Source organism: Triticum aestivum, chromosome 5D (assembly GCF_018294505.1).
Source record: "Triticum aestivum cultivar Chinese Spring chromosome 5D, IWGSC CS RefSeq v2.1, whole genome shotgun sequence".
Lineage (NCBI taxonomy): Eukaryota > Viridiplantae > Streptophyta > Magnoliopsida > Poales > Poaceae > Triticum > Triticum aestivum.
The window spans coordinates 265,920,161-265,992,249 of record NC_057808.1 but is presented as its reverse complement, the minus strand read 5'-3'; the positions used below and the strand labels follow the sequence as shown (position 1 = coordinate 265,992,249).

Genomic DNA, 72,089 nt, shown 5'->3' with positions numbered 1-72,089 from the left:
TCGAGATTAGGATTTGTCACTCCGATTGTCGGAGAGGTATCTCTGGGCCCACTCAGTAATACACATCACTATAAGCCTTGCAAGCATTGTGACTAATGAGTTAGTTGCGGGATGATGTATTACGGAACGAGTAAAGAGACTTGCCGGTAACGAGATTGAACTAGGTATCGAGATACCGACGATCGAATCTTGGGCAAGTAACATACCGATGACAAAGGGAACAACGTATGTTGTTATGCGGTCTGACCGATAAAGATCTTCGTAGAATATGTGGGAACCAATATGAGCATCCAGGTTTCGCTATTGGTTATTGACCGGAGAGGTGTCTCGGTCATGTCTACATAGTTCTCGAACCCGTAGGGTCCGCACGCTTAACGTTACGATGACAGTTATATTATGAGTTTATATGTTTTGATGTACCGAAGGTTGTTCGGAGTCCCGGATGTGATCACGGACATGACGAGGAGTCTCGAAATGGTCGAGACATAAATATTGATATATTGGAAGCCTATGTTTGGACATCGGAAGTGTTCCGGGTGAAATCGGGATTTTTCCGGAGTACCGGGAGGTTACCGGAACCCCCGGTAACTTAATGGGCCTTATTGGGCCTAGGTGGAAGAGAGGAGAGGAGGCCAGGGCAGGGCCGCGCGCCCCTCCCCCCCCCCCCAGTCCGAATAGGACAAGGAGAGGGGGGCGGCGCCCCCCCTTCCTTCCTTCCCTCCACCTTTTCGCCCGTCCTCTCCTAGTCCAACATGGAAAAGGGGGGAGTCCTACTCCCGGTAGGAGTTGGACTCCTCCTGGCGCGCCTCTCCTCTAGGCCGGCCGAACCCCCCCTTGCTCCTTTATATACGGGGGTAGGGGGGCACCTCTATACACACAATTGATCATTGATCTCTTAGCCGTGTGCGGTGCCCCCCTCCACCATATTACACCTCGATAATATCGTAGCGGTGCTTAGGCGAAGCCCTGCGTCGGTAGAACATCAACATTGTCACCACGCCATCGTGCTGACGAAACTCTCCCTCAACACTCGGCTGGATCGGAGTTCGAGGGACATCATCGAGCTGAACGTGTGCTGAACTCGGAGGTGCCGTGCGTTCGGTACTTGATCGGTCGGATCGTGAAGACGTACGACTACATCAACCGCATTGTGTCAAACACTTCCGCTATTGGTCTACGAGGGTATGTGGACAACACTCTCCCCTCTCGTTGCTATGCATCACCATGATCTTGCGTGTGCATAGAAATTTTTTGAAATTACTACGTTTCCCAACAGTGGTATCCGAGCCTGGTTTTATGCGTTGATGTTATGCACGAGTAGAACACAAGTGAGTTGTGGGCGATATAAGTCATACTGCTTACCAGCATGTCATACTTTGGTTCGGCGGTATTGTGAGATGAAGCGGCCCAGACCGACATTACGCGTACGCTTACGCGAGACTGGTTTCACCGTTGCGAGCACTCGTTGCTTAAAGGTGACCGACGGGTGTCTGTCTCTCTCACTTTAGTTGAACCGAGTGTGGCTACGCCCGGTCCTTGCGAAGGTTAAAACAGCACCAACTTGACAAACTATCGTTGTGGTTTTCATGCGTAGGTAAGAACGGTTCTTGCTAAGCCCATAGCAGCCACGTAAAACTTGCAACAACAAAGTAGAGGACGTCTAACTTGTTTTTGCAGGGCATGTTGTGATGTGATATGGTCAAGACGTGATGCTATATTTTATTGTATGAGATGATCATGTTTTGTAACCGAGTTATCGGCAACTGGCAGGAGCCATATGGTTGTCGCTTTATTGTATGCAATGCAATCGCCATGTAATTGTTTTACTTTATCACTAAGCGGTAGCGATAGTCGTAAAAGCAATAGTTGGCAAGACGACAACGATGCTACGATCGAGATCAAGGTGTCGCGCCGGTGACGATGGTGATCATGACGGTGCTTCGGAGATGGAGATCACAAGCACAAGATGATGATGGCCATATCATATCACTTATATTGATTGCATGTGATGTTTATCTTTTATGCATCTTCTCTTGGTTTGATTGACGGTAGCATTATAAGATGATCTCTCACTAAAATTTCAAGATAAAAGTGTTCTCCCTGAGTATGCACCGTTGCCAAAGTTCGTCGTGCCCAGACACCACGTGATGATCGGGCGTGATAAGCTCTACGTCCATCTACAACGGGTGCAAGCCAGTTTTGCACACGCAGAATACTCAGGTTAAACTTGACGAGCCTAGCATATGCAGATATGGCCTCGGAACACTGAGACCGAAAGGTCGAGCGTGAATCATATAGTAGATATGATCAACATAGTGATGTTCACCATTGAAAACTACTCCATTTCACGTGATGATCGGTTATGGTTTAGTTGATTTAGATCACGTAATCACTTAGATGATTAGAGGGATGTCTATCTAAGTGGGAGTTCTTAAGTAATATGATTAATAGAACTTAAATTTATCATGAACTTAGTACCTGATAGTATCTTGCTTGTCTATGTTAATTGTAGATAGATGGCCCGTGTTGTTGTTCCGTTGAATTTTAATGCGTTCCTTGAGAAAGCAAAGTTGAAAGATGATGGTAGCAATTACACGGACTGGGTCCGTAACTTGAGGATTATCCTCATTGCTGCACAGAAGAATTACGTCCTGGAAGCACCGCTGGGTGCCAGGCCTGCTGCAAGAGCAACACCAGAAGTTATGAACGTCTGGCAGAGCAAAGCTGATGACTACTCGATAGTTCAGTGTGCCATGCTTTACGGCTTAGAACCGGGTCTTCAACGACGTTTTGAACGTCATGGAGCATATGAGATGTTCCAGGAGTTGAAGTTAATATTTCAAGCAAATGCCCGGATTGAGAGATATGAAGTCTCCAATAAGTTCTACAGCTGCAAGATGGAAGAGAATAGTTCTGTCAGTGAGCATATACTCAAAATGTCTGGGTATAATAATCACTTGATTCAACTGGGAGTTAATCTTCTGGATGATAGCGTCATTGACAGAATTCTTCAATCACTGCCACCAAGCTACAAGAGCTTCGTGATGAACTATAACATGCAAGGGATGAATAAGACAATTCCCGAGCTCTTCGCAATGCTAAAGGCAGCGGAGGTAGAAATCAAAAAGGAGCATCAAGTGTTGATGGTCAATAAGACCACTAGTTTCAAGAAAAAGGGCAAAGGGAAGAAGAAGGGGAACTTCAAGAAGAACAGCAAGCAAGTTGCTGTTCAGGAGAAGAAACCCAAATCTGGACCTAAGCCTGAAACTGAGTGCTTCTACTGCAAGCAGACTGGTCACTGGAAGCGGAACTGCCCCAAGTATTTGGCGGATAAGAAGGATGGCAAGGTGAACAAAGGTATATGTGATATACATGTTATTGATGTGTACCTTACCAGAGCTCGCAGTAGCACCTGGGTATTTGATACTGGTTCTGTTGCTAATATTTGCAACTCGAAACAGGGACTACGGATTAAGCGAACACTGGCCAAGGACGAGGTGACGATGCGCGTGGGAAACGGTTCCAAAGTCGATGTGATCGCCGTCGGCACGCTACCTCTACATCTACCTTCGGGATTAGTATTAGACCTAAATAATTGTTATTTGGTGCCAGCGTTGAGCATGAACATTATATCTGGATCTTGTTTGATGCGAGACGGTTATTCATTTAAATCAGAGAATAATGGTTGTTCTATTTATATGAGTAATATCTTTTATGGTCATGCACCCTTGAAGAGTGGTCTATTTTTAATGAATCTCGATAGTAGTGACACACATATTCATAATGTCGAAGCCAAAAGATGCAGAGTTGATAATGATAGTGCAACTTATTTGTGGCACTGCCGTTTAGGTCATATCGGTGTAAAGCGCATGAAGAAACTCCATAATGATGGACTTTTGGAATCACTTGATTATGAATCACTTGGTACTTGCGAACCGTGTCTCATGGGCAAGATGACTAAAACACCGTTCTCCGGAACTATGGAGAGAGCAACTGATTTGTTGGAAATCATACATACAGATGTATGTGGTCCGATAAATATTGAGGCTCGTGGCGGATATCGTTATTTTCTCACCTTCACAGATGATTTGAGCAGATATGGGTATATCTACTTAATGAAACATAAGTCTGAAACATTTGAAAAGTTCAAAGAATTTCAGAGCGAAGTTGAAAATCATCGTAACAAGAAAATAAAGTTTCTATGATCAGATCGTGGAGGAGAATATTTGAGTTACGAGTTTGGCCTACATTTGAAACAATGCGGAATAGTTTCGCAACTCACGCCACCCGGAACACCACAACGTAATGGTGTGTCCGAATGTCGTAATCGTACTTTACTAGATATGGTGCGATCTATGATGTCTCTTACTGATTTACCGCTATCGTTTTGGGGTTATGCTTTAGAGACGGCTGCATTCACTCTAAATAGGGCACCATCGAAATCCGTTGAGACGACGCCTTATGAACTATGGTTTGGCAAGAAACCAAAGTTGTCGTTTCTTAAAGTTTGGGGTTGCGATGCTTATGTGAAGAAACTTCAACCTGATAAGCTCGAACCTAAATCGGAGAAATGTGTCTTCATAGGATACCCAAAGGAGACTGTTGGGTACACCTTCTATCGCAGATCCGAAGGCAAGAGATTCGTTGCTAAGAATGGATCCTTTCTAGAGAAGGAGTTTCTCTCGAAAGAAGTGAGTGGGAGGAAAGTAGAACTTGATGAGGTAACTGTACCTGCTCCCTTATTGGAAAGTAGATCATCACAGAAACCAGTTTCTGCGACACCTACACCAATTAGTGGGGAAGTTAATGATAATGATCATGAAACTTCAGATCAAGTTATTACTGAACCTCGTAGGTCAACCAGATTAAGATCCGCACCAAAGTGGTACGGTAATCCTGTTCTGGAGGTTATGTTACTAGACCATGACGAACCTACGAACTATGAAGAAGCAATGGTGAGCCCAGATTCCGCAAAATGGCTAGAAGCCATGAAATCCGAGATGGGATCCATGCATGAGAACAAAGTATGGACTTTGGTTGACTTGCCCGATGATCGGCAAGCCATTGAAAATAAATGGATCTTTAAGAAGAAGACTGACGCTGACGGTAATGTTACTGTCTATAAAGCTTGACTTGTTGCGAAAGGTTTTCGACAAGTTCAAGGGATTGACTACGACGAGACTTTCTCACCCGTAGCGATGCTCAAGTCTGTCCGAATCATGTTAGCAATTGCTGCATTTTATGATTATGAAATTTGGCAAATGGATGTCAAAACTGCATTCCTGAATGGATTTCTGGAAGAAGAGTTGTATATGATGCAACCGGAAGGTTTTGTCGATCCAAAGGGAGCTAACAAAGTATGCAAGCTCCAGCGATCCATTTATGGACTGGTGCAAGCCTCTCGGAGTTGGAATAAACGCTTTGATAGTGTGATCAAAGCATTTGGTTTTATACAGACTTTTGGAGAAGCCTGTATTTACAAGAAAGTGAGTGGGAGCTCAGTAGCATTTCTGATATTATATGTGGATGACATATTGATGATTGGAAATGATATAGAATTTCTGGATAGCATAAAGGGATACTTGAATAAGAGTTTTTCAATGAAAGACCTCGGTGAAGCTGCATATATATTAGGCATCAAGATCTACAGAGATAGATCAAGACGCTTAATTGGACTTTCACAAAGCACATACCTTGACAAAGTTTTGAAGAATTTCAAAATGGATCAAGCAAAGAAAGGGTTCTTGCCTGTACTACAAGGTGTGAGATTGAGTAAGACTCAATGCCCGACCACTACAGAAGATAGAGAGAAGATGAAAGATGTTCCCTATGCTTCAGCCATAGGCTCTATCATGTATGCAATGCTGTGTACCAGACCTGATGTGTGCCTTGCTATAAGTTTAGCAGGGAGGTACCAAAGTAATCCAGGACTGGATCACTGGACAGCGGTCAAGAACATCCTGAAATACCTGAAAAGGACTAAGGATATGTTTCTCGTTTATGGAGGTGACAAAGAGCTCATCGTAAATGGTTACGTTGATGCAAGCTTTGACACTGATCCGGACAATTCTAAATCGCAAACCGGATACGTGTTTACATTGAACGGTGGAGCTGTCAATTGGTGCAGTTCTAAGCAAAGTGTCCTGGTGGGATCTACGTCTGAAGCTGAGTACATAGCTGCTTCGAAAGCAGCAAATGAAGGAGTCTGGATGAAGGAGTTCATATCCGATCTAGGTGTCATACCTAGTGCATAGGGTCCAATGAAAATCTTTTGTGACAATACTGGTGCAATTGCCTTAGCAAAGGAATCCAGATTTCACAAAAAAAACCAAGCACATCAAAAGACGCTTCAATTCCATCCGGGATTTAGTCCAGGTGGGAGACATAGAAATTTGCAAGATACATACGGATCTGAATGTTGCAGACCCGTTGACTAAGCCTCTTCCACGAGCAAAACATGATCAGCACCAAGACTCCATGGGTGTAAGAATCATTACTGTGTAATCTAGATTATTGACTCTAGTGCAAGTGGGAGACTGAAGGAAATATGCCCTAGAGGCAATAATAAAGTTATTATTTATTTCCTTATATCATGATAAATGTTTATTATTCATGCTAGAATTGTATTAACCGGAAACATAATACATGTGTGAATACATAGACAAACAGAGTGTCACTAGTATGCCTCTACTTGACTAGCTCGTTGATCAAAGATGGTTATGTTTCCTAGCCATAGACATGAGTTGTCATTTTATTAACGGGATCACATCATTAGGAGAATGATGTGATTGACTTGACCCATTCCGTTAGCTTAGCACTCGATCGTTTAGTATGTTGCTATTGCTTTCTTCATGACTCATACATGTTCCTATGACTATGAGATTATGCAACTCCCGTTTACCGGAGGAACACTTTGTGTGCTACCAAATGTCACAACGTAACTGGGTGATTATAAAGGTGCTCTACAGGTGTCTCCAAAGGTACTTGTTGGGTTGGCGTATTTCGAGATTAGGATTTGTCACTCCGATTGTCGGAGAGGTATCTCTGGGCCCACTCAGTAATACACATCACTATAAGCCTTGCAAGCATTGTGACTAATGAGTTAGTTGCGGGATGATGTATTACGGAACGAGTAAAGAGACTTGCCAGTAACGAGATTGCACTAGGTATCGAGATACCGACGATCGAATCTCGGGCAAGTAACATACCGATGACAAAGGGAACAACGTATGTTGTTATGCAGTCTGACCGATAAAGATCTTCGTAGAATATGTGGGAACCAATATGAGCATCCAGGTTCCGCTATTGGTTATTGACCGGAGAGGTGTCTCGGTCATGTCTACATAGTTCTCGAACCCGTAGGGTCCGCACGCTTAACGTTACGATGACAGTTATATTATGAGTTTATATGTTTTGATGTACCGAAGGTTGTTCGGAGTCCCGGATGTGATCACGGACATGACGAGGAGTCTCGAAATGGTCGAGACATAAAGATTGATATATTGGAAGCCTATGTTTGGACATCGGAAGTGTTCCGGGTGAAATCGGGATTTTTCCGGAGTACCGGGAGGTTACCGGAACCCCCGGTAACTTAATGGGCCTTATTGGGCCTAGGTGGAAGAGAGGAGAGGAGGCCAGGGCAGGGCCGCGCGCCCCTCCGCCCCCCCCCCCTAGTCCGAATAGGACAAGGAGAGGGGGCGGCGCCCCCCCTTCCTTCCTCCCCTCCACCTTTTCCCCCTTCCTCTCCTAGTCCAACATGGAAAAGGGGGGAGTCCTACTCCCGGTAGGAGTAGGACTCCTCCTGGCGCGCCTCTCCTCTAGGCGGGCCGAACCCCCCCCCCCCCTTGCTCCTTTATATACGGGGGCAGGGGGCACCTCTATACACACAATTGATCATTGATCTCTTAGCCGTGTGCTGTGCCCCCCTCCACCATATTACACCTCGATAATATCGTAGCGGTGCTTAGGCGAAGCCCTGCGTCGGTAGAACATCAACATTGTCACCACGCCGTCGTGCTGACGAAACTCTCCCTCAACACTCAGCTGGATCGGAGTTCGAGGGACGTCATCGAGCTGAACGTGTGCTGAACTCGGAGGTGTCGTGCGTTTGGTACTTGATCGGTCGGATCGTGAAGACGTACGACTACATCAACCGCGTTGTGTCAAACGCTTCTGCTATTGGTCTATGAGGGTACGTGGACAACACTCTCCCCTCTCGTTGCTATGCATCACCATGATCTTGCGTGTGCGTAGAAATTTTTTGAAATTACTACGTTTCCCAACAGTTTTTTCCGTCATGGACGCCCCAAAGAATGTAATGCAGATGTGTCTCCGGCCCGCCCAGGACAAAAAGCCCATTTTCTGTCATGATTTTTTGTCATAGAAGTAGGGGCCCACCACATCTATGATGATACCGGGTTTTGTCACAATTGTCGTCATAGAAGTGTCATAAGTATGACAGGAAAAAAAATTCGTTCGGCCCAAAATGTCACGGATGTGTCTTTTTTTTGTAGTGATTGGGATTATCAGGTGTGTCTACAACAGGTTCACTAGAAGCACGCAAAGTCCTATCATTTTTCTTTTTCTTCCTCTTAGAAGGACTGGGTGCATCAACATTAGTTCTCTAAGAATCCTGCTCAATTCTCTTAGGGTGGCCCTCAGGATACAAAGGTTTCTGAGTCATTTTACCCCCTCTAGTCATAACTCTAACAGCATTATCATTTTTCTTGTTATTTAATTCATTGAGCAAATCATTCTGAGCTTTAAGCACTTGTTCTACTTAAGTGGTAACCATAGAAGCATGCTTACTGATAAGTTTAAGTTCACCTTTAACTACTTGAGTGGTGCAGGGTTTAATTGGGTCTTCTTCGGGTGTGTCCTCCACCTCTTCCTTCATCACGAGTTCTTCTAAAATTTCCCTAAGGGCTCCTTTCTTTACTTCTTTCTTCTGATGTACGGTTCCTTGGGACATTCTCTGGCAAAGTGCCCTGCTCCATTACAATGAAAACATATTACTTCCAACAAGTCTCGTGGTTTCCTTGTGATTACATAGCCTCCTTGGGTCCTCGGCTTTCTTTTTGGGCAACTGCTGAAATAGTGCCCTGACTCCTTGCACCTGTAATAGGTGATATGATTCAGGTCCTTCCTGAAATCCAATCTACTTCTCTTCCTGGACTTTTCCGTTCCAATCAGGGCTTTTATTTCATGTGGGTCATACTCCATTTCCCCTGTCGGGAATTCTACTAGATTCCCATTCAAACAATTCTGGGAGATGTGTCCTTCTTCTCCACATGAATAGCATGTCTTGGTGCAGGGTTTAATTGGGTCTTCTTCGGGTGTGTCCTCCACCTCTTCCTTCATCGCGAGTTCTTCTAAAATTTCCCTAAGGGCTCCTTTCTTTACTTCTTTCTTCTGATGTACGGTTCTTTGTACCATGGGGTAAATGTGACACTGAGCAGGGTAGTAGGTAGTCCCTTCACACAAGAAACAAGTGATCTGCCTAGTTGGGCATTCTTCAGCTGGGTGACCTCCTTCACAATTAGGGCATTCATCCTTGTGTTCCTTATGGTTGTGTCCTATTTCTCCACAAAGCTTGCATGCACAGGGTTTCTTCATGTCCTTTCCAGAAGGCTTCAATTTCTGGGACACAAACCGAGACTTTAGCAGAGTCAACTTAAATTCTTCCCAAGTGTTTACTCCTTGCCATCCATTTGTTGGTTTGGTACATCTTCCACCAAGTAGCAGCACCTCTTTCAAAGCACTGAAGAGCATGCTGGGTCATATCCTTTCCGGCTATAGTGTTATTCTTCATGTGCTCCTCCATGTTCTGAATCCATCGGTCCGTCTCCAATTGACTCATCGGTCCAGAAAATATAAGCTCATCTCCATTCATCCTCTATTGGGTCCAAGGGTTTTGGGGTGGGATAAGAGAGGTCGAGAGGGATGCACACAATACAAACAAAAGTTTAAAAAAGACAGATTTTATTTTATGGCTATCGGAAAAACATCAAACGATGACAGCTCACAAACGCCGCATCTAATGTAGGTGTATAACAGGGGTTTGGTCTTCTAAGGTCAATAAATCTTCAAAATCGCCAAACTCTTCAAGTCTTGTTCATGTCTTCGATGGCTTCTTCTGATCGTGCTTGACCTTCTCAAGTTCTTTTGCCAGATCATCTCTGTTGTCGCAAAGTCTATCGTGACGTCCTTTAATATTTCTGGAGTTGCGTTCCAAACTTCTGGGTTTCATCAACCTCGACATGAACCATGATCCTACTGTCCTTCAGTTCCTGACGAATCTTTGATGTCTCGAGGTTTTGCTCCTCTAGCTTGGCTACTTTCAGCTTCTGGGTCCTGAGTTCTTCACGAAACGCTTCCTTATCAAATACTGCTTCCTGCAGGTCTATCTTAACTTCTTGATGTAACACTCCAGATCCTGGCGATACACCAGCTAAGGTTAAAACTTCGTCTTGCTGATAGGTGCTCCATCAGCCTTCTTGTCATCCAATCCTTCCAAAGAAATGCATGATTAACTTAGCACGGCGGCAATAGCATAAGCGGGTGTTAAAATCATGGATAGCTGTGTTTCTTCCCTTGTCATTGCCATGAGCTATCATTCCATAGTTGATATCTCCTGCCTTAGGGTTTCTTGACAAAAATTTGAGTTCTAATGCTCCATGTTTCGGTCTTTCTCCAATACACCTTGATCTCGGGTATTGACAGCTTCCATAGTCTGCCAAGTTCCATAAGGGTAGCCTTCCTAGGTTATACTAAATCTGGAAATTCTTCATAGCCTCCGATTCTCCTAGTCTTCAGAGTCTTCAACAGTTGTAGTTTACATTATCATAATGTATGGTAAAATCCTCTTCATTCCGAATGGTCTTAATTGTCCGATATCTTGTACTTCTTGGAGTGGTCTCATCAGTCGAATTTTCGAGTGGTCAAAAGGGGAAAGGGGTATAGTCTCACTAAAAGGGAAATTTGAATAAGCTCAGAAAAGAAGAGAGGTAAAAGATCTTTTTGAAAAAGAAAGTTTTAGAGAAAATCCTTCCTATGGGCTTGCCAGTTTCTAGGGTCACGTCCTACAGCCAACATGTGCTCTGATACCATCTTGTAGCGACCCGACCTCAGACGGTCAAGTCTCCGTGCTTAGTGTCATCCCTGGATCGGTATGCTGACACACACGGTACTCAAGGATTTATAACAGAGGTAAATCACATGTATAAAGTAACATAAAATACTATTACCTCAATCCAAATAGCGGAAGTAACAACAAGGTTGTGGATTCCCATCAACACCAACGGCAAAGTTGAGTGTAGAAATCGTAACCCTACCGTATCACTTACTCGTCGTAAGAAAATCCTGCAACATGAGACGTTGCAGCCACAAAGGGTCAGTACATTGAATGTACAGGAAAATTCACACCATAGGATAATGATGAACAATAGCTATCTCTACATGCATATATGGCTGGTGGAAAAGCTCTATGGTTATAATGTTTTTGCGAAAAGCCAATTTTTCCCTACTGCAAAGGAATACATTTTATTTAACTACAAAGTTTTTTGAAAACATTGAGAATGGTAAACCCCATCTCAATCCCAATTAAAAGGTAATTTAACAACCCAACAAATTTAATATATAGAGTGATGAGATCAACATGATAATCCAAGAACTAGATACTCAAGATGTCCATAACCGGGGACACGGCTAACCATGATTAGTTTGTACACTCTGCAAAGGTTTGCGCACTTTTCCCCACAAGACTCGATCACCTCCGTTTAATTTCTCACACTACATGGTGTTTGAGAAACGGATGACCGAGACACAGTCTTTCAGAAGCGTTAGCACCTTACGATGGGTAGACAGTACCACCTACATCCCCTAAATCTGCTAGTCTACCGTTGTAAGAGTTCACACGACTTAATCAACTATGCTAGAGCCCATAATAGCTTGTGGCTGCACATGGAAGTTTCTAGCATGAATAATCTCATGATCCCTTTGAGCCTGGGTGGCAGTCCATAGGAGAATCACACAGTACCCCAGGATTTCCAAAAATACAGGCAATCATTGGATACCCAAGGTGCCTCAATCCACCCAGATGTGTATTTAAGTTGCCACCTTAAGTTGAACCATTAATTAACAATCTCACATCTGTCATGGATACACTCAAACCCAATCCACGTCTACGAGCATAGCATGGCAATATAAGCATAACGTAATAGTAACTCCCAAGGTTTGAATGCAGGGCAATAGGTTCCTACCTCTTCAACTACTTCCCGATACCCACATGTTATCAATTCCTAACCATGCAATGTTTGAGGGTGAAACTAATGCATAAAAAGCTGGGTATGAAAGGGATATGATCAAAGTGTGAACTTGCCTGTACTGTTGATGAAGATGATTCGCACTCAAAACTCTTGATAGTTCTACTTGTCACACTCCGGTCAATCTATCATAAGCAAGCAATAGTAACCACACATAATCCATCACTCAAAAGATCGGAAAGAACGAAGAAGACAACTCGGAAAACAACAAAACCAAGCAAATAACTCTTGCAACATAAAACAATTTCTAACAGTACCAAAATTATGTGAATTTAGCCTTATCAGAAAGTTTAGGTCAAGAGCTTCAATTAGCAAAAAGAATCAATTAAATCAGAGATATAAAACTCGAGTTATGATCAAAAGAAGTTTGAATATGAATCTGAACAAATTTGAAAATTTGAAAATATCAAAAAGTTGACGTGATAGGTTAACTCGATAGGTGAAAACAAGATGAAACTATAGGCGCTGGTTTCATCTAATTTGGATGAACGAGTAAAAAGTTATGCTATTTGAAAAATCAGGGCCAGCCTGGACTCTGATTATCGATTATGAAAGCGAGGACTCTTTTTCTCTCTCCCCATTAACGGAAAACTAACTTAACCTCCTTCAGCAAGTTCGTTATCTACAAGTAAGTTAGAGAATTCCTGTTGTCAAGCTAGTTATCTTATACAAGACTTTTCTAAGCGGCATCGTCCTGATTCAAGCTATTGATCAACCTTCACTTTCACTTCCCGAAGGGCGTTCGAAGCACCCAATCAAGGGTACTTCTCTCTAGCTTACAGAAACAATCACTTAGGCTGACGATGAGAAATTTCGCCCCATGGCGAGTAAGATGTTTTCCAATCCATGGGAATGAAAGACATAGATAGCGAGCGGGCTACCCACTCTAAACCCACGCCAATCCTTACCATTGGTAACTCTAATTACAAGCCTAATTTGGAACAGAATACCGGTATTTTCTTTTGATTCAAGCACACGAGTCCGATCTCCGGTTAGTCAGATCCATGCATCGAAGATGGGAGCTAGCCAGGAACTAGATATGGTATTCTCTTTACTGCGCGCGATAGCTTAGTAAACTCTTTCCTGATCTGTTCTATTGGGCTCACTTCTGCTTATTCGCGTAGAGAGGCATATTTCATTCGATTTGGCTTTAGTTAGTACTTTTTTAGGGCAAGAGTAGGATTCAGGGAAGGAAGTGCTTGCCTTTCACCTGCTGATTGATTCTTATCTAAAACGATTATGCTTGGTCCTATGTAAATAAATGTCACATGCTATGCTTTTCTATGGCCTAGAAACGACTTTATCCACCTGTTGTAGGGAATGCCTCAACGCATGTGTCTACCCACTCTTTTGTGTAATATGCTGGAACTCTCTCTCACCTCGAAATGCCATTTATAGATAGTTAGAATGTGCTTGCTGATATCGAAACACTCCTGGGGACACCTGACCAACTTGAGATACTCTTGTAGAAAGAACTCTATTTTGATCTAATCACCGGAACAGCAGCTTTAGGGCAGTATCCCACAGCTGGCAAATAAATATGCCTTTGCAGTCGTTATGAGCGATATCTTGGCGTACCATTAAAGGGAGTCAGTGGGCACCGTAAGTAGTAATCGAGAACTTGATGAACATACCAACCAGTATGTGAATCCGTAAGTGGAGGTTTTTTAGGCTATATCTAGCTTTCCCTGCCTGGTGAGCCTAGTCTTTCCATGATTTCAGTTCAGAAGGACTATCTGAATGCCATATACCAATCTCAATCCTCCAGCTAATAACCTATCACACACAGTGTGATATCTCCCTTTTCTCCATCTGCAGAAACTCCCTTCCCTATGTGACTTCAGCTTTCACCGGATGCGGAATTCTCGTTTTGTCCTTGGCTTATTCTTTCTCATGTCTCTATATAGGTATTCTTGTCTCTCTGCTCTCTTGAGCCTTGTTGCCATTTCTTATCTCCGGCTATGTGCCCAGCCCACCCGATCCTATTGACCAGTGCTGTCTGACCGAAAGGGAAAGATTGGGGAGAATACCTTGAGCTTGCCTTTTCCTTGGATACTCAATGGATTTCCCACGGCATTAAGGATTTCCTGTTTCCCCGAGTCAATCTTCCAGTTCCGGTTCAATGAAGACTATGCTTACTTTCCTTTCTCTTACCGGTCTGTGTTCTATCATGGACCTGTATTCCGTTCCTCGAATCGAGACTTTCTTTTGGTATGATTTTGATACGAGTTTTCTATCAAAACTCTATGCCATCAATCACTATCCCTGGGGATAGAATCCAGCTCCCGGCGTACCTGATAACTACGCTCATATACGTCAATTCATGGAAGATGCTCAGGGGAACGAATCCATATAGGAAACCCCTCTAGGGGAAGGGACAATTGGTTAGTTTGTGTTAACATATCAAGGGATACCAATCATTGCCAGGTGTGGTGGGGAAAAAAGCAACCTATTGTATTTTCCTTACTCCAGTGGGCTTTAACTAGACCTGTTTACTTAGCTTGATCTTTGTGCTCTCGGCATAGGTAGGATGTATCTCTGGATTATCCATGGTATGCTTCCATTGTTGCACCTTAGCCCGGTATAGTAGAAGGCGATCCATGCTATTCATGAGTTGATAAGCTCCATTCCATCGATAGGGATCAACCCAGCTGCATAGCTTTAAGATCCTAAGCTACACCACAGCTAAATCAACCAACGTCAGGGATTCTAGCTCAAGATCAGGAAAGAGCTTCGTTCCCTCCCGCCTGCTGGCTAGAGTTATACCATCCACTCTTGCTGCTGACTGTGAAGTAGCGTAAAACCCTCTATCGCGTCTGTTTGTTTGCCGTTGTACGAAAGTCTATCGATTCAAGAATTTGCAAATCCCTTGGGTTCTTTGCCGAGGTTAGCCTAGCATTGGAAGCCCTGGTGGATAGCCTTGCTTTGAAGATGAGGATTATGATGTAATCACTACAAACAATATGGTAGCAACCACTTTCCATTTCACCAGAAAATTACAGTACTGCTTTAACATTCTTTAAAGAGAATTTGGAGAACCAACCCTTTCCCCAGATACGAATAAAGGAGACTGCTTTCTGTATAATTGTGCTTATGCAGCTAGAAACCCATTTTCTGTTTCTGTCATTTTCCCAAATGCTCGCAGCATGTAGTAACAACAACCAACTTGGTTGGTATTATATGCAGAGATTACCTCATCAGCTAGATGCCTCAGCTGGTGCTTATCAGCTAATAATCTACTTCGAAAAGACCAGATACTGGAGAACATGGTGGAGGAAGCAGCAAGTGATTTATTCCAGACGGCGCTCTTCATTATTGCAGCTGGATCCAATGACATATTTTGGAGTATCTTTCGCCTTCAGTACCGTTCTTTGGGCGAGAGAAGCCTTATCCTTCAGACTTTCTGGACGTGTTGGTGTTGGTTTCCAATCTGTCATTTTATCAGAAGGTTCCGCCAATTTATCACTACTGTAGTTTAGTGTCGCTTGCTCTTGTTTGCTGCAGACCTCTATTTTCTTTCCATCAATTAAGAGGCTAAATGAACAGGGTGCTCGAAAGTTTGTTGTGTCCGACGTCGGGCAACTCGGTTGTATACCGTACGTTCGTGCTCTGGAGATACGTACGATATCGTGACGCAGATCATTCTGCACTACCGTCAATACGGTACACTTCTCTTCCTCGCTGCTTCCCGCAAATGATGTGCTTCAGACTTCTGAACACGAAATGGCAATGCGTAGAATCCAATTCTTGCTTTGTATTAACACCTCTGGACGTTACCTGAGCTGACTGTGCATATGAAGAACCCCAGTGGTAAACGAAACTTTTGTTCATTGACTACATTGCCTGGTTTTGATAATGCGCAGGACCCGTGCAGCGGTGGCTGCTTCCCTCCGTTCCTCTACTTTGGCGCAGCCAAACTCTTGACTCTTCCTCGTCAATTTCATTGCCTTAATGGCAGCAGTCTTATCCCTTTCTTCGATAAATGGAGCCGTGTGACAGCGCAGGTAGTCACATAGTTTCATTCCCTGGATGGCTAATGCTTCACACTGGTCAGATACCATAAGTTATGGTAGTGCCCGCTCGGCAAATTCTATCGGTTCAGCAGCGTCCTTAGTAGGAGCGGAAGGGATGTAGCGAGGAGCCGAAACCTACCGTTACGGAACCGTGGAAAAAGCCGAAACCTAGGGTATTCCCTGATCTGAACTTCAATAACAACCATTGCCTTACGTACCATTGGCTGGGAAAGGAAGGTGCCGTTTGCCGCAAGTAGATCTAGCTGATTGACACATTCATAGTCGAAAACTAATGCATCGAACCCTTTGCCGATCAAAAGATTAGGAACCGTCCTCCTTTTACTGGATACCCTTGCCGAAGAAGGGCTATAAATATCTCGTACGTATGTTTCCTAGGATCTACTACATGAAAATGAAAAAGTATTGGCTTGAGTTCTTTCGCGATAGGCCCTTGCAAGAAAATGCTTTGAAGATGAGGATTCGGTGGGGATGACATTATCGCCATATGCTATTGGATTTCTCCCGGGCTTTGCCTTTGCCGAAACTGTTCCGTTGACATCCTTTGCCGTAGAACTTATCTTCTTGGAAAACGGAGGATATTACCTTTGATTTTGTTAGAGGAGGTAGGAAGCCGAGCATTGGGAACTAGCCGTTATAGGGTTTCGGAAAAAAGGGTTGATAACTCCCTTTGCTCTGTCAATTAAGAAAAATAGAATGTGCTTACCTTCGTGATATTCCCTTTTCTTTGATCCTTTCGGTTTTGAACTGCGCTTTGCCCGTACTAGGTCTTGAAACTTAGCTTCAACCTCTCTGTAGGAATGAAGGTTCTTGTCATGAAATTTATCGTATGACAATGAATCGAGTTTCGAAACACGGTTGTTGTAGGGAGTTATTTCTTTCTTAAAGGAAGGCTATGTGCTCCATTGGGTGACGATTCAATGGTTCTATTCATCCTATTCCTAGGTCGATCCGTTAACTTGGGTTTTGTTTACCAGTTGGTTAGGTCAACTTGTGGCATAGCTGTATTGGATGCGATACGGTGAACGAGTCCCTTTTTGCTTTCTGATACTTTCTTGAAGGAATAGCATCTGAGTACAATAGTGTAGAGTTCCCCGCACTAAACATTGCAAAGAGTCTAAAAGAGGTGAAAGAGCTATAAAGAACTAAGGAAGAAGCCATTTGTAGCACTAAGAGGAAGATGTCTCACAACCAGCCTACGGATAATACATGCCGATATAGGAATGAAGCATGCATAAACTCGTAAGACAATAGTGAATTTGGTTGCATCGAAGGCGGATAAATTCAATAATGAGGGCCACCCGCAGATGATAGCAATTCGTCTTCACTAAGAGCTAACGACTAGAAATCTAGCAAATAGGACGCTTTGTCAATTGAATTAGTAAGTTATCCTGGTCTAGAGGGTGTTCTTCCTCCCCACTCTAGAGGCTAAACCAGTTAGAAAAGCGTCCCCCGAGAGTTTCGCAGTAGAAAAGACGACTTCGGAGTGAGGAGACAACTTCCAAAAGTCCCGCCGGAGAGGAGAAATATATTTTTCTTTAATGAATCTAGTCAAAACCAAAATATTGATTTAGCCCGAATCGGATGATTTTTGGAGGCTCTATGGGTCCATATTTATAGGTGGAAAAGAGGCTTAGAGGTCAAAGGCTAGGCAATGTGGGACTAAACGTAGACGAAAAATAAACAAAACAGAGAAGAAAAAGGCTAAACGCCTCGCACGGGCCTAAAGGCCTCGGCCGGCCGCGCGCGCTGTAGTTTTTTTCGGTCAAAAGAAAAAAATCATTTGTGAAAAAAAATCTGGGGAAAGAATATGGCCGGTTGGGCCTGGCCCATATAGGAAAACAAATGATGCGGCGCTCGTTCTTACTATGATGCGCACGTGGGCGACAAATAATTATGGGCTGCACGTATAGTTTTTTTAAAATAGAAACAGAAAGGAAAACTGAATAACGAAAATAAAATAAACATTTTATATAGGCATATTATATATCAAAATTTTCAGAAAAAGATTTTCTACGACATGAACATTTTTACAAAGTCAAATAAAATCCACATAAATTTAAATAAAGCAAAGAGTGTTACTGCTCTAATAAAATCCAATAAAAATCATTTTAAAAATACCAAAATGATTTCAAATTTATTACTCTCCAATTTTCTGTTGTAGGGAATCATGTTACCCTATTTTCCATATATCTTATTTTTGGAGAAACATAATTTGAATAAAACCCAAATAACTTCCAAATTGAAAATAATATCCAAAAGGACTTTAAATTTGATCCTTTTAAACTCCCAACTCATATTTCATATATTTTGAAGAAGTCATTTTATCTTCTCTCATGAAAATCATTGAGTTGCTTGAAGTTTCTGAATTGGAAAATATTTTCAAATGAAATTCAAATATTTTTAAAAACCCTTTTCATTTAAATAAATGGAAGAAGTCATGTCATCTTCTCTCCTGGGTTTTGTATTTGAAAAGAATTTGAATTCCCAGAGATCATAAATGCAAAATGAAAGTTTGGGAAAGTCCTTTTATTCCCTCTCATTTAACTTTCAAAAAGTTTCGAATTCACTCACTTTCAGTCAATCAATCACACAACAACCAAACAAACAATCAAATCTATCTATTTATATAACATTCCAAATTTTAGAATTTTGGGATGTTACAAGTGTTCAATCATATAAGCATTTCGTTTCAATTGTCTACCAACATAATCATTGAAGTTTTCTTGTTTAGCAATAAAATTATCAAACTCATCTAAGCATTGGCTAGCAGACTTATAACGAGGAATATCACCTTCATCATATCTATAGAGAAAATTTACCTTTACTACCTGTGTTGGGTTATCAAGACCATGTATTTCTTCAATAGGTGGCAAATTCTTAACATCTTCAGCTTTAATACCCTTTTCTTTCATAGATTTCTTTGCCTCTTGCATATCTTCAGGACTGAGAAATAGAATACCCCTTTTCTTCGGAGTTGGCTTAGGAGTTGGTTCAGGAAGTGTCCGATTATTTTCATTAGTCAACATATTATTCAATAGCAATTCAGCTTGATCAACTGTTCTTTCCCCGAAAACACAACCAGCACAACTATCCAGGTGGTCTCTGGAAGCATCGGTTAGTCCATTGTAAAAGATATCAAGTATTTCATTTTTCTTGAGAGGATGACCAGGCAAAGCATTGAGTAATCGGAGAAGCCTCCCCCAAGCTTGCGGGAGACTCTCTTCTTCAATTTGCACAAAATTATATATTTCCCTTAAAGCAGCTTGTTTCTTATGAGCGGGGAAATATTTACCAGAGAAGTAATAAATCATATCCTGGGGACTACGCACAGAACCAGGATCAAGAGAATTAAACCATGTTGTAGCATCACCCTTTAATGAGAACGGAAATAATTTAAGGATTTAGTAGTAACGAGTTTTCTCATCATTAGTGAATAGGGTGGCTATATCATTTAATTTAGTAAGATGTCCCACAACAGTTTCAGATTCATAGCCATAAAAAGGATCAGATTCAACCAAAGTAATTATTTCAGGATCGACAGAGAAATCATAATCCTTATTGGAAATACAGATAGGTGAAGTAGCAAAAGCAGGGTCATATTTCATTCTAGCATTCAAAGACTTTTCTTTCAGCTTAGCTAATAATTTCTTAATATCATATCTATCATTGCAAGCAAGAAAATCTCTAGCAGTTTCTTCATCCATAACATAACCCTCAGGAACAATAGGAAATTCATATCTAGGGGGAGAATCTTCATCATCACTTTCATCAATATTATCAGTTTCAATAATTTCATTCTCTCTAACCCTAGCAAGTTGTTCATCAAGAAATTCACCTAGTGGCACAGTAGTATCAAGCATAGAAGTAGTTTCATCATAAGTATTATGCATAGCAGAAGTGGCATCATCAATAACATGCGACATATCAGAATTAATAGCAGAAGCAGGTTTAGGTGTCGCAAATTTACTCCAAACAGAAGGAGAATCAAGTGCATAGCTAGATGGCAGTTCCTTACCTCCCCTCGTAGTTGAGGGATAAATTTTGGTTTTCTCGTCTTTCAAGTTCCTCATAGTGATCAGCAGTATAAATCCCAAATGACTCAAAGAATAGAGCTATGCTCCCTGGCAACGGTGCCAGAAAATAGTCATGATAACCCACAAGTATAGGGGATCGCAACAGTTTTCGAGGGTAGAGTATTCAACCCAAATTTATTGATTCGACACAAGAAGAGCCAAAGAATATTCTCAAGTATTAGCAATTGAGTTGTCAATTCAACCACACCTAGATAACATAATATCTGCAGCAAAGTAGTATGGAAGTAACGGTAACGGTGGCAAAGGTAATAGTAGCAGTTTTGTAGTACTTGTAACAGTGGCAACGGTAAAGTAACTAAGCAAAGAACAATATGTGAAAAACTTGTAGACATTGGATCGGTGATGGAGAATTATGTCGGATGTGATTCCTCATGCAACAGTTATAACATAGGGTGACACAGAACTAGCTCCAATTCATCAATGTAATGTAGGCATGTATTCCGAATATAGTCAAACGTGCTTATGGAAAAGAACTTGCATGACATCTTTTGTCCTACCCACCCGTGGCAGCGGGGTCCTATTGGAAATTAAGGGATATTAAGGCCTCCTTTTAATAGAGTGCCGGACCATAGCATTAACACTTAGTGAATACATGAACTCCTCAAACTACGGTCATCACCGGTAAGTATCCCGATTACTGTCACTTCGGGGTTAACGAATCATAACACATAAATAGGTGACTATTGACTTGCAAGATAGGATCAAGAACTCACATATATTCATGAAACATAATAGGTTCAGATCTGAAATCATGGCACTCGGGCCCTAGTGACATGCATTAAGCATAGCAAAGTCATAGCAACATCAATCTCAGAACATAGTGGATACTAGGGATCAAACCCTAACAAACTAACTCGATTACATGGTAACTCGCATCCAACCCATCGCCGTCCAGCAAGCCTACGATGGAATTACTCACGCACGGCGGTGAGCATCATGAGATTGGTGATGGAGGAAGGTTGATGATGACGATGGCGACGGATTCCCCTCTCTAGAGCCCCGAATGGACTCCGGATCAGCCCTCCCGAGAGAGATTAGGGCTTGGCGGCAGCTCCGTATCATAAAACGCGATGAATCCTTCTCTCTGATTTTTTGCTCCCCGAACGTGAATATATAGAGTTGGAGTTGAGATCGGTGGAGCACCAGGGGGCCCACGAGGCAGGGGGCGCGCCCCCACCCTCGTGGACTGGGTGTGGGCCCCTTGGTCTTGATTCTTTCGCCAGTATTTTTTATATATTCCAAAAATATTCTCCGTGAAGTTTCAGGTCATTCCGAGAACTTTTATTTCTTCACAAAAATAACACCATGGCAATTCTGCTGAAAACAGCGTCAGTCCGGGTTAGTTCCATTCAAATCATGCAAGTTAGAGTCCAAAACAAGGGCAAAAGTGTTTGGAAAAGTAGATACGATGGAGACGTATCATGACGATGGCGACAGACTCCCCTCTCCAGAGCCCCGAACGGACTCCAGATCAGCACTCCCGAGGAAGATTAGGGCTTGGCGGCGGCTCCGTATCGTAAAACGCGATGAATCCTTCTCTCTGATTTTTTTCATCCCCGAAAGTGAATATATGGAGTTGGGGTTGAGGTCGGTGGAGTCCCAGGGGGCCCACAAGGCAGGGGCGCGCCCAGGGGGCATGCCCTGTACCCTCTTGGACAGGGTGTGGGCCCCCTGATGCCGATTCTTTCGCCAATATTTTTCATTAATTCCAAAACGTGTCTCCGTGGATTTTCAGGTCATTCTGAGAACTTTTATATCTGCACAAAAATAACACCAGGACAGTTCTACTGAAAACAGCATCAGTCCGGGTTAGTTCCATTCAAATCATGAAAGTTAGAGTCCAAAACAAGGGCAAAAGTGTTTGGAAAAGTAGATACGATGGAGACGTATCAACTCCCCCAAGCTCAAACCTTTGCTTGTCCTCAAGCAATTCAGTTGACAAACTGAAAGTGATAAAGAAAAAAAATTTACAAACTCTGTTTGATCTTGTTGTTGCAAATATGTACAGCCAGCATTCAAGTTTTCAGCAAAGATTATGAACTAACCATATTCACAATAACATTTAGGTCTCATGTTTACTCATATCAATGGCATAATCAACTAGCGAGCAATAATAATAAATCTCGGATGACAACACTTTCTCAAAACAATCATAACATGATATAACAATATGGTATCTCGATAGCCCTTTCTGAGACCACAAAACATAAATGCAGAGCACCCCTAAAGATCAAGGACAACTAGACATTGTAATTAATGGTAAAAGAGATCCAGTCATACTCAATGTAAATTAATAGCAATGCATGCGAATGACAGCGGTGCTCTCCAACTGGTTCTTTTTAATAAGAGGATGATGACTCAACATAAAAGTAAATAGATAGGCCCTTCGCAGAGGGAAGCAGGGATTTGCAGAGGTGCGAGAGCTCGAGTTTTGAAACAGAGATAAATAATATTTTGAGTGGCATACTTTCATTGTCAACATAACAACCAAGAGAGCTCGATATCTTCCATGCTACACACATTATAGGCGGTTCCCAAACAGAATGGTAAAGTTTATACTCCCCCACCACCAACAAACATCAATCCATGGCTTGTCCGAAACAACGGGTGCCTCCAACTAACAACAATCCTGGGGGAGTTTTGTTTGCAATTATTTTGATTTGATTTGAGCATGGGACTGGGCATCCCGGTTACCAGCCATTTTCTCGTGAGTGATGAGCGGAGTCCACTCATCGTGAGAATAACCCACCTAGCATGGAAGATATAGACAGCCCTAGTTGATACATGAGCTATTCGAGCATACAAAACAGAATTTCATTTGAAGGTTTAGAGTTTGGCACATACAAATTTACTTGGAACGGCAGGTAAATACCGCATATAGGAAGGTATGGTGGACTCATATGGAATAACTTTGGGGTTTATGGAAGTGGATGCACAAGCAGTATTCCCGCTTAGTACAAGTGAAGGCTAGAAAGAGACTGGGAAGCGACCAACTAGAGAGCGACAACAGTCATGAACATGCATTAAGATTAATCAACAATGAGTGCAAGCATGAGTAGGATATAAATCACCATGAACATAAATATCGTGGAGGCTATGTTGATTTTGTTTCAACTACATGCGTGAACATGTGCCAAGTCAAGCCACTCGAATCGTTCAAAGGAGGATACCACCCTATCATACCACATCACAACCATTTTAATAGCATGTTGGCACGCAAGGTAAACCATTATAAACTCCTAGCTAATTAAGCATGGCATGAGAAACTATAATCTCTAATTGTCATTGCAAACATGTTTCATTCATAATAGGCTGAATCAGGAACGATGAACTAATCATATTTACAAACCAAGATAGGTCGAGTTCATACCAGCTTCTCTCATCTCAATCAGTCCATCATATATCGTCATTATTGCCTTTCACTCGCACGACCGAACGGTGTGGATAATAATAATAGTGCACGTGCATTGGACTAAGCTGGAATCTGCAAGCATTTAATACAAGGGAGAAGACAAGGTAATATGGGCTCTTGGTTAAATCAACAATAATGCATATGAGAGCCACTCAACATTTTCATCATGGTCTTCTCCTCTCGACCCCCAAAGAATAAGAAAAGAAATAAAACTATTTACACGGGAAAGCTCCCAACAAGCAAAAGAAGAACGAGAAATCTTTTTGGGTTTTCTTTTAATTACTACTACTACAGGCATGGAAAGTAAACTAGCTAAAAGCTACAACTAATTTTTTTGGTTTTTCTTAAGGTTTTCAAACACACAAGAAGAAGGCTTAGAAAAGAAAATAAACTAGCATGGATAGTACAATGAAAAAGTATGAGCACCGACAACTAGAATGAGTGTGAACATGAATGTAATGTCGGTGAGAAATACGTACTCCCCCAAGCTTAGGCTTTTGGCCTAAGTTGGTTTATGCCCATGGATCGAAGCTACTCTCTCCGGTGTACTGAGGAGGGTCCTCAAGGTGCCACTGGTTGGCGATCTCCTCCGGATCCCACTGATAAACAGACTGTCGATAAGGGTCAAGTGGTGGCTTAGGCTCAGGCTCTGGGACTTGTGTCAGCCTCCAGTATGCATAAATGGCCTCGGGTAAGATGAGTTACGCGCCTGAAAGTTGTTAAACAAAGAGGGTGCAGGCAAGGTAATAGTCTCATAGTGAGTTTTATCAAATATCAAATTATACTTAAGCATCTTCTTCTTATTTTTAACAATAAATTCATGTGCTACCATACTCTTATAATCTAGAAAAATAGGGGGCAGCAACTTTTCCTCTTTATCATAATGCCTAATAGGTATCTCAAAGTGTTTAGCAAGGCGTGAAGCAAAGATGCCTCCGAAGATGGGGCCCTTTGTATGGTTTAGACTTAATCGTTTAGCAACAATAGCGCCTAAGATGAAAGTTGTATCACGAAACAAAGCATGACGCAAAATCACAAGATCAGCAGCACTAAGATTTCCACTGTTCCCGCGACCAATTAAGCATCTACTAGCAAATATCGCAAAGTAACGTAGAACAGGAAAATGTATACTAGTAATTCTTGCATCGAAACTTTCCTCGTTTCCCCTACACAATTCTATCAATAAATCCATCCACATCACTACGATGTGGTTCCTCGAAGCTACCCACAAAGGGTATCTTGCAGACCCAACAAAAATCATGGAGTGACATCTCCTTAACCTCATCATATAAGTGAAACTCCACTGAAGGTGGTGATTTCTTAGCATGGAAATAAAAAATTTGCACGAAAATATTAGTGAGTAGGAGATATGTTCGCGCTGGTCGTGGAGGAAGTCGGTGAGGCCTGCATTCTCAGCCAAGTAATAAAAGTCATCGTAAATTTCGGCGGCTCTCAAGAACGCATCACAAGGCCATTCGCACGGCCGAACCTCCACAGTGCGAGGAAGATTGTATTTGGGCTTTTTATTCTCCTCATTCTGCTTATCCTTCGAGCTTCGGCTCGAAGGGCTCCTCGACAATCTCTTCATCATTTTCTTTCTCTGAAAAATTTCTGAAATTTTAGTGACTCAAAATAAAAGTGAACCATACTCAACAAGATTGATAGCAACTACTCCCACAGGTGCCTAGAGGCTATATCATGCATTAAAACTACTTTGGACCATATAAATTTTACATGCAAGCTCAAGAACAGGGTCACCTTGGCAGCAAAAATTTGCAATAAATAAAGCACTAGAACAAAAACTAATTGGACCTTTGGAGGAGTCACATACTGAAGAACAATCCCCCAAAACAGTTTTGTGAATGGAGCTTTGAGCAAAGAGATCAAAAATGGCAGCAAGATGAGCTAGAACATGGGTTTGAGCTATGGGAGGAATTTTTCTGGAGGAAGACAAAGTGAGTGGGTGCTGGAATAAGTGGAGGGGGTCCACGTGGGGCCCACAAGGCAGGGGGCATGCCCCAGGGGTGTGGGCGCACCCTGTGCCCTCGTGGCCAAATGGTGGGCCCCCTCGTGTGTTCTCAGTGCCAGAAATTCTTAAATATTCTACAAAAAATCATATTTCATTTTCAGGACATTTGGAGAACTTTTATTTTCGGGGTATTTTTATTGCAAAGATAATTCAGAAAACAGACAGAAAATACTATTTTTGCTTTATTTAATCTAAATAAAAGAAAGTAAAAGGAGGGTACAAAGAGTTGTGCTTTCTAACTTCATCCATCTCGTGCTCATCAAAAGGAATCCACTAACAAGGTTGATCAAGTCTTGTTAACAAACTCTTTCGAATAACATGAAACCGGAGAATTTTCGAATAACACTAGGTTACCTCAACGGGGATATGCATGTCCCCAACAATAAGAATATCATATTTCTTCTTGACAGTAGGAAGAGGGAATTCAAAACCTCCAATAGTAATCGTTGAAATTTTTCCAATAGAATTGATACTGTGGACTTGAGGTTGTTTCCTCGGAAAGTGTACCGTATGCTCATTACCATTAACATGAAAAGTGACATTGCCTTTGTTGCAATCAATAACAGCCCCTGCAGTATTCAAAAAGGGTCTACCAAGGATAATCGACATACTATCGTCCTCGGGAATATCAAGAATAACAAAGTCCGTTAAAATAGTAACGTTTGCAACCACAACAGGCACATCCTCACAAATACCGACAGGTATAGCAGTTGATTTATCGGCCATTTGCAAAGATATTTCAGTAGGTGTCAACTTATTCAAATCAAGTCTACGATATAAAGAGAGAGGCATAACACTAACACCGGCTCCAAGATCACATAAAGCAGTTTTAACATAGTTTCTTTTAATGGAGCATGGTATAGTTGGTACTCCTGGATCTCCTAGTTTCTTTGGTATTCCACCTTTAAAAGTATAATTGGCAAGCATGGTGGAAATTTCAGCTTCTGGTATCTTTCTTTTATTTGTAACAATATCTTTCATATACTTAGCATAAGGATTCATTTTAAGCATATCAGTCAAACGCATACGCAAAAAGATAGGTCTAATCATTTCAGCAAAGCGCTCAAAATCCTCATCATCCTTTTTCTTGGATGGTTTAGGAGGAAAAGGCATGGGTTTCTGAACCCATGCATGGTTCTCTTTCTTTACCGTGCTTCCTAGCAATGAAGTCTCTCTTATCATAACGTTGATTCTTTGATTGTTGGTTATCAAGATCAACGGCAGGTTCAATCTCTACATCATTGTTATTGCTAGGTTGAGCATCAACATGAACATCATTACATTATCACTAGGTTCATGTTCATTACCAGATTGTGTTTCAGCATCAGAAATAGAAATATCATTGGGATTCTCAGGTGTGTCAACAACAGGTTCACTAGAAGCATGCAAAGTCCTATCATTTTTCTTTTTCTTCTTCTTAGAAGGACTAGGTGCATCAACATTAGTTCTCTGAGAATCTTGCTCAACTCTCTTAGGGTGGCCCTCAGGATACAAAGGTTCCTGAGTCATTCTACCCCCTCTAGTCATAACTCTAACAGCATTATCATTTTTCTTATTATTTAATTCATTGAGCAAATCATCTTGTGCTTTAAGCACTTGTTCTACCTGAGTGGTAACCATAGAAGCATGTTTACTAATAAGTTTAAGGTCACCTTTAACTCTAGACATATAATCACTCAAGTGTTCAACCATATAAGCATTACGTTTCAATTGTCTACCAACATAAGCATTGAAGTTTTCTTGTTTAACAATAAAATTATCAAACTCATCCAAGCATTGGCTAGCAGACTTATTACGAGGAATATCACCTTCATCAAATCTATAGAGAGAATTTACCTTTACTACCTGTGTCGGGTTATTAAGACCATGTATTTCTTCAATAGGTGGTAAATTCTTAACATCTTCAGCTTTAATACCCTTTTCTTTCATAGATTTTTTTGCCTCTTGCATATCTTCAGGACTGAGAAATAGAATACCCCTTTTCTTCGGAGTTGGCTTAGGAGTTGGTTCAGGAAGTGTCCAATCATTATCATTACTCAATATATTATTCAATAGCAATTCAACTTGCTCAACAGTTCTTTCCCTGAAAACACAACCAGCACAACTATCCAGGTGGTCTCTGGAAGCATCGGTTAGTCCATTATAAAAGATATCAAGTATTTCATTTTTCTTGAGAGGATGATCAGGCAAAGCATTAAGTAATCGGAGAAGCCTCCCCCAAGCTTGTGGGAGACTCTCTTCTTCAATTTGCACAAAATTATATATTTCCCTTAAGGCAGCTTGTTTCTTATGAGCGGGGAAATATTTAGCAGAGAAGTAATAAATCATATCCTGGGGACTACGCACACAACCAGGAGCAAGAGAATTAAACCATGTTTTAGCATCACCCTTTAATGAGAACGGAAATAACTTAAGGATATAGTAGTAACGAATTTTTTCCTCATGAGTGAATAGGGTGGCTATATCATTTAATTTAGTAAGATGTGCCACAACAGTTTCAGATTCATAGCCATAAAAAGGATAAGATTCAACCAAAGTAATTAACTTCAGGATCGACAGAGAAATCATAATCCTTATCAGAAATACAGATAGGTGAAGTAGCAAAAGCAGGGTCATATTTCATTCTAGCATTCAAAGACTTTTCTTTCAGCTTAGCTAACAGTTTCTTAAGATCATATCTATCTTTGCAAGCAAAAAGGTCTCTAGCAGTTTCTGCATCCATAACATAATCCTCAGGCACATCAGGCAATTCATATCTAGGGGGAGAATCTTCATCATCACTTTCATCAATATTATCTGTTTCAATAATTTCATTCTCTCTAACCCTAGCAAGTTGTTCATCAAGAAATTCACCTAATGGCACAGTATTGTCAAGCATAGAAGTAGTTTCATCATAAGCATCATGCATAGCAGAAGTGGCATCATCAATAACATGCGACATATCAGAATCAATAAAAAGGTGTAGGTGTTGCAAATTTACTCATAACACAAGGTGAATCAAGTGCAGAGCTAGATGGCAGCTCCTTACCTCCCCTCGTAGTTGAGGGAAAAATCTTGGTTCTTTCATCTTTCAAGTTCCTCATAGTGATCAACAGATATAAATCCCAAGTGACTCAAAGAATAGAGCTATGCTCCCCGGCAACGGCGCCAGAAAATAGTCTTGATAACCCACAAGTATAGGGGATCGCAACAGTTTTCGAGGGTAGAGTATTCAACCCAAATTTATTGATTCGACACAAGGGGAGCCAAAGAATATTCTCAAGTATTAGCAGTTGAGTTGTCAATTCAACCACACCTAAAAATGTTAATATCTGCAGCAAAATATTTAGTAGCAAAGTAGTATGGAAGTAACGGTAACGGTGGCAATAGTAATAGTAGTAGTTTCTGTAGCAATCGTAACAGTGGCAACGGAAAAGTAACTAAGCAAAGATCAATATGTGAAAAGCTCGTAGGCAATGGATCAATGGTGGATAATTATGTCGGATGTGATTCCTCATGCAATAGTTATAACATAGGGTGACACAGAACTAGCTCCAGTTCATCAATGTAATGTTGGCATGTATTCCGAATATAGTCATACGTGCTTATGGAAAAGAACTTGCATGACATTTTGTCCTACCCTCCCGTGGCAGCGGGGTCCTATTGGAAACTAAGGGATATTAAGGCCTCCTTTTAATAGAGTACCGGACCAAAGCACTAACACTAAGTGAATACATGAACTCCTCAAACTACGGTCATCACCGGTAAGTATCCCAATTATTGTCACTTCGGGGTTAACGGACCATAACACATAATAGGTGACTATTGAATTGCAAGATAGGATCAAGAACTCAGATATATTCATGAAAACATAATAGGTTCAGATCGGAAATCATGGCACTCGGGCCCTAGTGACAAGCATTAAGCATAGCAAAGTCATAGCAACATCAATCTCAGAACATAGTGGATACTAGGGATCAAACCCTAACAAAACTAACTCGATTACATGGTAAATCTCATCCAACCCATCACCATCCAGCAAGCCTACGATGGAATTACTCACGCACGGCGGTGAGCATGATGAAATTGGTGATGGAGGAAGGTTGATGATGACAACGACGACGGATTCCCCTCTCCGGAGCCCCGAACGGACTCCATATCAGCCCTCCCGAGAGAGATTAGGGCTTGGCGGCGGCTCTGTATCATAAAACGCGATGAATCCTTCTCTCTGATTTTTTTTCTACCCGAAAGTGAATATAAGGAGTTGGGGTTGAGGTTGGTGGAGTCCCAGGGGGCCCACAAGGCAGGGGGCGCGCCCTGCACCCTCGTGGATAGTGTGTGGGCCCCCTGATGCTAATTTTTTCGCCAATATTTTTCATTAATTCCAAAACGCGTCTCCGTGGATTTTCAGGTCATTCCAAGAACTTTTATTTTTGCACACAAATAACACCATGGCAGTTCTGCTGAAAACAGCGTCAGTCCGGGTTAGTTTCATTCAAATCATGCAAGTTAGAGTCCAAAACAAGAGCAAAAGTGTTTGGAAAAGTAGATACGTTGGAGACGTATCATTCCCCCTCTCTATCTTGTTGTGATGAATTGAGTTTTACATTTGAGGTTTCACTATTATAGGATTGAATACTTTTATGGATTTGAGAAAACTTGGTGTATATCTTGCGTATGAATATCCATGGTGACAATGGGGTATCATATTGATTCACTTGATGTATATTTTGGCACTCAACTCGTGGATTCCCGAGGTGACATTGGGGTAATCTACGCATAGGGGTTGATGCACATTTTCATCCTTGTTTCTCCGGTAGAAATCTTGGGGAACTCTTTGAGGTTATTTGTGTTGGATTGAATCTAAATTTGTTTGATGCATATCGTATAATTGACCCACGGATACTTGTGGTGACATGGATTATCTAGGTGACATTAGTGTTGATTGATGTGTTTTCATATGGTGTTATTTTAGTATGAACTCTAGGGTTGTTTGTGACATTTATTGGCATAGCTCAAAAGATTGATCGGAAAGAATAACTTTGAGGTGGTGTCATACCCTACAGACAATTTCTTCTTATGTTCTTCGCTAGATAAAAACTTTGGAGTGACTCTTCGTCGCACGTTGAGGGATTGACATATGATTTAATTATGTTAGCATTGTTGAGGGATTGCACTAGTGAAAGTATGAACCATAGGCCTTGTTTCTAAGCATTGCAATACCATTTGTGCTCCGTTTTATCATTTGCTACCTTGCTGTTTTTTAATTTTCAGATTACAAAAACCTATATCTACTATCCATGCTACACTTTTATCATCATCTCTTCGCCGAACTAGTGCACCTATATAATTTACCATTGTATTTGGTGTGTTGGGGACACAAGAGATTTCTTGTATTTGATTGCAGGGTTGTTTGAGAGAGACCATATTCATCCTACACCTCCCATGGATTGATAAACCTTAGGTCATCCACTTGAGGGGAAAATTCTACTGTCCGACAAAACTCTACTCTTGGAGGCCCAACACGAGTCTACAAGAATAAAGTTGCGTAGTAGACATCACCTCTGCATGCAGTTATGCATTCGTCCTTGAGCCTATATTTGTGATAAATATGGTTTGATATGAAATAAGTGATTGCCTACTTTCAAATTCATAATCTGTGAATTTTAAATGCAGGGATTAAATTAGGGATAAACGTCAAAATCTTTGAATTTTAAATGCAGGGATTAAATTAGCGATATGCTCTGCAGACCAGTACACTGCACACGGTTTGCGAAATTAAAACGTCTGTGATAAACGTCAAGATCATACATCTTCCTCAGATCCAGTACGTGTGGGAAGAATCTCTACTGCACACATGATCAGCCAAGAAAAACGTGTGAGATTAACGACAACAACGCACACAGTTCCTTATTAAATGTTTGCGAAAGTCACCTTATCACACACGCTTGGCAATTATGGACTGCTTATGATGTCGTGCGCATCGTAAACGTTTGCTCATAGAAGAACATCTCTGATAGGCCTTCATCCGCCACGGGTACTACAGATGAATCATGTGGGATATATTCAAGCTTCGCATATAGTTTTATAGGGACGACTGTATGCACTCTTACATCGAATCGCATATAGTCGAGGAAAAGTAAATGTGTGTGATTGTCTGCTTATCATACACGTTTTATAATCGTGAACTGTTTGTGATGGGGCGCGCATCATAAATGTAGCACCACAGAATACTGATGGCGATGGTAATGTGAGCACAAACGAGTAGCAAGGATGGAGCGTTTGGGATATTCGACATATCACAAACAGTTGTCTGAAGACTCACGTTTGGGATAGATGCCGGCATCGCATACGCTTAGTTATGCAAAACGCATCGCATACTCCCTATCCCCGACGGTTTCTTGGTCATGTGGGAAGGACCACCCCCCTATCGCGTACACAGGCAAGGCTACGGTTTAAAATGTTGTCGTGGAAAGGGGTTAAAACCGTTTGTATAGCAGCTCGCTGTACCAGTGCTAGTGCATCGGATCCCGTGACTATCTGTTGTGATGACACTGGCGCCATTGCCATTGCCAAGGAGCCCAGGTTTCACAAAAAGACCAAGCATATCAAACGCCGCTTCAACTCCATCCGTGATTACACCAAGGAAGGGGACATAGATCTTTGCAAAGTTCATATAAATATGAATGTGGCAGACCCGTTGACTAAACCTCTTCCACGAGCAAAACATAATCAGCACTAGAACTCTATGGGTATTAGATTCATTACGATGTAAGCTAGACTATTGAATCTAATGCTAGTGGGAGACTATTGGAAATATGCCCTAGAGGAAATAATAAATATGTTATTATCATATTTCCTTGTTCATGATAAATGTTTACTATCCATGCTAGAGTTGTATTCACCAGAAACTTAAATACATGTGTGGATACATAAACAACACCGAGTCCCTAGTGAGCCTCTACTAGACTAGCTCGTTGATCAAAGATGGTTAAGGTTTCCTAACCATAGACATGAGTCAAGATCGCATCATTAGAAGAATGATGTGATGGACAGACCCAACCGTAAGCTTAGCATCAGATCGTATCACTTAGTTTATTTGCTACAGTTTTCTTCCTCTCAAGTATCTATTCCTTAGACCATAGATCATGCCACTCTCGAATACCGAAAGAATACTTTGTGGGTTATAAAATATCACTTTGCAATTGGGTAATCATAAAGGTGCTCTATAGGTATCTCAGAAAGTGTTTGTTGGGTTGCATGGATCAAGAATGGGGTTTGTCGCTCTGTGTGACGGAGAGATATCTCTCGGCCCTCTCGGTAATACAACATCGTGAATAGCTTGCAAGCATGTGACTAATGAGTTTAGTCACGAGGATCTTGTATTACGGAACGAGTAAAGAGACTTGTCGGTAATGAAATTGAACTAGGTATGGCGATACCGAAGATCGAATCTCGGACGGGTAACATATTGCCGGACAAAGGGAATTGTATACGGGATTAACGAAATCCTCGACATCATAGTTCAAACCGATAAAGATCTTCGTTGAATATGTGGGAGTAAATATGGGCATCTAGGTCCCGTTATTGATTATTGATCGGAGAGGAGTCTCGGTCATGTATGCATGTTCTCGAACCCGTAGGGTCACCCACTTAACATTCGGTAACGCCAGGACAATATTGGGAATTCATATGATGAAATCCGAAATTAGTTCGGAGTCTCGGATGGGCTCCAAGACATCACGAGGAGCTCCGGAATAGTCTAGAGGTAAAGATTTATATATGGGAGGTTTTATTCAGGGTTCCGAAAATGTCAAGGGGTCCACCTGGAGTGTACCGGGGGGCACCAAAGGGTTCCGGGGGTCCATCGGAGGGACCAACTAGCCCAGAAGGGCCACATGGACAGTAGGGGGTGCACCAGCCCCTTGGGCTGCGTGCGTCCCCTGTCTTGGGGGGCAAGCCACCCCCCTTAGGCCGCTTCCCCTGCCTTGGAGGCGGGGCTAGTGCTAGCCGCCCCCTCCCTCACCCCTATATATAGTGGGGAGGTGCATGGGGAGTTACACCTTTCCACACTTGGTCGCCGCCTCTCCCAACCTCTCCATCTCCTCACGCAGACGCTTGGCGAAGCCCTACTACAGTTCTACTGCCACCACCGTACCACCACCACGCCATCGTGCTGGCTTAGATCTACCTTCCCACCCTCCACTGCACCTAGCCATATGTGTGCACATCCCAGAGGTGTCGTTCGTTCGGTGCTTGGATCACAAGGGAGTACGACTACGCCTACCACGATCTTTAGATCGTTAACGCTTTCGGTCTACAAGTGTATGTAGACACTCCCCCTCTCGTTGCTAGCATCTCCATAGAATAGATCTTGGGTGTTTCGTAGAAAAAATTGTTTTCCATGCAACGTTCCCCATCACCACCAACTCGCTCCTCACTCTCACCGATCTTGGACCGCGCCCCCATTGTCTTTCCTGGACTGGGGAACAGGCAACAAGGCCAATAGGGATGTCGAGACGAGGCAGCTGTGCGGGGGGCTGCTGCCCCGTGCCTGCCCATACCCGGTTGACTGGGTGGTAACAGTTGGCCCAACATCTACAACAAGGAGGTAGCGCTTTACTTGTTCGTCGGTGTGGACAGTGAGATCACGCCCCACGATGGCGGTTGTTAGGGGTGTGGTTGGGCGATGCTGATTTACGCCGCCTGCATATGCAAGCGGGGTGGATGAGGCGACGGAACCTGCGGTAGGAGGAGGGGCGTGGGGGTGGTTTGGGTTAGAGCATCTACAGCCGGACCTCTCAAACCCGCCTCATACGCCCGGGCGGGCCGCTCGATCAGTGTCCGGTCACGTTTTTCTGACCCAGACGGGCTCCTTAAATGGGCCTCAAACGCCCGGGCTGACCGACACCCCTCATATCCAACCCAAAATATGGGGCGGATATGGGAGCGCCCGGGTACGCCCGCCACGTCGGTCTGACGGCAGGGTCCCACGCGGAAACGCCCGGAAACCCGGCGGTCCAACGAACGTCGCGTCCGTCGCCGCGGTGTGAACGTCGTGTGGCGCCACTCCGGCTCACCGCCCAAGACCAAATCCGGCTATTTAAGCCGGCTGGCGTCCCGCAACCCTAACCCATCCACCTCCCCTCTCTCCGCGCCGCCAGTCCGAGCCCATCCACCACCTCCCTCTCCCATTCCGACGCTCTACCCCCGGTCCGACGCTCTGCCCACGCTCCGGCACTCCACCATGGTTCGGATCAAGATCACCTACTACGCCATGCTGACGCCGGAGCTCCGCGCTGAGATCCAGCAGGAGATCCGGGCGAGGCAAAGCCGCGTGCACCGCCCGCATCGCTGTCGGGCTACCTCTGGACTCATCGGAGCCAGAGGTGGAACAACGGGGGGAAGAGGAGGAGGAGGAGATGGCTCCGATGGAGGTGGAGGAGGCGGAGCAGCCGAAGTAGCAGATGTCGGGCTTCAACATGGAGCAGGCGGAGGCGGAGTTTGCCGTCGCCCAGTCAGAGGAGATGGCGGAGCAGCAGGCCATCCTGGAGTCCATTCAGGATGAGGCCTATGTGGAGGCCAACCGGGCGTTCCTCCGGCGGGAGCAGGCGGAGTCCGACGCGCTCTTCGCCGAACTCGACGCTAAGATAGAGGCGGAGGAGGCCGAAGTGGAGCAGCCGGAGGCGCCGAAGGAGCCGGAGTTGCAGCTGTCGGCCATGCTGCCGGAGCCGGGCACGGAGATGTCGACATCCCCGACGATGAGTAGATAGGTGATCGACACAGTATCTAGGTTTATTTTAGTTTGCATGTCTTTGTATGGATTTGAGAATATAGTTTGAGATGTCCGGCTCCAACCGTGAAAATTTGAGAGGTATCTGTCAGTGCCCGCAGGTGCGTCGTTTGATGGGCCGGATTTGCTAAGTCCGGTTGTAGATGCTCTTAGGAAGAAAGGGTATGGAGACGAATAGGCAGGTGGGGGAGAAGGTGGAGGGCGTGGTGGACGTGGGTTCCAGGTTTCGCCGGGTTCGAAACGCCAGGTATTTGTTGCGATTTCTGTGCGGGAGTACGAGGGGTGGATCTCACGCAAGAAATGAGTCGAACTATAGGTCGAACAAAAACGACGTCTAATCTATTTTAATCGTAGAAGAATGTCTAATCCTTTGTAACTATGGCACGATGCTTCTAATCAGTTGTGTTCATTTTCCGCCCTTCCTCCCACTCTTGAAACGGAACAGGGATCCGGTGACATGCCCACAGGGTAGTCAAGCCGTATACATGCGGGCAGGCAGCCGTTGATACAGGGGGGGCGGTCCAGATTAAATACTGCAGCGGAGAAACACTGTGGATGATACTGTAGCTGAGAACACTGTAGAGGGGTACTCGTAGACCAAAACAATGAGATCCAACACTGTTTATTCGTAGATTTGTCCGTTGAATTTCTCGATCCGGCGGTCCAGAGGAGGGGCGCGTTGTTACCATTAACTGGTGACATGCTTACAGACCCTCTCGAACCCATCTCCTCTCCAAGACTAACTCCCTTTCTCCAATTCCTCCCAAAGACCTTGTATCCAGATCCAATGGTGGAATAGATCGAAGAAGAGGGGACGCAAACAACTCGGCCGACTCTCTCTTCACACCTCAGATCCCAGGTTACCGTCAAACCCTTAGCGCTCTATGTGTATAGGATCCAGGTTTGCTTGTGTCTGCGAGGCTAGAAACTGGTGGCGCATCCAGTTGAATACTACTTCCCTCCTTCCCAAAATAAGTGTCTCAAGTTTAGTTCAACTATTGTACTAAAGTTAGTACAAAGTTAAGACACTTATTTTTGGGAATGGTGGGAGTATATAAGTAGGAAGGAGTAGCCTCGCTGATCTCAATGTTGTTGTGCCCTCCAGTTGCTTCTGTCGTTAGTAGGGATTGCTTTGGCCTCTCTTGAGGTTCTGAGCTTATACTTAACTCTTCTCCTTGTTCCTCTTTGATAATTAGTTAATCATTCATGAGTCATCATTTCGTCTGTATTGTATCCTTGTAGCTCTCGTAAACATACAGGGTCATTTCCCACAAAGTAAAATAAATAAATCTTATTGTCTCCACCTCACTCTATATGACCTTAAATTAGCACACTTCCTGGAGTTGAATTTTACAATGAGTAATGTGCAGCTGTGGGTTATCTTTTAGAAATAGAAGCTTTTATTACCCCTGGCCTCTGCATCCTAAGATGCATGTGCAGTTTTAGGTAACCGAGATATATGAATGAATATTTCATATAACTGAACAAAAAAATGCAGAACTCTTCTAGTAGAGTAGGATCGGATGGTTGTTCATTAAGTTGAGTGCCTCTGGCTCCATGAATCCTTCAAAATTATGCAGTTCCCTTGTACAGTAAATATTTAAAAAAATCATCAATAGGAGTGCCTTTCTCCTTTCTGCATATGTGCAATGCATGATAGTTTGTACCTGGAGTAAAATTCCATTGAAGCAAGTTATTAGAAGTAAAATAACACCAGGCGAAGGAGGACCGAACGGATCTACGATATGTACCAAAGAAAGAGATCATAGCTGAAAATCGCAATTTGGGGATAATAATTAACCACTAAGAATCGATCTCTAAATCTAAGGAAGCATATTTCTAATAGAGAGAAACTTATCGAATCATATCCCTAATCTATTGTCAGGTTCCATCTGTGCTGCTAACCCAGTACTGTTCATGCACACAAATAGTGGATGTGAACTGTTACTCTATTTTCAGCAGAGTACATATGCCAAATCCTTCTAATAAAGTACATACCATTCGATCATTCCAAAACTATAAACTTTCACACTGAACTTTAACTCTTATATGTCTACAACAGTTGAGATTAACTATGTATCTAATAATGCGAAGTTGGGTCTCTCGCATCTGTAAAACAGAGCTGCAGCTTGTGAAATAAGTACTATCTTGTAAGCTTTGCAAAGTGTATCCTGAACACCCCTTGTAGCTTGAATTGGAAATATCATCTGTTTCAGTTCATGAATATAGACAATTCGGAACAGTCAACAGCCTGCAGAACATGTCAAGATAATTTCGTATTTGAGCATGGCTTGGTGTGCTCACAAAACACATCAAGACAAGATGAGTTGACAGAGCCTGTAACATATGGAAAAGATATGCTGAGAACTCAAGTTTCTCCAATAATCAAAATAATACTAACAGAATAACACATTGACATCACCCACCAGGCTGCTCTAGGTGTTGGACATGGTGTTATTCATCAATTCATACCTCCATAGCATTGGCAGGCGTAGGCGGACAGTCCCTCACTGGAGATAGATAACCAGGAAGTGGATGGCATGGCCAGGAGGTGATGTGAAATTTCTCATCTTGCAGATCCGGGTACCACCAAGTGACACCCTTGGGATCTTAGAGTGGAGTATCCGCTCAGTGATGCTTCTGCCACCAAATGACATCTTCCGGGAGTACCCAGACTGTGAAGGTCCTTAACTTCTAGACGATATGGAGAATGCTGAACAAATGTTTCCTAGGGTGAATGAGAAAGCAAGCGGCTGAGGGATGCTAGAGTGTGTAATGAAGAAGAGGAGATGCCACTGCATCCATGGCATATGTTTCCACTTGCCGAGACAAGGGAGAGAGACGAGTAAGGGGAGATAATAAGGTACGGGAGGGATGCCACGTAGGGCCAATAAAAAATCTTGTAATGGTGTTTTTTTATTTTGGATGTGGAGAGCTGATGTGGCTGCCACATCACTTAGCCAAAGTCCACCTCAGCTCAAAGCTACCCTTCTGTTGGGGCAAAGGGTACAATGTTACGGTATTGAGGGTTGGACTTGCAAAATAAACATCATTGAAATTGGGTTGCAATTTGAACCCGCGGCAATAATTGATGAACCAAACATATAACTATTCTAATACCCATTGCTCAATTCTGGTAATCAATCTTGGGACAAAGCTTTGTTTCTTTGGTCATCTATATAGAGCATCCTCTTCAGCAACAGAGGAACTATAATCAGTGTAAGAACCGATTCCACTAACAGTAAAAGCAGAACATCTCTATAATACATTATTTTGCGACAATATAGAAAACACCATCTTCTTTTCAGCTCTTCTTGCAGAAGTCCGGTTTTTAGCCCTGAACATTTAACCTTCAACATTACAATCCAAACTATGAAAGCTGTCCACTGATCTGCTCTGTTGACAGGCCTGAACAATGAAAAACTGAGCTAGCTAGTGGCCTCCTCAAAGCATCTCCGCCCTTGCCATGCTGTCACCATCAATGGATCTAATGACTAAAGGAGATGTACATGTTGCGCCTTTTCGGCCACCCACTGTTGTCATCCTATCCCAGGGGCGATGCCCTGATCTAGATGCCACCACCTCCAGTGCTAGTGGACGCTAGAACTCTTCAGAGACGGTTCTCCAGGGTCCCCGGCATGACCATCGAGTTTCTTTCAGCATCGTTGCTGCTTAGCGAGGAAGTCTAGAGGGGGAGATGCTTGATTGGAAAGGGTTGGAGTATTAGAGTGAAATGTGGCCCAGTGCCCACAACACTTCATTTCGTTATATCATTATGGTATTATTGCTTTGGTCACTGTATAAGGGATATTGTGATTTATTGTATCACATTCTTAATTTTTATATATCCAGTCATTATTATGGTTTACATTTAATGATTCCGCATGGTGAAAAAGTTGCCGCGGTTGCTTTTCTAGGACTAGTGTATTACATCAAATAGATATCTTGGAATAACCTCAATAATACATCTCATTAAAGAATGAAATTACCTTTTTCAATTAGTATCAACATTCGTATCCATGTCGACAGCATCAAGTCCTATGTTAAATACAAGCTCATGTGTACTTTATGTGCTCTAGTACATTATGCAGCTTCGAAGGCTGTCTTCGAAATAAAGGTTCAAGACGGAAAGAAGAACTACCATTTTCCAACTTTTTAGCATCGTACATTTCGTTCCATGCTTGAACTATCTCATCAATCTTGAAGCTCAATCCTGAATAACAAAGAGAAAGTTCTTAACAACTTATATGCCCTTGAATGTAGTTAAGAGGATCTAAAATTTCGAACTTCTAGCATAGCAGATTAGTTAAGTTAAAATGTATTTTTTTGCTATTTGTAAGGCATAACATGACCAAGACAAATTACTGATATCTGATTTTCTTGTCCATAAACATTTCTCAAGTAATACTGAAGTTGCTTCCGGAATCTATTATTACAAATTGTAGCATGACAGTTGTTGTGGACATACCTTACTATCCGCTGATGAAACCAATTGTCTTTGGATAGTGGCAAGCTACACACTGACTATGGCAGATCCTAATGTTTGTGTTTCTTCGCGATAACATACAAGTCTGTATAAGTTGGATATTTGGAAATGTGTCGTAGTCTTTTTTTTTCTACCATTACAAATAGCCATCCACCAATTTTGGTTAACACTAGTGGTCCACTAAATATATTCGAAGATGGCTCCCTATGTTAGGGTTTAGATTGTCTTTCTCAATGAATGAGGTAGTAAAACTTGAACTGCATGCAGAAGCTTTACATTTCCCAGAATAATCATTATAAGAAGCATGAAATTATTAGCATACATGGCGTACATATACAAGCTTTGGTATTGATGATTTAGCAACAGAGGAACAAAGAAATTACAGAAAAAGGTCACACGATTACATCATACCTTCTTGAGTTTTCTCATTCGCACAATGGTTCTTTATCATTACACTGATATCTGCCAGCGAAGCTCCACCGGTCTTAAATTTCTCAATTGCTTCGGTGAGACTCTCCTCCCAGCTAGCAAGACCTAACTGGAATTCTACTACTGATCGCTCATAAAGAATGGTAGCCCATGAAATGTTTAGCTGTGATCGCATATTTGAAGCTTGCTCAAACGCCTCATCTGCTGTTATATCTTTTTGGTGCCCATCCAATCCCAACTTATCCAGTAGGATTTTCTCCTTTTTTGATTTAGATAACCCTTTTAGTCGCAAGTATTCTATTCCCTCCCACATCTCCATTCCTTTTTCCATATTATCCTCAGCACGATTGAATAGCTCTAGTACTTCAGTTCGCATGTCTACCTTACAAGCATCTGCATAACGCCAAGAAAGTTTTGCTTGCTCAAACTGTTGATTTCCAAGCGCAATAAGGCCTTCATAAAAGTCTGGCTTTACATCCACAGTATCTTCAAACTTCTTTCCAGCTTTGGCGTATTCAGCGCATGCCAGTTCATATGCGGTTTTGACCTGGGAAAGTACAGAGTCCTTTGAAGCATCCTCTGATAAAAATAGTCGTTTCTTTGCGCGAGACATGTGTATGTTGCCCCAGTTAAACAATGCTAAAGCTGCCATTTCCTGAAATTTTGCCTCTGCCGCATGAAATATCTCCTGGGCTTCTTCGCTTGTGATGGTGTCTTCCATTGCCTCAATGCAGAGCCGCGTACCGAGGTCACGGAGATCCACTAATGCATCAGAATCAAAACCAACATGGTTCTTGAATAAACGAGCGAACTGCACCATCCAGTCATCAGCATATGATGAGCTCTTGTCTTCTGCTGGGTGTCTAGCGCTTCCGCACTCAGAGATGCTATGCTTTCTTTCCAGCGTTGCCGTAGAAATATTGGGCATGACGATGTCCTTGGTGATCTCGCGCTCAGGACTTACTTCTTTTATGTACAGTCGAGCGGGTCCTTGCTTAAGATCCTCAACCCACCTTAGTTCCTCAGTTGATGTAATGGTCACCAAGTCACCCTCTATGTCCTGAAACTTAAGAAGCATTGCCTTCAGGTGCGGACTGTACTTGCAGCGAGCTACGTTTATCGCTTGCCGTAGACTACAGTCTTCTGGAACAAGTGCAATCCTTATGTCATCTCCCATAACAAACTTTACAGTCTTTGTTTCTCCATCAGCAGCATATGCGCGTTTCTGTTTTTGGTGCTCATCTCCCCCAGGACTTGCTAGTTTAACTGAAGTTTGCTTTTCCTGCTTGTCCCCGCCACGACTAGTATGCCGCTGTAAGGAGCGTCTTGCTTGGTTGCCATTGATAAACCTTTCATACATCTCAGTGTGAATTTCTTGGTTGCTACGACTAGTGGTTGGTACATCCTCAATTTGCTTTTGACGCACATCCATATCGGCGACTTGATTCTGCTTTGTATGCATTACCTGCTGATCCTGACCACTTCTCACCTTTATCTCTTTGAGGGGCTTTTCATGCTTATTTTGACTCTCTGTTTCTTTGTGGTGCATTTGTTCCACATCCCGCGGAGCATGCTGCGGTCGTTGGCCTTCATCATCTGCTCCTAGTTTGTGCTGACCATGCTTCACCTGGTTCTGTTCCGTGTTCCATTTATCCTCGTCATGATTATGCCTCGATGGCATCTCCCGGGTATCATTTCCTTCATTGCTTAAATCATTCTCCATGTGGTTTTCTTCACTGCACTCTTCTTCGTTGCCATCTTCATCATTCTCTTGCTCATCATCATCGTGAATCAACCACACCTCCTCAACTATGGAATTGTTTCTAAATCTGCGAGATACTTTCCTCTGGATCTTCTCTTTTGAAAAACCGGCCTTAGGCTCTACCGGTGACACAACCTGATTCTCCAACAAATTTTCTGTCTCCATCTCCTCCCTAAGGCTCTCGTAGAGCTCCAATGCAGTGACATTGTTTGGTTCCAAGCTCAGCACCTTCTGCACATCCTCACAAGCCAGATCCAGCCTATCCAATGCTTCAAAGCATCGTGCCCTTTTCAGCAATGCATTTGTATACTTCAGCGATGCTTCCAGTGCTGCATTGCACTCGTCAACAGCTCGTTCATAACTCTCAGGTTTCATGTGCATGTAACATGCAGCAATATTGCAGTGGAGGAAGGCGATATCATCGTGCCCCTTTGGCAAGAGCTTTATTGCCTTATCAAACTCAAGGGCCGCCCCCTCATAATCCCGCTTCTGGAATAGCTTTGTCCCCTCTCCCTTAAGTTCGATAGCCTTCTCATAGTCTCTCTTCTGGGATAACATCATCTTTTCCTCCAATTCGGTTTTCGCCCCCTCTTCCTTGGAGTCAACAGCTGCCTCATCCTCCTTGGAAGCCCCTTCCTCCTTCAGTTGGGTGGCTGTACCCTCCTCCTTCAAGTCGATAGCCGTTGACGCCCTTTCCTCCTTCTGTTCAATGGGCGTCCCCTCCTTCTTTAACTCTGTTACCACCCCAATAGCGAGGTCTTCATCTTTATTCACCAGTGAATTGGGAATGCCCTGGCTGCTGCTTGAACTAGGTGCGCAATTAATTGATCCAGATTCACTTTGTTTCTTCTCGTTTGGCATCTCCTCCATGCTTCAGAATTTACAAGCCTTCCCTTTTCCCCAAATCAAGGAAGAGCCATTTGAATTACACAAGCAAGCTGTTCTTGCGCCACCTTTTTCTTTTCTTCCTGGATCAACAAAAGGATCTTTTGCTCCTCCTTTCAGATGAAGTAGCCGCGATGATAACGAAGAATGAAGTCGAGGAATACGGGAAAGAGAGATCGAGCAACAAGGATTCGCTCCTCCCTCTTCCCCGTGCAAATGGACACCTCACCCTACCCTGGCAACTCCATTGGGAACACACAGGATAGAATGATGCATCAGATGGAGGAGGAACTGGTGGGGGCTGTCCTAAATTTGGCAAGAAAGTAAATGCAAGGAGAAGGGGGAAATGCTTGAAGGAGGAAGAATGGGGCAAAGGGGAAAGCAAAGCATGAGGGAGCATGACACGAAATGGAGCAAAGGGTTGGATGGGCGGGGTGCGAGCAGAAGGGAAGCCACACACTTTTTGGGTAGCATCAGGAACCATGGCATGCATGTTCCTTTTTTTGGGTCGTCTCTGAAAGGTTTGAAGTTCGTCAGCTATATTTGACTTATGGCCTCTGTGGTTAGCATAGTGACTACGTGCGCATCAAAACCAATTTTACTAATTTTAGCGCTTTCTAAGACTAATTTATCGAAGATAAGAATGGCTATAAGCCAACTTGGCGCTTCCTATTTCTTCCTGATTTCTGCTGCAGATGTTTACTGGAGCAACGTAAACATCCAAGAAAGGTTTCAGATCAGAATGTAGGCAAATGTTAAGTCTCTCCTACTTGCCTCACTAGCCGTAGAATGGTCGAGGGTAAAATAGACATGAAAGCACAGTATGTGCATGGAAGCAACATCTGAGAAAATGATGTGTGATTTTTTTTTTAGAATATGGCGTGTTGAAGATAGGCCAATCTTTGTGTTACCCGCAACACCGTATTTGTTTAGGTCTTAATAACAAAGTGTACATCTGCTTATTACTAGCAAATGTCATGTTTTTTTTTATTTGCAAGAAAGTAGTTTGTATTAGAAGGGGAGCCTTGTGACCATGAGGTCACGGGTTTGAATCCTGAAAACAGACTCTTGCAGAAATGTAGGGAATGCCGCGTATACATCCAAAGTGGTCGGACCCTTTCCCAGACCCTGCAAGCGGAAACTACATGCATCGGGCTGCCCTTTAAAGTAGTTTGTATTACTCAGCCTGGACCATTACAATCGTTGTGAGATATGTTCACAAGTTCATCCGGACCTGACCCTACCCACACAACAGTTTGGGCTTCGGTTCGGTCATTAGTACCCATGTAATCACTAGCAGTTTTTTGACTACGACAGCTACTGTAGGTCATGAATGGTCAAAGAAGACACATTGGGAAGTGGCAATTTAAAATCCGGCACCTTAGACGATTCCTTGGGGGTTGGGATAAGTGTATTAGCGGTGAGTACAAGAAAGAAAAAGATCGTCTTCTCGCAATTGTTAATGCTTTGGACATTAAGGCAGAATCGATTCCCCTCTCTGCAACAGATATTGAGGCTAAGTGAGAGGAAGAATTTAATTGGGCTCGGCGGGCAAAAGTAAGACTTGTCCGTGAGAGTGATAGCAATACGAAGTTCTTCCATTTGATTGCAAATGAAAAATATTGGAAAAAGAGAATGTATGTTCCAGCTTGAACAAGATGAGAGAACCACTGTGGGTCAGGATCATCTGAAAGCTTATACAGCTAATTATTATAAGCGTCCTTTTGGCTCTCCGTAATTCAATTTTCCATCCCTGGGTGAAAATGCCACTGAAGATATACCTCAACTCTCCAGCGAGGAAACCGATGTGTTGACGACACGATGCTGGCAGGGGGGGGGGGGCGATATCATGCTTCTCCCCAAGAAAGTGGATGTTGTTCAGATTGAGCAATTTTGACCCATTTGCTTGTTGAACGACAGTTTTCAAATCTTCACAAAGGTGGACACTTGAGCAACTCTAACCGGGCAACCCATTTCGTCTGCCAGTGTCCGTTTGAGTCGTCGCAGATCAAAACGCCGGCCCAACGCGCCGACCCAAACTCAAAACGTGCCCGCTTCATGTCCACGCCGACCCATTTCAGGCTCAAATTTGGGCCTGAAAGGCGTTGGCGCGGACACGAAGCGGACGCGCCGTGCGTCCCCACGGTGTCCGCTGCGGCCCCCCGCATGTCGGCTGGCCAATGACCGAACACAGTCATATTAATAGCGGGCACCGACACCGGGCCCACGCGTCAGCCAGTGGAAGCGTCGGAAGGCTGTCCTTTTTTAATCCACGCGTGGGGGGGGGGGGGGCTCATCCACTTACACTGCCGTCCACATCTAGCCCCCCCCCCCCCCCCCCCCCCCCGCGTGCTTCCTCCTCGTCGACAACCAAACCCTAGCCATGGGTTTCTTCAACGGCTCCAGCAAGAGCAAGGGGAAGTTCACCCCCTGCGCTTCCTTCTCCCGCGCTCTTCCTCCTCCGCCGGCGCCGGCGCCTGCCCGCCCCGCTAGGCAGCGCCTGCACATTCCATGCACCAAGCACGGTGGCACTGGGAGTACCGACAGCCACTGCCGTACCCAGACGTCACCCTGCCGCACGACTGGCATTTGGATCCACAACGGATCCCGGTGCCGCGGTTGCGGCGGGCGCACGCCGTGGAGGTGCGCAGGCGGCGGGCGCTCTTGACGCCAGAGCAGCGCGCATCCGGCGTACGCGCCAAACTCTCCCGATTGGGAGATGTGGTTTGCCCTCGAGCACAAGGAGCAACGCCGCCTTAGCGTCCAGCAGCAGTACCACAACCACCCTCCGCCGCCCCCTGTGGTCCAGCTGGAGGAGGAGGCTGCGTACCAGGCCGCGCTAGCGGCGGCCATGCAGACCTCCATCAAGGACGAGCGGTGCAAGGCGGAGGAGGACAAGGAGGCGGCCTACGAGGCTAGGTTGGCGGAGGCCCTCACCCTCTCTGCAGCCGGCGACTGCGTGGTTCCGCCGTCGCCGCCGAGGAGGCTCCCGGCGCCCAAGGCCGAGGCGGAGCCCGCGGAGCGCTACGTCTAGACCGGCGAGCTGCGAGAGTGGGTCAACGCCCCCCCCCCCCTCCCTCCCCCGTGTGGCTCGGGCACGACGCTGGCGCAGGAGCAAGCCTACCTCCAGCATTGGAAGGCCCAAGCGCTGGTGAGGGAGCGGGAAGAGGGCGAGCGGCTGACGCAGCTAGAGCACGAAGAGGAGGAGCGACGTGCTCGCGACCAAGCAGTCCAGCCGGCGGTGCAGGCGAATGAAGACGCTTAGGGCAGTGTGCGCGGCGGCGCCGAGGCTTTTATGTTTAATTAATGTTTAATGTTTAAGTGGACTTTGGTCGGCATTTGACCAGTTTTTAATGTATAATTATGTTAAATTTGAACGTGATTACTCTTTTATTTAAAAGGTCCGCATCCCAAAAATATGGGTCGAGCCAGTGTTGGGTGCACGCACCGACCCAAATGAAAAAGCGGGCACGGGCGTCCGCACGGTCGATCCAAACGGACAAAAGGTGGACAAAGCGCACGTCCGGTTGGGTCACCCGGTTGGAGTTGCTCTTATAGATTGTCTAGTATTCTTAGTGGAAGTTGTGTTTTCCAAAATGTGAGGGCGTTATGGGTTCTTCGTTCCTCCAATCTTGGAATAAGCAATGTTGGAGATTAATCTCTAACCTGAATTCTCTTTGTGCTAAAGTGCTTAAGGCTTAAATACTATCCTAATGGAAGCCTATTGCAAGCAAGTTCTAAAGATGGTTCTTCATTCACATGGCAAAGTATTATGAAGGGACTCGAGACATTCAAGCTTGGATATATTTGGAGGATTGGGCTGGAGAGGATGTGAACCCTTGGATCCCTTCAAGCCTTGACAGAATGATTATTACTCCTAGAGGTCAAACTGTTTTATCCTTGGTCAGTGACCTTATTGATCCAACTTTCGGGCTTGTGTTACGAGGAGCTCATTCGAAATATCTTTAATCTAGTCGATGCTCGAAGAATTTTGCAAATCCCTCTTAATGTTCAAGGCTTTGAGGACTTCGTCGTGGCGTCGTCTAGCACCTGAATAGGATGGGTGTGTTTTCAGCACGCACAACATATCATGTTTAGTGATGTACTCTTACAGAGGCTATGCAAACATGCTATCTCACCCAGGAAGCTCTACACAGCCGGCTGTTTGGAGTGCTCTACGGAAAGTTCAAGTCCCACGTAAAATTCAAATATCTTGTTGGAGATTACTGCACGGAATCATTCATCTAAAAGGTATCTCTACTACTACTAACAAGATGCCCGTGCATTGCACGTAACATCAAGATGCATTTGTGTGAGTAGTTTTTTATCTTGTGAGAGAAAAGGATGAACGAGGGAAGGCCTTATTTGCAAATGTGGAGAGGGGTGTGGGTATCTTTTTGCAAAATTGCCATAGTTTCCTTCCTATCCGTCAGATATAAATCGGACGGTCTATATTGCAGGATGGCAGGCACACCATCATCACCAACTCTGTTTTTTATAAGAGTAGAGATAAAAATCTGACTTGCTGATGTTGGTGTGCCTGTCATATGTTATTTTAGACGGTCAGATCTTCATCTAACGAATCCAAAGGAAGGCATGGCATTTTTGCAAAAAACCGCCGCCACTGCGGCCAAATTTGCACTGAACTCCCTTGTGGATCCAGTCTATGCGGCCCCAATCCCAGCGTCAACTTGTCTCGCCGCTGCCCTGAGAAAATGAAAAGGAAGAGTATTTTTTTGAAGCTCTGGACAGTGGGGACACCCCCACTGACTTTAAATTGATAAGGAAAGGAAGAGTATTTCGCGGGCCAGGTTTCAAAATTTAATAGGAGAAGCGAAAGATCTCTCTCCTTCACGTGGCTACTCCCACCCCACCCATAAGGCTCTGTCCTCTCCTCCACCCTCCCACCCACCCAGAGTCATTCGCCTTCCCCTCCTCTGCGCAGGCAAACAAGATGAGTCATGGAGGTGCCGCCGACGTGAATCTCGGTGACGACAGTCTGCAGGACAACGAAGAAGTGGAGGCCGGAGCTATGATCATGGTGGCCACCGCCGCCGCCCCGAGAGGGGAGATCGTTGTCCAGTTCGACAAGTCCCTGCTAGACTGCACCATCTGCACCACGCCCCTCAAGCCTCCCGTCTTCCTGGTACTGCACAAATGGATCATCTTTGCTTTGCCTCCTTCCTTGCTTGATGCGCCGGTTGCTTGAACAAATCAAGAAAAAATGTTTCTTGTGCAGTGCCAGGAGAAGTACGTGGCGTGCGCCCCCCTGCACCGCGAATGGGAGAAGCACAGGGGGCGCACGCCGCATGCTTCTCCTGGTACTGCACAGGAAACATGGGCACACGCCGTCACCGAGATTCACGTCGGCGGCGCCTCCATGACTCATCTTGTTTGCCGGCGCAGAGGAGGGGAAGGCGAATGACTCTGGGTGGGTGGGAGGATGGGGGAGAGGACAGAGCCTTGGTTCCGAGAATGCGGTGGTTCAGGCGTAGCAAATGGGTGTGCAGAGCTCTTTTGCCTCAAATGTGCCCCTAGTCCTAGCCATGGGTGGGGTGGGAGTAGCCACGTGAAGGAGAGAGAGATCTTTCGCTTCTCCTATTAAATCCCACGAAATACTCTTCCTTTCCTACAGGCCCCAATCATGTGACCAGATTTACAACCTGGTCGCCAACTGCCCTCCATCTCAAGGTATTATCTTCTTGCAATAGAATTAGTTTTTGTTCCTAAACTGAGATTGAGCAGTTCATTGTCCCTCTCTCAATATGTCATATGTTATGTGGCTACTAGAAGGAGGGCGCGAGAGGGCCGGCCGGGGGCTTTATTGCCCACGGCCGGGCAAGAGGGAAGGGATTTTCTTCTTAATTCTTGCTTGATTAGATTGATACATCTCCTCTCTTTATATAGAGAGGTTTACTTGACTCCCAAGCAAGGCTTTACTTGACCCCTAAGCAAGTGACCCTTATCTCTAATTAACCCTAAGACTAACGGGCTATACCGCCAGCCCAGGCCCATTAGGCTCATGACGTACTCTAACACTACACCCCACCTGGACATGCAGCTTGTCCTCGAGCTGCGGCCTAACCAACTTATAACCATGACTCGACGCAAGACAAACCTAACACCTAAAAACAAGCCTTTTTACATCTCGGCTTGTTTTATTACTCTCAACCTGAAATGGACTGGGATGCTTTATTTTGGACCCCTTAACAAAAAGTGGACACCATCCGCACGTCGGACGTGCACGTGTACAACCACCTGGATCCCATGGACACCACCTGGACAAAAGGAGTGCATGTGTATGGTTGTTGGTTTGCACCGCACAGGTAAGAGTGGAGGGCTTGCGATGGAGAATGACGAAGAGGGGTGCGCCCCCCCAACCGCCGATGTCGCAGACTTTGAGGTCGCTGCCCGCGGGGAAAACAGCATGCCCACCGCCCGTGGGGGAAACCGCATGCCCAAGATCCCCGACGCAGCGGACGAGATCGAGGTCCTTTGCGCAGCGAAGGGCAATTTGGAGGAGCGGCAGCTGCAGACCACACATCTCCCGCACACGCCGACGCACTAGGAGGTCGCGCGCAGCAGCCTGCAGCCTCACTGCCGCCAACACGTGGCGGGTAGCGATCCAAGACGAAAGAGGTGACGGCGAGGGCGGGAACCGGACCTGGTGGATCGGGACTCCCGCCAGCGCGGGCGATGCGGGGCCGGAGCTGACTGGCGGTGGCTGCTGCAGCTGCAGCGGCTGCTGCGGCGGCTGCCACTACAGCTAGGGCGGGGCGGTGGTGGCGGTGGATGGCAGCTGCAGCGGCTCGGCGAGCGCGGCGGAGGCCGCCTGGTGCGGCGGCTGCCACGGCGGCGCGGTGGTGGCAATGGGCGGCGCAGCCGGGTGCGGCCCGTAGGACCCGGCCAAGAACATGCGGACCTCCTGGACCGCCTGGGTTAGGTCCCGCAGCGTCCCGGACACCTCCTCCGGGGTGAGGACGGCGGGGGCGGGCGCGACGGAGGAGCCCGGCGCGGGCAGGAGCGGGGCGACGGTCGTGGTGGTCGCCGGAAGCGACGAGGTGACCGACAGCAGGAGAGACGGGTTGGGCGGCGGTGAAGACATGATCGAATCGAAGCTAGCTGATACCAAATTGTTATGGTGCTGCTAGAAGGAGGGTGCGAGAGGGCCGGCCGGGGGCCTTATTGCCCACGGCCGGGCAAGAGGGAAAGGATTTCCTTTTTAATTCTTGCTTGATTAGATTGATTTATATAAAGAGGTTTACTTGACTCCCAGCAAGGCTTTACTTGACCCCTAAGCAAGCGACCCTTATCTCTAATTAACCCTAATACTAACGGGCTATACCGCCAGCCTAGGCCCATTACGTACTCTAAATGTGTATATTGAGAAGCAACTAGAGAGAGCTGTTTTGTTCTCTAAATTATGTGTATACGGACCAGCAACTACAAAAATAGTGGATAGTGTGGATTGGTTACTACTCTGGTCATGGATCGGGGAGTGTGACATTGTGAGTTTTTTATCTGATTGTTTATCAAACCATTGATTGTTAAAGTTCAGAAACAGGCAAGTATTCAGTAGCGCCCTGTAACATTTGGTACAGTGGTAATTGAAAGTTCAGGGGTATTTTATACTTTGCATCTTTTAAATTGCAATGTAGGGCAATAAACCCAAATTCATAAGCCGTTCCAAACATACAATTACAATTACTCACAGTTTATTCTCACTACGTCTTATCTAGAGCTTACGTAGGAAGTTATCTTACGCACAAGCCTAAGTCGTTCCAAACCCACCCTAATCATTCTACCGCGAATATCTTCCTAACTCTATCTTCACCCTTTTGCAGGTGCAGAAATTGAAATACCGAGGTAGCACAGGACTAATAAAAGAGGGAGTTTTATTACACACAAAGAAGAAGAAATGTCCCTTCTCCATGTGATAAACTGTGAGATAACATGAACTCTTTCTTCATCTTTGTTAGCAATTCTTACTTGTGCAATTGACTTCGATATCATGCATGCCATAATTTTGTGTTAAAAATTTTTAGCACCCCAAAATTTACTAATGATCGTAGTAGATCGGTTTCGACACATATACCACTATTAGACGATGATGCTTCTTTTATTGGTGAGTTGACATAAAAACTGGAAACTGCAGGTTACTATATGGTTATATAAAATGTCTTTCTTTTTATTTTGATAGGTTATCTCCATCTCTTATTGCACACTACATATAAAATGTATTGCAATTGTTGTTCATTGTTTGTTCCATTGTATATACCATACCGTCTACATGCTCATTTCCCCCCTCTAAAGACCATCATGTATGCATTAGTGATTGCTTGATGTCCTTTCAGGTGAGAAGATTGATGAAACGAGAGCTGCAGAGCTAATATTATTGGCACATAAACAAACAACTAAAATAAGTGTATACTATGCTTGACAAATGATCCATGGCTTGATAGATGCCTAAGGTATGTAACTACGTAAGTGGAACTAGCTGTGAGTCATGTCTGAAATATTTCTTGTCTTTATGGTGGCATTGTATACATATTCATGTTTCTTGTGCATATTTAGCAAAGTATTCAGCAAAACACTTACACTTCATTCTTGTTTGTCCCGGAATCCTTTATAATTGTGTGCCCAAAGCTATAGTATGCATGATGTTTCTATATATTTATTGTTGTCATTTATCTTTACAATTAGGTATGGTGTGCCTAATAACAAGAAATGAGCAATGTTGAATTCTTGCATGAAAGGTAACAAAAAAAAAGGAGTCATTCTATTGCAGTAGTTGTTCTAATCTAGACATGATAATATGTATTGGAGATTGCTGGCCGTGCTGGTGATTTGGGAGATCAGGCCTGAGCACAACCGTCACGTATTTACCATTCATATTCGCTGCAGAGCTCACATGCATTGCCTTTGAGGAAGCCAGTGTTGTAAGGAGGCTGATGCAAAGCATGTCATTTTTGACAGTAGTCTAGCTTAGTGAACCAACTGCCATTGTGCGTTATCTCTTCTGCTTTTCTTCTGTTCTACAATATTTGTTCCTTCTATCAGTTAAATTATGTTGGGTCATTATACTGTATCCTATATCTCTCTCGGGTCTCATATTCATGTGCATGCAAGACTTCTAGAACTTGTGTATATTCTCTTATGTATGCAATTCTGTATCATGTAATTTTTTTTATATTTTCTTTTTTCATGTAAGCTCTCTTGGCCAATTGTTGTATATATGCCTTATGTATGCGACTTTTTTTGTATTTTTATTTGCCTTCTCTTTTTCATGTAAGATCTTTTGGCCAATTTTTGTGTATACTCTCTTATGCGCGAGATCTACATATAGTATTTTTATTTGTGTTTTATTTTTCATTTAAGTTTTCTTGGCCAATTTCTGATTGTGATGTATTTGTGTGACTATAGCGCACTTAGCAAACTGTTTTAGCAATTATTTTTTATTGGCTGATCACACTTGCAATATTGCACATTTCTATGCTTTAATATAATTATGTGATATGATTGTTTTTTATTCAGATTATGAAAAGTGGTTCGGAATGCTACAACATCACCTTGGTCAATGTCGCATACATGTTCTTATGTAACAATGCATGCGCTCTTGACTATGATTTAAGTATATAATGTTTCACATGTCCGTTTTTTAATTTCGTAGTGTAGCACGGGCATCTTACTAGTATGCCCAAATATGTTCCATGCTAAGGATCTCTTCAGCGATTCATGTTGATCGGTCTGGGTCGGTTATCATGGAACATTTGCTTCTCCTACCATCTAGTCCAGCTCAAATTATGCCGAGTTTGGAGGTTAACCAAGTCTTGGCGGAGGGCTGCTGGTGTCTTTGGTGGATCAGGCACCGGATTACACATAATGAAGCTTCTTCTCCACCACCCTTCTGATGATCGTTCTCTGTCAGAGCAACAGCGAGCAACTTCCAGCGGGCATGGAACTTGATCACGAATGGTCCAGACCTGAGCCAAAATTCATAAAGCTAAATGTTGATGCGGCGTTTCTTGAAGGGGAAGGAGTAGGAACAACAGCAACCATCATAAGGGACGAGCGAGGTAATTTTCTGGCAACACAGTGCAATTATATCCATTATGCTGCTGATGGTAGTGCATAATAGACTGGAATTTGCTTACTCCCTAGGTTTCCATGAGGCGGAGGCGGAATCAGACTCCCTACAAGTGATCACTTTTGTGGAATCAGACTCCGTACAAGTGATCAACTTTTGTAATGGCTAATCAAGATGGTTGGACGCAGCAGCGGCGATCTTTGCAGAAGTTTATAGTGACTGGGAAGAACTCGCTTAGTCTCTTTGCAGAAGTTTATAGTCAACAAGCTTGTGAATGATGTAATGTTGTTTTGGTATTAATAAAGCTTGTGGACGATGTAATACTGTTCTGATATTAATAAAGCTAGCCGTGATGACCTTTCCTAGAAAAAACTGAGAAGCATGGTCCGCAGTTGCACTTGCAACCTAAAAAATATGAAGTTCCCATTTCAACACTTTCCTAGAAACAACAGCGGTACTTGCTTGGTTTCACTTTCAGTACAGAAAAAAATTCAAATTTCATTTCGTTCATCTAAATCAAGAACAAACTCCAGAGAGGAATTTCAGACACGGAATGTAAGGCATGCGCATACAGTAAGGGGGCCACAAGTCCACGGAGAAACCAGACTGCAAAGTGGTTAGGAAGGAAGACACAAATCGCTGGTTCGTCTGTACATTGTTCAAGAGCGCATTCCATTTTGTGAGCACAAAACGTTTACCGTCAGGATGTTCATACAAAGAATTTGCGTATGCTCTGGTCGTGGTTAAAGAGCAAATGATTTCACACTCTCCTGACGCTCTTCCCATACTCTTTCCTGATCTCCCACAGCTGCTCCCCGACCTCCTTCATCGTCGGACGGTCCTCCCGCGTGGGAGCGGCGCACTGGAACGCCAAACTCAGAAGCTTCTCCAGCACCTCCTCGTCCACACGATCTTCCAGCAGCGGGTCCAGTATCTCTCTCATGTTGCCTTCATTGAATTTCTTGAAAGTCTACAGAAAAACACAGTTAAATGGAACACCCTTCATCTCTCTCACGATGGGAACACAAATAAAACGAAACTTCAGCCTACTTTTCCATTGCAAGTGAGTTTTCCTAGAGATCTGCTGCTATGATATTACATATACTACCTCTGTCTGGGTTTATTGGTTCCCTTCGTATTTTGTCCCCAATTTTGACCGTAGATTTGACTAACAAAATATAAACTGTATGTCACAAAACTTATGTTGTCGGATTCATATTCGAAAAAGGTTCCACTGATACTATTTTTCTGGTATATAACTTAATTTTTGGTAGTTAAATCAATGGTAAAAGTTCAACCCAAAATACTAGGACTAATAAACCCATACGGAGGTAGTATATTTTAAACTGAGCACAAAGTTCTGAACAGATAAGATTAGGTCAATAACAGCATGACCTCTCCATAATAGTAATACACCTTTGAGCTTTGACGATTATTCTTCTACTAATATGTCAAAACAGTTATGAAAAATATAATGCTATAAATATTGACTGACATAAATCTATTAACATCATTTACACGTGGTAAGTCTAAATAACACTGTGTATATTGCTGGTCTAATTTTTAAAGGTTGGCTACACATTCCAAAATGGCATTCTAAAGGGAATGATGAGAGTACTAACAAACCAAACTTTATCATTAGTACTCCCTCTGTTGACTTTTATAAGGCGTTGTAGACATTTCAGACAGCGTGCAAAACAGCTCAATTTCAGTTGTCTGAAACTTCCTATAGAAGTGAACGGCGGGAGTAGAACTGATGGCCATGCATCGGAAATGAAAGAAGAAGTCATCTAACATACCCATCTGATAGTAATCCTCTCTTCAGCAGTCCGCTTCAGCTCTACGGGTCGACGGGCAGAAATAATTTCTACAAGAAGTATGCCAAAAGAGAAGACATCACTTTTAGGAGTGAGCTGGTACGTTCTTAGGTACTCAGGGTCCAGGTAGCCAGCAGTTCCTTTCACTTTCGTGGAGATGTGTGTCTTCTCTGTGTCACTAGGGCCACTTCTAGCGAACCCAAAGTCCGACACCTTGGCCCGGTAGCTGTCTGTCAGAAGTATGTTTGATGACTTTACATCGCGATGGATTATTGTCTTCTCTGTTCACATTATAGAAGTTCTCAGTCCCTCAAACATGATTTCCAATAACAAATTTCATTAGAACAAGTTTCGGAGATTGCCATAGCTATAGCTAACAAAAATAACACTGCCACATGCAAAAAAATGCTTAAACTAATTCATTTAATATTATTCACTATGTTCATAATGTTGAATCTAACTTATTTAAGTTGCAGGCATCAATATTCACTGAACAATCATGTAGATTGTCTACCTGCATATAGATGGAGATAAGTGAGTGCATGAGCAACATCAATCGCAATTTCTAGCCGTTGATTAAAATCCAGGGTTCTGCCATGTTGGCCTGCAGAATGAACAAATACATATAAGTAAATAACAGTTGAAGCTAAACCAAACAGCAAGGGCAGGAAAGGCTATTTACCATCAAGATGTTCTCTCAAAGTGCCATTTGGAACATACTCAGTGATAATAATACGCTCATTTCCTTTGTCAGTATAACCCAGTAATCTCACCAAATTCCGGTGGTCAATCTTAGCAAGCAATTCTACTTCATTGCTGAACTCGTCACTAGGACCCGCAAAATGGTCCTGTAATAAATAATAGAACCCATTATGCGTCGCTAGCAGAGAACCAAAGAACTAAAATCACAGTTTCCACCTGAAGAAGTACTCCTAGTAACTGTATAAGTTGTGCTACATTTCATCCAAAAGAAAATCTTAATTGAGCAAATATAATGAACACATACGCAACCAAGACAGTTTGATAAGTATCAATAATAACAGCAAAAGATAAGAAACAATAGCATGTCACTACCTTTTTAGCTCTCTTGACTGCAACAACCTGGCCATCTGACAATACAGCCCTGTAGACAGTCCCAAATCCTCCTTCACCCAATTTAAATGAATGTGAGAAATTCTGAGTCGCCCTGAGAATCTGCTGGACACTTAAGTCAACAGATCCAACTCGAGCAATATGCGGAGACGGTGCGAATCTAGATGGGCTTGGAGGTATTCGGTGTGGAGTTGGTGGGATCTTATCAGATGACGTGCTTACGTCAAAGGATGAAAGAGATTCAACTGTAAAGAAACATTTGATTGTTTAGAGAAGAATGCAACAAAGATTAACAGTGGACACAATGGACAATGCCATAAAACATTGATCCTTCAAGCCATTTAACAGTTGGAGGCGCATTTCAGAACTGAGATAATTCACGCAATATGAATATTCAAATGCTTGCCAAAGTGGTTAGCTCTAAATTTGCAAATACTCTGTTTTGGTCCTTCCAGACAACATTTTAGTCCAAATAAGCGCATTAACTCTGTCAATGATCTGTGTGCAATGAGATGAAAGGACATCTAAATTGAACCAGTAAGATGAGAAATGCATGAGAAGAGCTATATAATAGTGAGCCAACACTACGTGATGAAAGATTATTAAACTTGACATAGGTACAACATTTTATAATCTTAACAGAAATCATTCCCCCATAAGTTCGCACAGCGGGTGTGGAAATGGTATAGCTGACCTACTATGGAAATGGACACACTAGTTGGGAGAAGCTGGGCTGGTATCTAGCAGGTACTCCCTCCGTCCCAAAATAAGTGACTCAACTTTGTACTAGCTTTAGTACAAAGTTAGTATAAAGTCGAGTCACTTATTTTGGGACGGAGGGAGTAGATAAAAAGTTTGCAAATACATACTGTGAATCAACTTTTGATAAACCTAGTATCATAGCTGAACACTAATTTTGACACCTTAACTCCAGCAGATATTAAAGTTGATGGTCCATTTGCCATCTTACCTCGTCTTCACTGATCCTAAGTTGCTGGCATGTGGGGCCATCTGCTCCAATCTCCACTATCTTGTGTGAGCTCTCTTTTTACATGTTATGATCAGGTTTACGGTTTTCTATTTGTGCATTGCCACTTTTCTGAAGTTCAGTCTTATTTTTAGCATCAGATATGTATGAAAATAGACGTTTTACATGATTGGATGTACTATTATCACTTTTGCAGCAACACACAGGCGTTCAGCTAATAACTAAAAGAATGTGTAATTTGAGGGCAGTGGTATGAACATCACCCGATATCAACATCTTTGTAACCAAACCCTCATGCATGCATTATTATTGACCAAGCATACCCAGTATAGTGCTTGAACTAGATGGACTTTCTAAAAACTATTATCCCAAATTAGCCTACTCCAATTTGACTCCAGACAACTAATATTTTGGTGTATTTACTTTTGATCCCACTACAAGGATGACAGTAAGAATTGCTTTTCCCGAATATCAACGGACAATAACACATTTGCTGGAAAAGGAAAAAGGACAATAACACATGATGTATTGACTTACCAGCATTGCGCTGAATGGATGTAGTATTCTGTCTTCTTCCTTCTTTTCTTTCGGCATGAAAACATGGGAGCATGAGACCACAGCATAGGAGAAGCACACCAGGCACAGCCAACAAAGGATCCTCTTTTTTGGAAGAATCATTGGCATCATGTTTATTTTCGTGTAGACCCGTGTTCCCACAAGGGTCATCTTCAGCTTTTGCGCCATTCTCTGACGACTGCTTCAAAAGCCTCCTTGGTATGTTTGGAGCTGAAGTTACTACATTTCATAACAAAGCATGTGTGTAAACAGAACTTAGAAATATACAAGTAACTAGAATACCTAAGAGAAATTAGGTAACGATTTATTTATAGAGAAAATAGGCACTCATTCGAGCTGAAGATGACAAGAATCTGAGTGGTGGGTCTGTACACCCACGGCTCACATTAACGGATATGGTCAGTCTATAGCATAGAATAGAAGTGGCATTCCCATAGAACCGACGTCTACACCAAAACTAAAGAATAATAGTAGGATGCATGAATGCTAGTGTTACACGAAGTACCAACAACAGCTTCGATCAGTAAAAGTCATGTGTTGTAAACAGAATCATACCTCAAAATTCAGATATATATGGTACTTAGGTTGTGTTTGGTATTGTAGTGCATTATGATAATCCTATTTGTCTTGACCAGCTTTTGCCGATTTTATCATTTGTATAACCTGTTTTTCCCTATTGCTGTGCCGATCTTTTCATACTTGATAATAAATTTATAATCTAGGTTCAGCACAGCACAATCCAGCAACCACAATCAAGCATTTCAAGTCGAATACAAAACAGATTCAGGTACAGCAACTAATATTTGGCTAGACTTGACCAGTCACTTTGTCCATTTTCAGTTCAAAAAGTCACTTTGTTCATTACTACTCGGTGCATGCCAGGACATGCACCGGGTCATCAAATGACCAAAGTTCCATATATACTTGCCAATTCAAGCTCTTATACAAACATAAACATATCGAACAAACTGCGGCAAACTGCGGACACAGCTGAAGCTAGAAACCTAGAAGCCACTCACCATAGCTAGATTGACTCCCATCATCGCTGCAGGAGCGCATCCACGCGCCCCTCCAGGATTGCGACCGCTCATCGCAGCTGAGGCAACCACTCCCAAAGTAGGACCGGAGCCTGTCGCAGCCTTGAGCACGGTCCTTCACCAAAACCCCATTGATGGACAGATTTTGACGGCCATCAGAGGTCTCCAAGATGGAAACTTGTTCATCTCCACAGGTCCATGAAAGGGTTGGCTCGGACCCGGAAGCCAAAGCCAGAGACGAGCAGAGAAGGAAGAGCAGAAGAGCCAGAGGAGACATCGACACAGCGAACTGGACCGTAAAATTCACAAGTATCTCATCCCCGAGACGAGCATATACCGCTTAAAAATGGGGATACAAGAGTGGTCGCATCCCCCTTCTCCTCCAACTCAACAAGGACAACTTTATTTGCCTCCAAGAAGACGAAATGAAGTCAAGGCTATAACTCGTGAGCAAGGGGACACAACTACAAGTGAATCGGGCTACTCCGCGGCGGATGAACTAGACGCCAAGAAAGGGCAACAAATCAAGGAAGACCTAGGAGTAGAAAACCTTGACCGAATTGGAGCGAGCGCCCCAGCACAACAACAAGACAAGCAAATCTAATCTGGGTTGAGCAGGAAGCAGAACGCCGACTGATCTGGCTACTTTACCACTCGAGGATCGGGGCTGTGGGGATCAATCGAGCGAGCGACTGGGTGTTGCTCAGATCGGGAGAAAGGAAGGATAGAAGGAAAGTGCGGAGCAGTTGGGGGGCAGACGGAAAAGAAGAAAGGAAATATCTTTGCAGCTCCCTACTCAGCTGAGCTGAAGCGAAGCCCGAAGAAGGTGGGAAGAGTTGGAGGGTCAAGGCAGAGACTGGAGAGGCGGGGTGGGGTGGGAACCGGCGGCGCCGGTAACTTCCGGGTGGCAACGTCACCGGAGGTGGCAGGTGCGGACCGGGGTGTGAAACTTCTAGCAGGTGGCAGCGTCACTGACTGGGCCGGGTTGCTCAGCTTTCTTTTCTAGATTTGCCCAGCTGTATTGGTACGAACTTCATTTGCCTCCACCTCTCTTCACCCTCCTCTCCACTTCGACTCTTTTTTGTTACACTCTTCCTTACCGTATGGGTTGAGTATACTGCATAATGTTAATTATTTCTTTTTACGAAGCGGAAGATTCTTAGTATAATCAATAACATATGATCATCAGCAAGAAGGTGTTTGTTTTGCTAATTTAATCCCGTTTTCCCGATTACATTGGCACCGCAAAAGTCGGTTCATGTGTTTGATTGCACTAGACCGTAAACGAATACAGTGTAAATGAGTATCAAGTCAGTTTTCACTTGATTACGCCCATCCCCACCGCAACCTGATTGCGTTACTGGAACACTCCCTCCCTTAATCCCATCCACCTCCCCTGATCCTATCCGACAGATTTCCTTTGTCACCTAAAAAACCTCTAGCCGCGGATCTTCTGATCTCCTCTAATATCCCCTTCGACTTCCTTTTATGAGCTAGCTAACGCGCCATAGGGGAGCGGGGAGCAGCACCGGTCGTCGGTCCCCGCGACACGACATGAGGAGCAGCTGGAGTCCTTCAACATATCTACATGTTGTCATGTTCCTCCATCCTCAACCATCAAGATCCCGTTGCATGCATCCTACACTCTTCGCTTCACTTCCCACTCTTGAGGATTGTGCACCCTCTAGATGGTTATACTGTTCAAGAGCATCTAGAGTGTGGATTCGCTGAAGAACTAGTATGTGAAGGTACGGAGATCACCTCAAGATCTACCACGAGTGATTGGATGAGTTATGTGGAACTTAGTTCAAGGATGACAAGGCAAAGATTTTCGTGTCTTCAGAGATGGGGCTCAGCCTCTCCAACCAGACTTAGAGTTGTGCTAGCAAGTTGAATTGAGTGAGCACATGGCATTATCTTCTAAGAGCAAATATGTTTTATTTCTTCACACTGTTTTACTTTTAAAATTCCTTTGTGTTTCAATCTATTTTCCCTTTCTATCCTTCTTTGTGATTGATGTGAAGATTATGCATATATACATGTTTAGCATCGTGCTTTGTTTACCTTTCTCAAATGCATCTTCTTGTTTGTTAGACTTGAGTACTTGTACTTCTACTTGGTCATTTTCTTGCTAAGTAATTGTCTAGTTATTCCTCTAATTTGCCTTTGTGTTGTTGTCTTGTTATTCTTCTATTTCCTACAGTATTTCAAGTTTTAGAAGATTTTTTTAAATCACACATTCACCCTCCTCTGGTCGATAACTTTGAAACTACAATTGGTATCAGAGGTATTCACTTGTCTCTGTGTGATTTTGTTTTTAATCATTTGGAGTTTTAGTTATGTCTATTACATGAAATTTTAGAGGTGCTATGAGGAAACCTATCATTGATTGCACTGATTACCCCTACTGGAAGCACAAGATGCGATTTCATATCAATGATATGGACGAATAACTCTGGTGAAAGGATTGGTATGGTAGACTAGAGGGAAGGAGTGAATAGGTGACTATCAATTTTTAACTTCTTTTAACAAATTAAGACTTACGAAGAAAATATGTTGTATAGATATGCAACTAGGTGTACAACCTATATGACCAGCACAACAACAATAACAAAGGCAAGAACAAGATAGAAACACAATAAAAGCTTGCACAAAGTAAAGGTAAGATGTAACTGAGTCGATGGAGATGAGGATATGTTACTGAAGTTCCCTCCTTTTGGGGGAGGTACGTCTCCGTTGGAGCACTGTGGAGGCACAATGCGCCCCAAGAAGTCACTAGGACCACCGTATTCTCCTCACGCCCTCGCACAATGCAAGATGTCGTGAATCCACTAGCTGTGACCTTGAAGGTGGCGACCGGACCTTTACAAACAAGGTTGGGGCTCTCTCCACAACTTAATTCAAGGCTCCCAACACCACCACGAAGCTTCATGCTACCTCTTGAGCACTGCGTTGGTTTTTCCTTGAAGAGGAAAGGGTGATGCAGCAAAGTAGCGTAAGTATTTCCCTCAGTTTTTGAGAACCAAGGTATCAATCCAGTAGGAGGCTACACACGAGTCCCTCGCACCTACACAAACAAATAAATCCTCGCAACCAACACGATAAGGGGTTGTCAATCCCTACACGGTCACTTACGAGAGTGAGATCTGATAGATATGATAAGATAATATTTTTGGTATTTTTGTGATAAAGATGCAAAGTAAAATAAAAGCAAAATAAAAGGCAACGGAAATAGCTAAGTGTTGGAAGATTAATATGATGGAAAATAGACCCGGGGCCATAGGTTTCACTAGTGGCTTCTCTCAAGAGCATAAGTATTTACGGTGGGTGAACAAATTACTGTTGAGCAATTGACAGAATTGAGATAGTTATGAGAATATCTAGGTATGATCATGTATATAGGCATCACGTCCGAGACTAGTAGACCGACTCCTGCGTGCATCTACTACTATTACTCCACACATCGACCGCTATCCAGCATGCATCTAGAGTATTAAGTTCATAAGAACATAGTAACGCTTTAAGCAAGATGACATGATGTAGAGGGATAAACTCATGCAATATGATATAAACCCCATCTTGTTATTCTCGATGGCAACAATACAATACGTGCCTTGCTGCCCCTACTGTCACTAGGAAAGGACACTGCAAGATTGAACCCAAAGCTAAGTGTTGAGGATCGTAGCAGAAATTAAAATTTTCTAAGCATCACCAAGATCAATCTATGGAGTTTACTAGCAACGAGAGGGGAGGAGTGCATCTACATACCCTTGTAGATCGCGAGCGGAAGCGTTCAAGAAAACGGGGTTGATGGAGTCGTACTCGTCGTGATCCAAATCACCGATGATCCAAGCGCCGAACGGACGACACCTCCGCGTTCAACACACGTACGGAGCGGTGACGTCTCCCACGCCTTGATCCAGCAAGGAGGAGGGAGAGGTTGAGGAAGAAGGCTCCAACAGCAGCACGACGGCGTGGTGGTGGTGGAGTGACAGTTCTCCAGCAGGGCTTCGCCAAGCACACGCGAAGGAGGAGAGGTGTTGGGGAGGGGAGGGGCTGCGCCTTGGATGTGGTGCTGCAGCCCTCCCCTCACCCCTCTATTTATAGGGAGAAGGGGAAGGGGGCCGGCCCCTCTAGATGGGATCTAGAGGGGGGTGGCGGCCAAGGGGGAGGTGGCTTGCCCCCCAAGCAAGGGGGGGCGCCCCCCTTTAGGGTTTCCCCCAAACCCTAGGCGCATGGGCCCTAGGGGGGTTGGCGCCCAGCCCACTAAGGGTTGGTTCCCTTCCACCTACAGCCCATAAGGCCCTCCGGGGCAGGTGGACCCTCCCGGTGGACCCCCGGAACCCCTCCGGTGGTCCCGGTACAATACCGGTATACCCCCGAATATTTCCGGTGACCGTATGGTGACTTCCCATATATAAATCTTTACCTCCGGACCATTCCGGAACTCCTCGTGACGTCCGGGATCTCATCCGGGACTCCGAACAACATTCGGTAATCACATACAAACCTTCCTTATAACCCTAGCGTCATCGAACCTTAAGTGTGTAGACCCTACGGGTTCGGGAATCATGCAGACATGACCGAGACACCTCTCTAGCCAATAACCAACAGCGGGATCTGGATACCCATGTTGGCTCCCACATGTTCCACGATGATCTCATCGGATGAACCACGATGTCGAGGATTCAAGCAATCCCGTATACAATTCCCTTTGTCAATCGGTACGTTACTTGCCCGAGATTCGATCGTCGGTATCCCAATACCTCGTTCAATCTCGTTACCGGCAAGTCACTTTACTCGTTCCGTAATGCATGATCCCGTGACTAACTACTTAGTCACATTGAGCTCATTATGATGATGCAATACCGAGTGGGCCCAGAGATACCTCTCCGTCATACGGAGTGACAAATCCCAGTCTCGATCCGAGCCAACCCAACAGACACTTTCGGAGATACCTGTAGTGCACCTTTATAGCCACCCAGTTACGTTGTGACGTTTGGTACACCCAAAGCATTCCTACGGTATCCGGGAGTTGCACGATCTCATGGTCTAAGGAAATGATACTTGACATTAGAAAAGCTTCAGCAAACGAACTACACGATCTAGTGCTATGCTTAGGATTGGGTCTTGTCCATCACATCATTCTCCTAATGATGTGATCCCGTTATCAATGACATCCAATGTCCATGGTCAGGAAACCGTAACCATCTATTGATCAACGAGCTAGTCAACTAGAGGCTCACTAGGGACATGTTATGGTCTATGTGTTCACACATGTATTACGATTTCCGGATAACACAATTATAGCATGAACAATAGACAATTATCATGAACAAGGAAATATAATAATAACCATTTTATTATTGCCTCTAGGGCATATTTCCAACAGTCTCCCACTTGCACTAGAGTCAATAATCTAGTTACATTGTGATGAATCGTACACCCATAGAGTTCTGGTGTTGATCATGTTTTGCCCGTGGAAGAGGTTTAGTCAACGGATCTGCGACATTCAAATCCGTATGTACTTTACAAATATCTATGTCTCCATTTTGAACATTTTCACGAATGGAGTTGAAGCGACGCTTGATGTGCCTGGTCTTCTTGTGAAACCTGGGCTCCTTGGCAAGGGCAATAGCTCCAGTGTTGTCACAGAAGAGAGTCATCGGCCCCGATGCATTGGGAATAACTCCTAGGTCGGCAATGAACTCCTTCATCCAGATTGCTTCATGTGCTGCCTCCGAGGCTGCCATGTACTCCGCTTCACATGTAGATCCCGCCACGACGCTTTGCTTGCAACTGCACCAGCTGACTGCCCCACCATTCAAAATATACACGTATCCGGTTTGTGACTTAGAGTCATCCAGATCTGTGTCGAAGCTAGCATCGACGTAACCCTTTACGACGAGCTCTTCGTCACCTCCATAAACGAGAAACATATCCTTAGTCCTTTTCAGGTACTTCAGGATGTTCTTGACCGCTGTCCAGTGTTCCATGCCGGGATTACTTTGGTACCTTCCTACCAAACTTACGGCAAGGTTTACATCAGGTCTGGTACACAGCATGGCATACATAATAGACCCTATGGCCGAGGCATAGGGGACGACACTCATCTTTTCTCTATCTTCTGCCGTGGTCGGGCATTGAGCCGTGCTCAATCTCACACCTTGCAATACAGGCAAGAACCCCTTCTTGGACTGATCCATATTGAACTTCTTCAATATCTTGTCAAGGTATGTGCTTTGTGAAAGACCTATGAGGCGTCTCGATCTATCTCTATAGATCTTGATGCCTAATATGTAAGCAGCTTCTCCAAGGTCCTTCATTGAAAAACACTTATTCAAGTAGGCCTTTATACTTTCCAAGAATTCTATATCATTTCCCATCAATAGTATGTCATCCACATATAATATGAGAAATGCTACAGAGCTCCCACTCACTTTCTTGTAAACACAGGCTTCTCCATAAGTCTGTGTAAACCCAAACGCTTTGATCATCTCATCAAAGCGAATGTTCCAACTCCGAGATGCCTGCACCAGCCCATAGATTGAGCGCTGGAGCTTGCATACTTTGTCAGCATTCTTAGGATCGACAAAACCTTCCGGCTGCATCATATACAATTCTTCCTTAAGGAAGCCGTTAAGGAATGCCGTTTTGACGTCCATTTGCCATATTTCATAATCGTAGAATGCGGCAATTGCTAACATGATTCGGACGGACTTCAGCTTCGCTACGGGTGAGAAGGTCTCATCGTAGTCAACTCCTTGAACTTGTCGATAACCCTTAGCGACAAGTCGAGCTTTATAGATGGTAACATTTCCATCCGCGTCCGTCTTCTTCTTAAAGATCCATTTATTTTCTATCGCTCGCCGATCATCGGGCAAGTCTGTCAAAGTCCACACTTTGTTTTCATACATGGATCCTATCTCGGATTGCATGGCTTCAAGCCATTTGTTGGAATCTGGACCCGCCATTGCTTCTTCATAGTTCGAAGGTTCACCGTTGTCCAACAACATGATTTCCAGGACAGGGTTGCCGTACCACTCTGGTGCGGAACGTGTCCTTGTGGACCTACGAAGTTCAGTGGTAACTTGATCATGATCGTCATCATTAACTTCCTCTCTAGTCGGTGCAGGCACCACAGAAACATTTTCTTGTGCTGCGCTACTTTCTGGTTCGAGAGGGGTCATCTCATCAAGTTCCACTTTCCTCCCACTTACTTCTTTCGAGAGAAACTCTTTCTCCAGAAAGGACCCGTTCTTGGCAACGAAGATCTTGCCTTCGGATCTGAGGTAGAAGGTATACCCAATGGTTTCCTTAGGGTATCCTATGAAGACGCATTTTTCCGACTTGGGTTCGAGCTTTTCAGGTTGAAGTTTCTTGACATAAGCATCGCATCCCCAAACTTTAAGAAACGACAGCTTAGGTTTCTTTCCAAACCATAATTCATACGGTGTCGTCTCAACGGATTTCGACGGAGCCCTATTTAAAGTGAATGCGGCAGTCTCTAAAGCATAACCCCAGAATGATAGCGGTAGATCGGTAAGAGACATCATAGATCGCACCATATCCAATAGAGTGCGATTACGACGTTCGGACACACCATTACGCTGAGGTGTTCCAGGCGGCGTGAGTTGTGAAACAATTCCACATTTCCTTAAGTGTGTGCCAAATTCGTGACTCAAATATTCCCCTCCACGATCTGATCGTAAGAACTTTATTTTCCTGTCACGTTGATTCTCAACCTCACTCTGAAATTCCTTGAACTTTTCAAAGGTCTCAGACTTGTGTTTCATTAAGTAGACATACCCATATCTACTCAAGTCATCAGTGAGGGTGAGAACATAACGATAGCCACCGCGAGCCTCAACGCTCATTGGACCGCACACATCAGTATGTATGATTTCCAATAAGTTGGTTGCTCGCTCCACTGTTCCGGAGAACGGAGTCTTGGTCATTTTGCCCATGAGGCATGGTTCGCACGTGTCAAATGATTCATAATCAAGAGACTCCAAAAGTCCATCTGCATGGAGTTTCTTCATGCGTTTGACACCAATGTGACCAAGGCGGCAGTGCCACAAGTATGTGGGACTATCATTATCAACCTTACATTTCTTGGCATTCACACTATGAATATGTGTAACATCACGTTCGAGATTCATTAAGAATAAACCATTGACCAGCGGGGCATGACCATAAAACATATCTCTCATATAAATAGAACAACCATTATTCTCGGATTTAAATGAGTAGCCATCTCGCATTAAACGAGATCCAGATACAATGTTCATGCTCAAAGCTGGCACTAAATAACAATTATTGAGGTTTAAAACTAGTCCCGTAGGTAAATGTAGAGGTAGCGTGCCGACGGCGATCACATCGACCTTGGAACCATTCCCGACGCGCATCGTCACCTCGTCCTTCGCCAGTCTCCGCTTATTCCGCAGCTCCTGCTTTGAGTTACAAATATGAGCAACCGCACCGGTATCAAATACCCAGGAGCTACTACGAGCGCTGGTTAGGTACACATCTATAACATGTATATCACATATACCTTTGGTATTGCCGGCCTTCTTATCCGCTAAGTACTTGGGGCAGTTCCGCTTCCAGTGACCGTTTCCCTTGCAATAAAAGCACTCAGTCTCAGGCTTGGGTCCATTCTTTGTCTTCTTCCCGGCAGCTTGCTTACCGGGCGCGGCAACTCCCTTGCCGTCTTTCTTGAAGTTCTTCTTACCCTTGCCTTTCTTGAACTTAGTGGTTTTATTCACCATCAACACTTGATGTTCCTTTTTGATCTCCACCTCCGCTGATTTCAGCATTGAATATACCTCAGGAATGGTCTTTTCCATCCCCTGCATATTGAAGTTCATCACAAAGCTCTTGTAGCTAGGTGGGAGCGACTGAAGGATTCTGTCAACGACCGCGTCATCCGGGAGATTAACTCCCAGCTGAGACAAGCGGTTGTGCAACCCAGACATTTTGAGTATGTGTTCGCTGACGGAACTATTCTCCTCCATCTTACAACTGTAGAACTTGTCGGAGACTTCATATCTCTCGACCCGGGCATGAGCTTGGAAAACCATTTTCAGCTCTTGGAACATCTCATATGCTCCGTGCTGCTCAAAACGCTTTTGGAGCCCCGGTTCTAAGCTGTAAAGCATGCCGCACTGAACCAGGGAGTAATCATCACTACGTGACTGCCAGGCGTTCAGAACGTCTTGAGTTGCTGGGAAAACAGGTGCATCACCTAGCGGTGCTTCAAGGACATATGCTTTCTTGGCAGCTATGAGGATAATCCTCAGGTTACGGACCCAGTCCGTGTAGTTGCTACCATCGTCTTTCAGCTTGGTTTTCTCTAGGAACGCGTTGAAGTTGAGGGCAACATTAGCGTGGGCCATTTGATCTACAAGACATATTGTAAAGGTTTTTAGACTAAGTTCATGATAATTAAGTTCATCTAATCAAATTATTAACGAACTCCCACTCAGACAGACATCCCTCTAGTCATCTAAGTGATACATGATCCGAGTCAACTAGGCCGTGTCCGATCATCACGTGAGACGGACTAGTCATCATCGGTGAACATCTTCATGTTGATCGTATCTGCTATACGACTCATGTTCGACCTTTCGGTCTCTTGTGTTCCGAGGCCATGTCTGTACATGCTAGGCTCGTCAAGTCAACCTAAGTGTATTGCGTGTGTAAATCTGGCTTACACCCGTTGTATGCGAACGTTAGAACCTATCACACCCGATCATCACGTGGTGCTTCGGAACAACGAACCTTCGCAACGGTGCACAGTTAGGGGGGACACTTTCTTGAAATTTTAGCGAGGGATCATCTTATTTATGCTACCGTCGTTCTAAGCAAATAAGATGTAAAACATGATAAACATCACATGCAATCAAATAGTGACATGATATGGCCAATATCATTTTGCTCCTTTTGATCTCCATCTTCGGGGCGCCATGTTCATCATCGTCACCGGCATGACACCATGATCTCCATCATCATGATCTCCATCATCGTGTCTTCATGAAGTTGTCTCGCCAACTATTACTTCTACTACTATGGCTAACGGTTAGCAATAAAGTAAAGTAATTACATGACGTTTCAGTTGACACGCAGGTCATAAATAAATTAAGACAACTCCTAGGCTCCTGCAGGTTGTCATACTCATCGACATGCAAGTCGTGATTCCTATTACAAGAACATGATCAATCTCATACATCACATATATCATTCATCACATCCTTCTGGCCATATCACATCACATGACACTTGCTGCAAAAACAAGTTAGACGTCCTCTAATTGTTGTTGCAAACTTTTACGTGGCTGCTATAGGTTTCTAGCAAGAACGATTCTTACCTACGCCAAAACCACAACGTGATATGCCAATTTCTATTTACCCTTCATAAGGACCCTTTTCATCGAATCCGATCCGACTAAAGTGGGAGAGACAGACACCCGCTAGCCACCTTATGCAACTAGTGCATGTCAGTCGGTGGAACCTGTCTCACGTAAGCGTACGTGTAAGGTCGGTCCGGGCCGCTTCATCCCACGATGCCGCCGAATCAAGATAAGACTAGTAACGGCAAGTAAATTGACAAAATCAACGCCCACAACAACTTGTGTTCTACTCGTGCATAGAAACTACGCATAGACCTAGCTCATGATGCCACTGTTGGGGATCGTAGCAGAAATTAAAATTTTCTACGCATCACCAAGATCAATCTATGGAGTTTACTAGCAACGAGAGGGGAGGAGTGCATCTACATACCCTTGTAGATCGCGAGCGGAAGCGTTCAAGAGAACGGGGTTGATGGAGTCGTACTCGTCGTGATCCAAATCACCGATGATCCAAGCGCCGAACGGACGGCACCTCCGCGTTCAACACACGTACGGAGCGGTGACGTCTCCCACGCCTTGATCCAGCAAAGAGGAGGGAGAGGTTGAGGAAGAAGGCTCCAACAGCAGCACGACGGCGTGGTGGTGGTGGAGTGACAGTTCTCCGGCAGGGCTTCGCCAAGCACACGCGGAGGAGGAGAGGTGTTGGGGAGGGGAGGGGCTGCGCCTTGGATGTGGTGTTGCAGCCCTCCCCTCACCCCTCTATTTATAGGGAGAAGGGGGAAGGGGGCCGGCCCCTCTAGATGGGATCTAGAGGGGGGTGGCGGCCAAGGGGGAGGTGGCTTGCCCCCCAAGCAAGGGGGGGGCGCCCCCCTTTAGGGTTTCCCCCAAACCCTAGGCGCATGGGCCCTAGGGGGGTTGGCGCCCAGCCCACTAAGGGCTGGTTCCCTTCCACCTACAGCCCATAAGGCCCTCCGGGGCAGGTGGACCCTCCCGGTGGACCCCCCGGAACCCCTCCGCTGGTCTCGGTACAATACCGGTATACCCCCGAATATTTCCGGTGACCGTATGGTGACTTCCCATATATAAATCTTTACCTCCGGACCATTCCGGAACTCCTCGTGACGTCCGGGATCTCATCCGGGACTCCGAACAACATTCGGTAATCACATACAAACCTTCCTTATAACCCTAGCGTCATCGAACCTTAAGTGTGTAGACCCTACGGGTTCGGGAATCATGCAGACATGACCGAGACACCTCTCTAGCCAATAACCAACAGCGGGATCTGGATACCCATGTTGGCTCCCACATGTTCCACGATGATCTCATCGGATGAACCACGATGTCGAGGATTCAAGCAATCCCGTATACAATTCCCTTTGTCAATCGGTACGTTACTTGCCCGAGATTCGATCGTCGGTATCCCAATACCTCGTTCAATCTCGTTACCGGCAAGTCACTTTACTCGTTCCGTAATGCATGATCCCGTGACTAACTACTTAGTCACATTGAGCTCATTATGATGATGCAATACCGAGTGGGCCCAGAGATACCTCTCCGTCATACGGAGTGACAAATCCCAGTCTCGATCCGAGCCAACCCAACAGACACTTTCGGAGATACCTGTAGTGCACCTTTATAGCCACCCAGTTACGTTGTGACGTTTGGTACACCCAAAGCATTCCTACGGTATCCGGGAGTTGCACGATCTCATGGTCTAAGGAAATGATACTTGACATTAGAAAAGCTTCAGCAAACGAACTACACGATCTAGTGCTATGCTTAGGATTGGGTCTTTTCCATCACATCATTCTCCTAATGATGTGATCCCGTTATCAATGACATCCAATGTCCATGGTCAGGAAACCGTAACCATCTATTGATCATCGAGCTAGTCAACTAGAGGCTCACTAGGGACATGTTATGGTCTATGTGTTCACACATGTATTACGATTTCCGAATAACACAATCATAGCATGAACAATAGACAATTATCATGAACAAGGAAATATAATAATAACCATTTTATTATTGCCTCTAGGGCATATTTCCAACACTAAGCACTTCTCTCATTGCAAGAAAGATCAATCTAGTAGGCCAAACCAAACTAATAATTCGAAGAGACTTGCAAAGATAACCAATCATACATAAAAGAATTCAGAAGATTCAAATATTGTTCATAGATAAACTTGATCATAAACCCACAATTCATCGGTCTCAACAAACACACCACAAAAGAAGATTACATCGAATAGATCTCCACAAGAGAGGGGGAGAACATTGTATTCAGATCCAAAAAGAGAGAAGAAGCCATTTAGCTAATAACTATGGACCCGAAGGTCTGAGGTAAACTACTCACACATCATCGGAGAGGCTATGGTGTTGATGTAGAAGCCCTCCGTGATCGATGCCCCCTCCGGCGGAGCTCCGGGACAGGCCCCAAGATGGGATCTCACGGGTACAGAAGGTTGCGGCGGTGGAATTAGGTTTTTGGCTCCGTATATGATCGTTTGGGGGTACGTAGGTATATATAGGAGGAAGGAGTATGTCGGTGGAGCAACGTGGGGCTCACGAGGGTGGTGGGCGCGCCTGGGGGGTAGGCGCGCCGCCTACCCCGTGGCTTCCTGGTGGCTTTCTTGACGTAGGGTCCAAGTCCTATGGATCATGTTCGTTCCGAAAATCACATTCCCGAAGGTTTCATTCCGTTTGGACTCCGTTTGATATTCTTTTTCTGCGAAACTCTAAAATAGGCAAAAAAACAGCAATTCTGGGCTGGGCCTCCGGTTAATAGGTTAGTCCCAAAAATAATATAAAAGTGTATAATAAAGCCCAATAATGTCCAAAACGGAAGATAATATAGCATGGAGCAATCAAAAATTATAGATACGTTGGAGATGTATCACTTCACCACAATG

At 44.1% G+C, this 72,089-nt stretch overlaps 2 protein-coding genes and 1 long non-coding RNA gene across 3 annotated transcripts; 1 reads left to right on the top strand and 2 right to left on the bottom strand.

Annotated features, from left to right (window-relative positions):
• The first annotated feature begins 36,397 nt into the window (after window positions 1–36,397).
• LOC123120729 (uncharacterized) lies at window positions 36,398–39,532 on the top strand. Its single transcript, XR_006459554.1, has 2 exons — window positions 36,398–36,523; window positions 39,071–39,532. It is a non-coding gene; the product is annotated as an uncharacterized lncRNA (long non-coding RNA).
• On the bottom strand, window positions 37,661–43,211 carry LOC123120727 (HSP-interacting protein). The gene is made up of 3 exons (XM_044540718.1): window positions 40,562–43,211; window positions 39,654–39,877; window positions 37,661–37,915 (listed from the first exon to the last, which is right to left on the bottom strand). Exons 1-2 carry the CDS (start codon window positions 43,209–43,211, stop codon window positions 39,720–39,722), a joined length of 2,808 nt encoding a protein of 935 aa, XP_044396653.1. The 3' UTR covers window positions 37,661–37,915; window positions 39,654–39,719.
• Window positions 43,212–53,930: 10,719 nt separating this feature from the next.
• LOC123120728 (calmodulin-binding receptor-like cytoplasmic kinase 3) lies at window positions 53,931–59,753 on the bottom strand. The gene is made up of 7 exons (XM_044540719.1): window positions 58,806–59,753; window positions 57,748–58,005; window positions 56,205–56,467; window positions 55,813–55,978; window positions 55,645–55,734; window positions 55,113–55,411; window positions 53,931–54,283 (listed from the first exon to the last, which is right to left on the bottom strand). The coding sequence occupies exons 1-7, from the start codon at window positions 59,098–59,100 to the stop codon at window positions 54,074–54,076; spliced, it is 1,581 nt and encodes a 526-aa protein (XP_044396654.1). The 5' UTR covers window positions 59,101–59,753; the 3' UTR covers window positions 53,931–54,073.
• Window positions 59,754–72,089: the final 12,336 nt, after the last annotated feature.

Coding starts and splice junctions, on each gene's coding strand:
- LOC123120727 (XM_044540718.1), bottom strand. CDS start 43,211: ATGGAGGAGATGCCAAACGAGAAGAAACAAAGTGAATCTGGATCAATT. Junction 39,878..40,561: donor GAATGAGAAAACTCAAGAAG/GTATGATGTAAT, acceptor TTTGTTATTCAG/GATTGAGCTTCAAGATTGAT.
- LOC123120728 (XM_044540719.1), bottom strand. CDS start 59,100: ATGTCTCCTCTGGCTCTTCTGCTCTTCCTTCTCTGCTCGTCTCTGGCT. Junction 56,468..57,747: donor ATCCATTCAGCGCAATGCTG/GTAAGTCAATAC, acceptor GTTTCTTTACAG/TTGAATCTCTTTCATCCTTT. Junction 55,735..55,812: donor TTTGAGAGAACATCTTGATG/GTAAATAGCCTT, acceptor TTCATTCTGCAG/GCCAACATGGCAGAACCCTG.